This window comes from Marmota flaviventris, chromosome 9 (assembly GCF_047511675.1).
Source record: "Marmota flaviventris isolate mMarFla1 chromosome 9, mMarFla1.hap1, whole genome shotgun sequence".
Lineage (NCBI taxonomy): Eukaryota > Metazoa > Chordata > Mammalia > Rodentia > Sciuridae > Marmota > Marmota flaviventris.
Window position 1 is genome coordinate 88,551,052 of NC_092506.1, and position 72,089 is coordinate 88,623,140.

The window sequence follows — 72,089 nt, forward strand, 5'->3', positions numbered from 1 at the left end:
TAATACAACATATTTATTGGCTGTTGTAAAAAGTTTTCCTGTTGCAAAGTGCCCATCTGTTGCTGGGTATGAAAATCCATTTGAATGTTTGTTTACCAACCCACTTCAGACACCAGTGAGTAGGCAAAGTTAAACAAACAAAAACAAGAAACAAACATTATGTGGTATTTTGCCTGTGATATGTTTAAAGTAAAAGTGGGAAAAAATAGAGTAAAAAATGGGTAATTTATATATATCATAATAAACGAGGGCCAAATTATGGCTGCAAAAACCACTGTTTATAAAGAATGACTATAATTCATATGGTATGACGTTTCCTATTCAAAGAGTTATATATCAGAGAATGCACAAGTAGACTTCTTCCTAGAAATAAAAACCAAACTGATTATTTTTCTTCAGTACATTTGATAAAAAAAAAGACAAATAATGAGTGTCTAATTGAAGAGTGTATTGTGTTGATTCTGATTTTGTGTAAAGTTGGCCCAATTTCTCATTTGGAATAAATTCTGAATACACAACTACAAAAAAAAAATCAGAAGCATTATTTTCAATGAACTCTAAATTGCCCTTAGAATTGAAGGCCCTGGGAAGATTTTATCCTACATTCTGCTTTAGTCCTTAGGAATCAGTTACCAGCTGCTTGCAGTCATTTTCACTCCTTGGGAAAGACTAGATCTTTCTGTTTAGCAACCAATCCAGGAGCTGGATTTCACCACACTAACCACATCTTCCTTCTCTGTATCATACTTGTATGTTTTGGGTCCTGAAAAGAAGTAAATGTGGCCTAAAAGAGATAAAGTTGAAATTGTGGTTACTGACAATGACTTAAAGATATAAAAATGGGAGGATTTGTAATTACAACTTTCTTGAGGGGCCACCAATGGAGAATTGGGTGGGAATCTATCAGGTGGCTTGTCTTGTGCATGGCTCCCATGCCCTAGGACCTGACACTTCTAACTTCTTAGCCATCTCGTATCTTACTCTTGCTTCCTGGAACAGTAAAGTATCATCTTTGGGGTCCTCCAACAAACCATCCTCAGTTATGCTTTGTGCTTTTGTTCAGGCTATTCTCTTCAAAGAAGCCCTCTCTCCGTTCCTCTCCCTAGTCAAATCTCTACCCAATCTTCAAAACTACCATGAAATCTCCAATTACTGCTGCCGATTCTAATATTTTTTTCCTCAGATCACCTCTTTCAATTTTATGAGGTCTACTAGGTAAGTTAATACTGAATAATAGACTATCTTATTTTCCAGTAATTTCATCTGTTTTGGGTGAATAGATGTTTCCTGATGATGCTAATAATTCTGTGAGAGCAGAGGCCATGTCTGGAACTATTTTTGCATTTCTGAATAATGTCCAGTTCTGTTCTCACATTCAAGAGGAATGTGTCGACTAAATTTAATCAACTCAGTTCATTAAACTTTCCTAGCTATGTATTAAATTTCAGGAGTTGGCTAATGGAAGGGGGGAAGCCACTGGGAAGACTGAGACTATGTATTTTAAAGATGAAAAAGGTAATCTGGACCTGGGCAGACTTTATGATCTAGCTGACACATCAACTGAAGCTATCTGTACTTCTAAACTTTTCATTAGTAAAGACAGAACTGCAATGGTCTTTTCCAATTCCTCTTTCTAGTGGATAATCTGGTGATCTAAACATAGAGAAGTACCCAAGACCAAAAAATAACAAATGACTCCTATTTGGAAACCCGTTTTCTGTTCCATTCAAGCAAAGCCCAGATTTCTTGTTATGATTTCTACAAAGAAAAATTTTCAGTGAAAATATTTACCATTTAATTCCACAGCAGCATCTATTTGGCCACTAACTCCTGAAAATTCTTCTTCAGTATTTTTTGGGTAGTCTTTATCCATTTTCCTTTTTCGTTCATCATAGCTGAAAGGAGTATTTAAAAAATATTAGTAATTAGAGATTTTTCTTGGTTGTGGATGATGGCATGTTTAGCCAGGGCTGAGTTATGACTTGTTTTAGATGACACACATACCTGCTTGCTCTCTCTGTGAATTTCTTGGTTCACTAAACAATTGAAAGCCTTTTATTGGGGCTTTAATTCATGGAGTTAGCACTATATACTCCTGGAGAAAGGATTCAACAAATAATGTATATTGAATGAATAAATGATTGTGTGAACATTCATCAAATAAGAAGCAAGAAAATCTGTAATAACTGAGCCTCTGCCTTTTAAATCAATTTAATTGAATTCCATTGCTTTTGTTTGCTGGAAAAATTATGCACTTTACCAAACAGTAGATTAGGTTTCCTTCTCTGGATAAGTAACCACCATTGAATGATAATTGTGAAAACTGGTTACTATATCTCTTTGTGATCTAAATTATACTGTATAAAAAAAAAACACTGTGACCCATATGAGTCAGTGTGACTATATGAGTTCAGCATTAGGAAGAGATGACTCTCACCTCTTTAGTGAGACTTTATTTAACATGTGAGAAAGTCCCTTCCTATTTAGCCCAGAACTCCAAATGGGGACATTCCCAGGTGTACATCTCAATCTTTTTCCACCAAAAGGTCAAACAATTTTTCCTGGGCTACTGGGTAGTTTTTTTTTTTGTGGCAGCAGATTATGCCCACCATCTCCTGAAATGTGCCTTTCATGTGGCTCTGGATGCATAGGCCAACGGACAGATCTTTCATGATACTGAGCAGGAGTCAAACTTTAGGAAAGAAATATTTAGCTGAAATTGACTAGGGATTAAGCAGCTTTTTGGAATGTTGGGATGAGGTACAGAAGCTAATTCTTCCAACATATTGACTGTAGAATGTTAATATTTCATTTAAACCTTTCGTATAAACACTTCAAACTCAGGGGCCTATGTGACTAATACAAGGTTGCTATCTTTTCATTTACCAACTAAGAAAAATACTATCAAGTCATCAAAAAAAAAAAAAAAAAAAAAAGCCATTACTACCTGTCTTCATTATCGTCTTACAAAGAAAAGAAACTAAGTCACCAAAAAGGTAGAAGGGACAGTATGAGACAATTCTTGCTAATAATCTGTCTTTATGTTCACAGAGTACACCTCCATATATTTATTAATATTGTATATAATATTGTGCTTTTTTTTTCTGTGAACTAGTGTAAACTTTGTGATGCTCTAACCCTTTGTTTGTAGAGAATTCTGTTAGATGGCTTTGGGTTTGAGTTTGACTCTCATCTGCTGGTTCTGTGATTAGGATAATGTACCCTGTGCTCTGAGCCCTGGTTTCCTCAACTGGAAAACAGTTAGCCATGAGGATAAGAGACAATGTGAACATGTGTGTGCACACACACCACGTGCCTGGCTCATGTGGCATCCAGGACAGACCTCAGCCATAGACTTTGTGATTTATTTTGACTCCAACAACCATTAATTCTGACTTGTTAGTAAAAGACTGAGTGGACTTTGTGATTTGACCTGGAATCTTAAGTCATTAATACATGACTTAATACACTTTCTTTTGTTTTTCCTATTTTTTTCTTTCTTTCTCTTAATCTCTAAACACAGTTTATCAGATAGCATTATATACAGTTGTAGGCAAGGTTGAGAAAAGGTGGAAAAAAGGTGGGTAGAAAAGGTTAGAGGTGGTCCAGAAAACATAACCTTTCCCGAAAGCACATGCACTGTTATGTTGAGATTTTTTTCTCCAGGAGATAGAAGAAAAGTTATGGGGAATGAGGTTAATCAAATTATGTTATGAATATGGCCTAATGAATCCAACAATTATATATAATTATAATGCATAAATAATTTGTAATGCATAAAGAAAAAAATTAAATAATAGGTAAGAATCATGGACATTTTGGCATTAAGTGGGGAAGAGAACTAAAGAATGAATGTATGTGAAGTCTCTTTACATTATGGATTCAAAAGACATGAAATACAGCTTCAGATAGCCTTTTAAGCTGTGTGATCTTGAGCTAATTATGCAACTTCTCTTAGACACAAAGTTTTTTACTATAAACAGAGCTAACAGTCTGTACTTTTCAAGATTGTTGAAAGGCAGATGGGAGAGTGGGAGATTATAAGAGAATATGAGAAAACACCTACCATGATTCCTGACACACACAGGAAATCATCAATTCATATTAGCTGAATTGAAATATTGAAGAAATATTTTTTATTCAGAATCTTTTATGTGCTAGGGATCTGCTAAAATAATTGCATACATTTTTTCATTGAGCTCTTTATGTGAGACCTAAATATCAAACTAAAACTCACAATTTGCAACTATGTTTATTTCCTTTATAAACATTTGTTTAATTTTGATTAAAGGGTATCAATGTTAAACAAATCATTGCTGATTTAAACTAGTTAACCTTTTTCCAGTGATATAATAGTGCCACATGTATATGATGTAGTTTTTTTATCCTACTCTGCACATTTGTACAAGTCTAAAGACTTAGGGACAATTTTGGTCTAGTGCTTGCTGTTTTGTACGTGCAGAACTTAGATTTGTTAGGCATTTCTGATGGTTTGATTGTGAAGATTTCTATCATATGTCAATGACCTACCTGCTTCCGCCTGCCTCCTTTGAAGGACTACATGTAGAATTCAGTCAGGTATAGGATGCTTAAGGAGAATATCAGAACAAATGGTAAAAGGGGATTTAGGGACAAGGTATCTGAGATATTTTCAGGAAGTTTCATTAAGGTGAACTTTCCTGTGTGAGTCAATGATACAGAAATCTCAAATTTCCCTTTGAAGTTATTCATTAACTTCTAGCCAAGAAACACATGGCTTTCATGGAGGAAGGGGCCTTTGTGGTGTATACTAGGGAAGAGTCATGGTGAGAGTGATCATGACTGAAAAGAAGGCAGGAAAGTGAGAAGCTACCTGTGCCATCCCAGATGAAAGCCAGAAAACAGGACCCCATAAGGAAAATGACAGTGAGAAGTTTCTGGACTGAAGCATTTGTAACAATACAGAAAAATATCTATGCATAATATTAAGGTAAAAAAGTCAGGTTATAAAGCTATATACTTCAATATTTTAAAATGAGGAAAAGGGGCTGAGGCTATAGCTTCGTTGGTAGAATGCTTGCCTTGCATGCACAAGGTCCTGGGTTCAGTCTCCAGCACGTGCACACACACACATGCACACACACACACACACAAAATAAAAAATAAAAATAAAAATAAAAATGAGGAAAAACCCCTGGGGAAAAAAATGGAAGAAAACAATACAAATGGCTGTCAAAATATGTAGCAAATGTTGACAATTTGATAATTCCTTCTCTTTTATGTTTTCCATAGTACACATCACATGCTGTCCTTTTGACCCCTTCTTTCTGGGCAGCCTTATACTCTCATATGGTCTCAGTTAACCACCTGATTATACAGTGAATTCTAAAATGATCTCTATAGCCTGAGTCCCCTTGAACTGAAGACCTATAAGCCCAACTCTCGCCTGGATATTTCCATTCTGGGATCTCACCAGCATGTACGAAATGGAGCTCCTCTTTATTTTCCTGATTCTGCTGCACTTCTCAAATTTGCTACTTAGGTAAATGTCAAAATCAAAAACCATTTATCAAGGACATAATTCCCAACTAGTCGGTTACAAACACCTAAGTTTCTTGTTGCTTGAAAAGAAGTCAGGTCTATTCCTTATCCCCAAACTCATCCTCCTGGGATGGTTCTTGCAATAGTTCATGCTTTCTTTCTAACAATCCAATAGGTTTATTTTTGGGGGGGTGGTGGTGGTGGTGTACTGGGATTGAACCAGGGGCCTCTTCACTGAGCTACAATCCCAGCCCTTTCATATTTTTAAATTTTGAGACAGGGTCTTGCTAAACTTCCCAGGCTGGCTTCAATTTGTAATCCTCCTGATTGAGATTCCCAAGTCACTAGGATCGTGGGCATGTGCCACCGCGCATGGCAATAATTCAATAGTTTTTAAAAATATATTCACAGAACTGTGTTTCATCAACACAATCCACTTTAGAATATTGTCACTGCCCCCAAAAGAAAAATCATGCTTTCAGTCATCAATCCTTACTTTCCCCACCACTCTCCACGCCCACTCAGCCTACCCAGCCCTAGACAATCACTAATCTACTTTCTGTCTCTTTAGACTTGCCTATTCTGGACATTTTATATAACTGGAATCATATGTGGGTTTTTTGGTGACTAAACTTCTTTCATTTAGCATAATCTTTCAAGATTCATGACTATTATAGCATGTGCCAGTACTTCACTCATTTTTATGGCCACATAATATTCTATTGTATGAATTTATTATATTTTAGATATAAATTCAACCCTTGATGGATGTTTGGGTGATTTCCATCATTTGGCTATTATGAATAATGTTGCTATGAACATTTATGTTCAGTTCTTATGTGAATATTTTATTTTTAAAATAAAATAGCTTATTTTTTTGGGGGGGATATATATATATATATATGCCTATGAGTGAAATTCTGGATCAAACGGTAATTGTAATTTTTTCAGAAACAGAAAATAATTTTTCAAGTGGCTGCACTAATTTACAGTCCCATCAGCAGTTGTATGAGGGTTCTGATTTCTGGTTTGTCCATATTCTCAATCATATTTATTTGAAATTTTGATTATAGCATCTTAGTAGGTATGAAATAGTATCTCATGGTGGGTTTGACTTGCATTTACCTGATGACTATTGGTATTGAGCATCTATTCATGTGTTTATTGGTCATTTTTATATGTCCTTTGGAAAAATTTAGGTTCTTTGCCCATATTTTAACTGGATTATTTGTCATTTTTTTATTAATTGGGTTACAAGTTTTTTTATATAATCTAGACACAAGTTATTTGTCAGATATATGACTTACAAATATTTTCTCCTACATTCTAGACTGTCTTACTTTCTTGATAGTGTTCTTTGAAGCAGAAACATTTTTAACTTTGATGAAGCCCATTCATCTATTTTTCATATCTAAGCATCAAATTGCTCAACCCAAGTTCATTGAGATTTACCTCTATATTTTCCTTTAAGACTTTTATAATTTTAGCACTTACATTTAAGGTGTTTCATAAATTTTGAGTTAATTTTTGCATATGGTGTGAGGTAGGGGTTCAATTCCTGGTTTTGTATGTGGCTATCCACTTATCCAGGTACAACGTGTTGAAGAGACTATTCTTTCTACATTGAGTGGTCTTAGCACCTTGTTAAAAATTAATTTGCCATAGATGTTTGGGTTTATTTGGACTATAAATTTTTGATCCATTGATATATACACCTATCCTTATTCTGATAGCATACTTTTTTGATTACTATTTTTTTTTTGTACTAAGTTTTAAAATCAGGAAGTTTAATTTCTTCAAATGTGTTTTTCTTTTTCAAGATATTTTGGTGATTCTAGGTCCTATATTTTAACATGCATTTTAATTCTGATAGGGATTGTATTGAATCTTTAAACCAATTTAAGGAGAAAAGCTGTGTTAAAAACATTAAAGCTTCTCATGAATGAACATGAAATATCTTTTAATTTAGATTTTGTTTAATTTTTTTCAACAATATTTTGTAGTTTTCAGTCTATAAGTTTTCCATTTCTTTTGTTAAATTTAAGTATTTTAGTCGTTTTGATGCTATTTTAAATTAACTTGTTTTCTTAATTTATTTCCATATTGTTCATTGAGGTGTGTAGAAATATAATTTGATCTTTGCTTGTCGAGTTTATTTATCACTTCAAAAGATTTTTTAAAGAATATTTCTTATGATTTTTATACAAAAGATTATGTCAAATGAAAACAGAAATAATTTTACTTTCATTTTCCTCTGGATGACTTTTATTTCACTTATTGTTAACAGGATTTTTTGTTGCAGAATTTTGTTTGTCACAATCAGAACCTCCAGTAAACATTGAATGGAGTGCTAAGAATGGAAATTTTTGTTTTGCTCCTAATCTTAATGGGGAAGGCAACCAGCCATTTACCAGTCATGGGTTTTTCATAGATGCTCTTTATCAGGTTGAGAAAGTTTCATTCTATTCTAAGTTTAGTGGGTGTTTTTTTTTTATTACAAAATGGTGATATATTTTGTCAAATTCTTTTTTTTCACCTATTGAGATGATCATGTGGTTTTATTTTTTTACTCTATTGATATGATAGATTACATTATTTGATTTTTGAATATTAAAACAATATTACAATTTTGGCCCAAATCCCATTTGGTCTTTGTGCATAATTCTTTTTATAAGTTACAGGATTTTGCTTGCTAGTATTTTTGGAGCATTTTTGCACCCACATTCCCAATACAAATTGGTTTGAAGTTTTCTTTTTCTTTGATGTCAGTCTGATTTTGGTATTAAGGTAATGTAAACCTCATACGATGGGTTAGGTAAATTTTTTTTTCTATATTTTGGAGAAATTTGTGGAAAAAATGGCATTAATTCTTCTTGAAATATGTTGGTAGAAATCACCAATGAAGCAATCTAGACTTGAGCTTTTCTTTGTGGATAATATTTGATTACTAATTCAGTTTCTTTCTCATTACTGATCTAATCAGACCATTATTTATTCTTGAACTGGTTTGACTAGTTTGTGTCTTTTTAAAAATTTTTCTGCCTTATTTAATTTATTGGTATGTAGTTGTTCATTGTATTCCTTTATATTTTTTTTCTATAAGGTCATCAGTAATGTCTTCTCTTTCATTTCTGATTTTAGTAATTTGAGTCTTCTCTTTTTCATTCAATTTACTAAAACATTTGTCAATTTTGTCGATATTTTCTAAGCCACAACCTTTGATTTTGTTGATATTATCAAATTGTTGATTTGTTTTCTATTTTATTTGTTTAACTGTAATCTTTATTATTTCCCTCTTTCTGCTTGTCTTAGGTTAATTTGTTCTTGGTTTTGCAATGTCTTGAAGTAGAAATTTAAATTTTTGACTTGAGATCTCTCCTCTTTCTTAATATATGCATGTATAGCTGAGAACTGCCTTTGCTATATCCAATAAGTTCCAGTACAGTATGCTGAGTATTAATTTTCATGTATTTCTAAGTATTTTTTAATCTTTTGTGATTTCTTCTTTGACTTATTGGTTACTTACTAACTAGTGTGTTGTTTAAAACATACATATTTGCAAATTTTCCAGTTTTCCTTCTGTACTGATTTCTAGTTTTATTCCATCATGATTAGAGAAGATAACTTGCATGACCTCAATTGTTTTAAGTTTATTGAGACTTGTATTGTGGCCTAGACGTTCTCTATCCTGGAGAAAGTTTCATGTGTGCTTGAGATGAACCTGTATTCTGTTCTTGGTTGGAGCTTTCTATAGATGCTATAGGTCTGGTGGTTTGAAGTGCTATTCAGGTTCTTTTCCTTGTTGATTTATTTGTTTCATCCTTTACTGAAAGTGGGGTATTGGAATCTCCAAGTGTCACGGATCTATTGCTAATTCCTTTTTTGTTTCTGTCAGTTTTTGCTTCATACATTTTGGGGCTCTGTTGTTAGATTCACGTATGTTTAGAGTTGTTGTTTTCATGGTGGATTGACCCTTTTATCATTACAAAATGTCCCTCTCTATCCCTAGTAACATTTTTTTTAAAGTCTGTTTTGCTCCATATCAGTATAGCCACTTAAAGCTTCCTTATACCTGTGATTTAGATGATATATTTTTTTTCATTCTTTTACTTTTAATTTGCTTGTATCTTTGAACATAAAATGTGTCTTCTATAGATATAGTTGGATCTTCTTTGCTTCATCTTCTTTTTCATTTTTTTTTTTGGTGTTGGGGATCAAACCCAGGGTGTCATACATGCTAAGCAAGTGCTCTACCACTGAGCTATACCCCTAGCCCTTCTTCTTTTTTTAAAATTCAGTTTGATAATCTCTGCTGTTTGATTAAGATTGTTTAAATCCATTTGTATTTAATTTATATTATTGATAAGGTTGGATTTACACCTGTTATTTTACTTTTTGTTTTCTGCCTATCACATCTTTCGTTTTCTCTGTTTCTCCTTACTGCTTTCTTTTGTATTGATGAAGATTTTCTAATGTAACATTTTGGTTTTTTTTAAATAACTTTTTAAATTATATTTTCTTCAGCTATTTCCTTAGTGGTTGCTATAGGGCTTACCATATACAGATTAGCTTATAAAAATCTGCTTCAGATATGTACTAACTTGATTCCAATGAGATACACAAATATCAGCCTTAAATAGTTCTATTTCATTCCCTTCCCTTTGGAGTTTTGTTGTTTTATATATGACATCTCTATATTACAAGTCCCCAAATAATTTTATAATTATAATTTTATAAAATTTAGTGTCTTCTAAAGAAGTTAGGAGAAGAAAAAAGAACAAGTATATATTTGTGACTTTTTAAATATCATCCTTCTTGCTCACTATTTCTGGTTTTCTTCTTTTGTTCTGTGAATCTGAGTTACTATGTGGTGTCATTTCCTTCCCCTAATACAGCTTTGCTCCTACCCATTCTCTTTGTACTGTTGGCATACCTATTTCTACGTAATAGTGCCAATGACACCTTATACACACAATGTTTTATACAATACTTAAATTAGTTAAGAGAAGAAAGAGGAACTGTGCCTTTGTACTGTGTCGGGACTACGTAACTACAATTGCTGTTTTTTTTTTGTTTTTTTTTTTTTTGTGTGTGTGTGTTTGAATCATTGTCTGAAGTCACTTGCTTACTTTTAGCCTGAATTACCACCTTTAGTATTTCTTGTAAGGCAAGTCTGCAAGTAACAAATTCTCTTGAGTTTATGTTTACCAGAGAATGCTTTCATTTTAAAGGAGCTTTGCTAGTTATAGCATTCTAGGTTAAGAATTTTTTTCTTTAAGCACTTCAAATATGCTTTTTGCCACCATTTGGCTGCACTAATTTAGCTGGTTTCCCCTAACTAGTTAAATACCCCTCCAAACCAGTCACGTTCCTGCCTGAGTAATTTTTACGACACAAATCATTGCATTGGTCCCTTATTTAAGATATTTAAACATGTCCCTCTTTTCTACAGAATAAATACGGATCATCCTGAAAGTCACTGGCCCTGCAATCTATACCCTGCTTTCCTTGGGGTACTCTCTTGTTTAGTCCAAGTTCTAGTCATACTGAACTTGAGGTTTTCCCCACACTCTCAGGCCCTTTTGTGCCTCAGTGCTTTTGCTTCAACCGTTCTCTCTGCCTGGAAGCCTGCATCCCCACCCACTCTGGGAAACTCCTACACAGCTCTCAGTGGAGTTCAATCATCTGATTCCCCTAAGAATTCTTTCCCGGCACCTGTGCTAGAGTTGGCTGTTTCCTCTTTGTTTCGGTCCTTTGATGCTCATGCGGTCTTTGGTTAGGGCAATTTTGGCTCTTAGATTTGTTAATTATTAATCTATGTATTTACTCTCAACCATATGATCTGTTGAGGGCATTAATCGCACCAACATGAATTGAATGCTTAGTATGTGATAGGCACTTCACAGTGTTTCATTTAATCCTATAACTCCATGAAAGTAAGTGGGTAATATTTTAAATTTCACTTTGAGATGATGAAGCTAAAAGAGAGAGGTGATTCAGATTGTCAGATGATTGCAGGTAGGGTTAAGATTAACACCAGGGCTCTCTTATTCCCGTTCACCCACTAATCAGGCAAATGCTATGCCTTCTCTTGGGTGTCATGGGGACCCATACAGAGCCAGACACATAATCATGCCTGATCAGTATAGTTGAATGTGATAACTCGGTAATGATTTTTTAAAAAATCAAGACATTAAAAGGCAAGATTTCAAATTGCACTCCATATTCTTATTTTTTGTTACTTATTATTTATTTCTATGTGGTGACTAAATATAAAATCTTTAAATAAAATTATCTCTTTCCAGTATTCCTGGGGCATCCAGAAGGAGAGTATGTGGAAGATGTATCTTACTTTGCAGCAATGATGCCTCTAGTCTATCTGTATAAAAAGAGTGACTTGGGGTGGCCATGAGATTGAAAAGGGCTGGACCTGTAGATTTAAAAATCACTTTACATAAAATTTAGAAGTCATTACCTCTCTGTGAAAGAATGATGGAGGTAATGGCAGATTCCTACCCCCCTAGGAACCCCTTGATAGAGCTACTGCTTTGCTATTGGGAGGTGAGGGAGAACATCTATAGGAAGAAATTAGCTAGAAATGACAAAGTAATGTAGAGAAAGAAAAACTGACTGTCGTTGGTGCCCGCTAGAAGGAAGAGGGGGTTTAATAAAAACACATCAGGGGGCAGTAGCCTCACTGGCAAAGTTCAGCCAACATGTCGGTTGGTGATGTGGTAAGTGGAGGCATCAACAGGGTCGAGCTTCTTTTTAAGATTTCACTCTGTGGTTTTCTGTGTGCTTTTCCCCTGTGAACAACTTCTACATGACCCTTAGGTGTCACTTTAGAGCCTAAACCAACCTGGCTCCAAGCCAGCCCTAGATCCTCTAGAGGAAGAACTTCAATCATTTTCTCATGAGTTTCATTCACAGAAACTGGGTCGAAATCCTAGGAATTCATGGAGTAGCTCCCTCATAATAAGCATATTTTAGTTTTTGTTTTGTTTATGTCACAGACTGAACTTGCATGAGGACCAGCTCTAAGAAGTGATTAAGGAAAATTAAGACCTAACACACTGTCAGTGGATGTCGATGTAGGATTCTTGAAGCTGTGGGCTTCTGTATTTTTTAGTATGGCCATATGATGCTTTGCCCTTCCTTCCCAGCCTTCTCCTTCTTTCTACCCAGAACAGGGATGTGCTAATGGAAGCTCCACTGGACACCTCAATTCATGAGGCAATGTGGGAATGGAAGCCACGTGCTAAGAACTGGGGAGCAAAACATAAGAAGCAGCTTGGGTCCCCAGTGACCACAGACTCACCATACTGACTCTAAATCTGTTGAACTCCTGACTTTTTACATATATTAAAAATAAACTCTTGGGGGATAGTAGAGGATAGGAAAGGCAGCAGAATACAACAGACACTAGTATGGCAATATGTAAATCAATGGATGTGTAACTGATGTGATTCTGCAATCTGTATACGGGGAAAAAATGGGAGTTCATAACCCACTTGAATCAAAGTGTGAAATATGATATATCAAGAACTATGTAATGTTTTGAACAACCAACAATAAAAATTAAAAAAAATAAATAAACTCTTATGTGTCTTTGTTACTAGCAGCTGACCACAATGTCTAACATTGAGGTTCACGTGACAATAGATGTCATCAATGTAAGGACCTGCAAAGCACAATGTGCAGAATTTAGAGGGAGGACAAATTGGGCTGATGTAATAGCTTGTTCTAAACTTCTTAGCTGTAGGTCAGCTTGTCTGTCTTATTCCTGAGTGGATGTGCTTGTGTATGGGTTGTAGCATGTAAAGTAGAAGATTCCCATTGCTGAAGGGATTTTTTAAGCTTTGCCAAAGACAGTAATTTCAATCAACATCAAGGGTTTTCAGCATTTAAAAAGGAAATTCCCTTTGATCAGCTTTGTGACTGGATTGCCACTCAGAAATATTGAGGTTTAGGCAATTACTGGTTCATTATCACAGCTTTTAAAATAATTATTTGTTAATTAGCCATATTAGTTCCTACTGTTACTCAAGAGTTACTCATTTTGAGCACCTACTATGCACGAGATTCTGTGCTGGGCGTCTGCATATATCACTTAATGCCCTGGGAGGGTTAAAAGTGACAATTCTGGGTTCTTTTCCTAATCAGCAGGTCGAGCTCCTTGAATCAATGTCCTAAACCAGCTTTTTAATATTTTTTTATGTTTTATTTTTTTAGTTGTAGTTGGACACAATACCTTAATTTTATTTATTTATTTTTATGTGGTGCTGAGAATTAAACCCAGGGCCTTGCACAAGCTAGGTGAGCGCTCTACCGCTGAGGCACAACCTCAGCCCTAAACCAACTTTTTAAATGAATCCTCTTTATCTAGATTGTACTAAAGACTCTTTCTTCACATACTCACAGAGACCTAGTTGGAAATGTACAATGTTATTTTCTCTGGGAGCACCAGGCATCATAAAAATCAGTGACCTTCTCCCTCCCCAACTTCAATTTACAGAGAATTTTAAACTTTTGTCTTCAGGAAGACTCTTGCCCTAGCTGTTTAGCTTGCATCCAGCCTAACTGGAAGTCCATGCTTTACTGAGAGTCCTGGTGGGTGGTAGATTAGTCCAAAGACAAAATGATTAGAGGAGAAGAGAAATCATGAGAGAGAGGGCAATACTTCCAGTGAGAATAAGGCTGTGAACACTCTTTGGGAAATTAGCTGAATGACTCACATAAATGCCCTCCTCTCCCCTCCCTTTCACAGGCATCTGTTGATCTCAGTACCTTGAAGATCCACAACAGGAATGGGGTTTCTCAATATCTATCTCCCCACACATTCACACCATGATCATATCCTCCTTATCTTAAAGACGACCTTTGGAAGATCATATTCTGCCCAGTAGATATTAGTGTCTCAGTAGATGAGTTTCAATGCTACGTTTCAGGGAGGTCTGAGAGGAAAGTATCTGATTCAGTGGTTGAAATGCTGGGCTGGAAGTGACAACTCAGGACAGCCCCTGATACTTTGAGCAATGCCTCCAGGTTCTCAGTGACTAAGAAGAGTCATAAAGGTCCATATTTGTTTCAGATTCTTTTCTATGAAATAAATTTTTTTTTCTCTTCTCATGAAATATATCTGTGTTCTAGTTATAGCACTTTCTCAGCTCCCAATTGGGGAAGATGATATCAGTAAGGTGGGAGAAGATGACAAATATTTTTTATAAATATGATCTTGTGCCACACAGATGGTTATTAGAAATGATAAAAGTGAAAATATTAGACCAAAGAGATCCTCTAGATCCTCTTCACAGGTATATGGTGTTTAGCATAGTCACCTGCTTGGAATCTGTTTTCGTGTCTCTTTTGAAGTTCAAGGAAACAGAAAGTGCCAAAGAGATAACTGAGAGTAGAGGAATGTTTGCAGCAGAGGAGATGTGCCTTTGAGGAGTTTGGCAAAGAGGTGCAATCATTCCTCAACAGCAGTCAACTAAGGATAGAAACTTTGTGAGGCAAAGCATGACCCTGTGTGCAGTGGTTAGGTGGCAGATCACACCTTACTCAGATCTGCTTATAGTAATACCATGCAAGACAGGCATGAAAATAATATGGTATTCCCCTTTGGATAAGATGAATCTTCTTATTTTAGGCTAGATAAAAGGACTTAACCTAAATTATTTTCCTTTCAGCTGAGTTTTCCTTCAAAGAGCCCCACATTGATTTCTACATACATTTTTTTTTTTGGTCTCAAACTGCAGAGAATTCTGAAATGCATTTTATGCACATGTAACAGTAGAGTCAGTTCCCACTCAGGCATTCCCAGAGGGTAGTTAGGTACTTGGGGATACCAAATCCACAATTTTGGGCCAGTGGGTCCAGTTACTGAGTTCATTGAAAGATCAGGATGTTTGATGTCCTAGAGACCAAACAGTGGGATTATTGAATGAATACTTCATTTATCATTTGGGTGATTCTGTATAATGAAGAGCATCTACTGGCCATCTTAAAGACCAGTGGTCAAGGAAAGTCAGTAGGCCTGTTGAAAACTTGCCTTGCAGTCTTTTTTTTACAAGACTTTTCTCCCTTCCTATTGAATATACCTAGACAATAAAAAGAGAAAGACCATACCTGTAATATTCATCTCCCACAAAGAAAAGGGTCTTCTGTGGCTTCTTGAGATAGACAGCAGCATCTATTCTCTGCACATGCCTTGGAAACCCAAAGTCATAAATAGTCCGAGGAGGACCTTGCATTTGGAATCCTCGTGTTATCCAGTAGTGGGGGCCTGAAAACAGAAATTAAATTTTACACACAATTCTGTATCATTTAGTGATGCCTGTCACTCCTGAAGATGTATATGTAGGACTCTAAGTGGAACTTGTGCCTGAAGGTATTTGCCATGACTATAACTCAAGATGAGATATAAGCCTCTAATTATTCAATTCAGTAAAAGATTTGAAGTTTCCATGGAGACAAAAATCTCTAGTTATGCTTTAAGGAAACAATAATATCCATACAATTGTGTCTTATGTTTAACATCTTTAGTATTTCAAGATACCTTTCATTTTTAATCTAATTTCATCTTCAGACATATGAGAGAGGAGGGTCAAGTGATGTGCAAAAGCTATAATTCTCACTTACATTGGCACCAGTCTTCCACCCTTATCCGTCAGTATCAAGAAAATATAAGCAAAAACTGATAGTTATCACTTCTTGGATAATTTCATTGGCTAGCTATTGTCACAATACATCTTCAGGGTTGATGTGTTCAAGGACCTCAGTAGAATATGCCATGTTACTCTGAGCAGCATGGGGCAGGGACCAGGTTTTAGATCCCTGACCACAGTACCTCATGTGTTCCTCACAAAATCAACAGCTAAGTTCTGAAAACAGTTGATGGTCACTGATATTTATGTCATTGTTACAAAGTAGGGTGGCTTTTTCTTTTTTTGGTACCAGGGATTGAACCCAGGGGTGCTTAACTACTGAGCCATGTCCCTAATCCTTTTCATATTTTATTTTGAAACAGAGTCTCAATCAGTTGCTGAGGCTGGCTTTGAATTAAAAATCCTCTTGCCTCAGACTCCCAAGCAGCTGGGAATACAGATGTGTATCACCTAGGGTAAAATTTCATTCCCAACCTGAGAAGGAGCAACTGAAAACATGCTCCATGATCCTGAACTACTACTGTCAGAACTAGATATTCCAAATAGGTGGGTACTGTGCTCCTGTTGTTTCTTTCTCTGAGGGATCTGTAGGATACCTTTGAAGAAGTAAGCAGTGCCCCTCTCAGCCACTTCGTAAGCTGCATCCACGTTGGACATGAGCTGGGGGAAGGAGCTGGTGATAGTGCTGGGCCGAATCCCTGCTGGCACGTGAACCTGCCTTCGCCAGAAAATCCTATTGGGCATTCCAGAAGAAATCAGAACAAGTTTTAGATCTTCAACTGCTTGTGAACTAAGATGTTACTGCTAGCCACACTTCAGGGGTCATTGCTAAATCCCTTTTGTAACCTTATAAACAGTTTCTTCTCATCTTTGTTGTCTTAGCATCTTTATGGTCCTCTTTCATTTACTTAGGGATGTTCAAGACACCCAAGATATAGCAAGGAAAATCCACCAATGATTTATACATCAATGCTGTGCATTCTACTTCCAGATACTGCATGAGATGAATTTCTCTTTCCTGTTCTGATTTCTTAAAAATTAAAATTTCAAAAAGAGAAATAGAAGAAAGTGAACATAATAAATACTATGTAATAGTATGTATAATGAATCAGATTTTGTGTTTGGGAGATCCTAATTATTCCTTATGAAAACATTAAATAATCATAAGTTCTGGTATTGCTATGTAACTGTCTATTGGAAGTGTTTACATCTTTGAGCTGGTTGGATAATTAACAGAAAATCTAATATCTACATATTACTTTAAGATTTAGCAACTTAGTCATCTGCTTGTCCAATATCATTTTCATAAAATCTTGGCAGGGTACACATGAAGGTACTGAGCCAAACTCTCAATGTAAATGTGGTCCATTTTGCATTTTAGAGGTGGAAACTGTTTTTCCCCCCCTAAAACATGTTTACTTGGATTCTTAGAAGCCCATAATCAATGCATAAGATTATTTTGAACAGAGAGAAACTGTAATAAAGTTCTGACATTTAACTTTCCATGTAGTTTGCTTAGAAACTCCCCAAATCTTATGTTGAATTTTCCTACTCAACTAACAGATATTTTTGGAGCACCTATCAGATGCTGTGATAAATATCAAGGATGAAACACTGAACAAGACCAAAATGCTTATAGTCTGGTAGTAGAGACTAAAAAAAAATTAGGCAATTCTAATTCAGAGTGATCTATACTACACAGTTAAGTTCAGGATGCTCTGGGAAAATGAAAGAGGGATACCTGATTACATCCAGGGGTTTAGTGAAGGTGTTCCAGAAGAGGCAATTTAAACAGATGAGGAAATCTCAAAACAAACAAACAAACAAACAAACAAACAAACAAAACCCAAAATATTAAGGAAAAGGTATTCCTTATTTCCTAAGAGGTATTATGACATAGAAGAAAAACCATCATTACAGAAGATGTTCTAGCTCAAAATTTGGTTTCATAATATCTTAAATGGGAATAATCATTTACTGGCTAATTATCATGAAATATTTAAGAGGATTAAATGGGATAATGTATGTGAAAAAAACATTATAAACTGCAAAATGAGCACCAGACATGCTTCACCATGCCTGGTGATCTCTGTTTTTTTTTTTTTTTTTGTTTGTTTGTTTGTTTTTTCTTTGTTTATAACTCTACTTTTTTTCCAATGAGACCTGGCCTTTTCTGAAAGAAAGAGAAACTGTATTCCCTTCTCTATTCTTTGTATTACTCACTTAGCACTTAGGGTTTTCAGAAGTGTTCAGAAACTACTTCTTGCCCTAATTAGGAACCCGGTGTGGAATCTGAAAAGCAAGTGTTTTCCAGTTAATGTAGTTCAGTAAAACAGTTGTGATATGCTGACCCTGTTCAGGCCCCTGAGGTAGAGTGGGCATTTCAGGGATTTGCAATAGTCAGGCTGAGGACATGAGGTAGTATTAAGAGGAGGCATAGAAACAGACATGCCCTTCCACAACCAGGCTCTGTCTGAATTATGTCTCTGATGAGGTGTACCCAATTTCCAACTGCTTTCTCTCTGGGCATAGTAAAGCTGGGAAGAATTTTCTTTCATTTCTCATTTAAAAATCAAGAAGGATTCTAGGCAAAATTAACCCTACCTTTTTATTCATTTATTTTTGTTAATGTATTATAATTATACATAACAGTGAAATTGATTGTTAAATATTTGTACTAATCATAAATCTGACCTTTTATATGGAGTTATTAAACTTTGATGTCCTGAATAACTCAATATGAGTGACACAATGACTAAAGAAGAAGGCAAACCAAAATATACTTTTGAAAATGTTTACAGGTGAGAGAATCTTCAATTTCTTACTGTATCAACCTTGATTAAGGATACTGTGAGGACTAAATTTAAATAGCACTTTCTAAATCAAGAATGATTTTTGAGCTCCAGGGACAAAATGATCTTGTGCCTAGTGACAATTTTGGTTGTCAAATTAAGGCCACCCGGACATCAGAGCCAGAGATGCCACTCAATACCCTACATCACAGGATAGCCCAATGTAACAGACTTGCTTGAGTGAAAATATCAGTAGTAGCAAAATTAAGAAATCTAATAAAACAATGTTATGATGTATTATAATGTATGCATTGTTTGCATAAGAAAAATAAATGCTATCCATCACTTATATAAATTATCAAAAATTTCAAATGGAACATGTAATCAGTCATAAAAAATCCCCATAAACCAATGGGGAAAATTATATCTGCCAGATAATAACACAATAGAACACATATTAAGAGGATTTACAATTTTAGAGCTATTTATCTCAGTAAAAAATGTATTAAAATTGACCCCAAAAAGTATAGCAAGTAACATCCCGATTTATCTGTAAGTGGATTTAAAATATAAACCAAAAAATCTATAAGTCTGTCAGAAAAGAATAGCTGTGTAATATATTGGAACTATGTAATGAAAACAGATAAAAGAGATCATATCAGTAGTCCATATTTGATCTTTGATAAGGAGGGCGAAACAATGGAGCTTATTGATATTTTCAACCAGCTGATTAGATATTTAGCTGCACTATTTATCTTTGTGTACCAATAGCTGACGCTGTGCCTGGTACATGATCAGGGTCCAGTAAATATTTATTGGCTAAATAAATAAGTACCAGAGGATTGAGCGGAACATATTTGATCAGCAAATTTCATATTCTCTGAAATTTTCATTTCTTTTTACTGTAGAACAGTAACTAATTCATCAAATGGTCTGGTGCGTCTTTGATCCATATTGTAGAACCTTTGTTCTTCTTCTTCTTTTTTTTTTGGCACGGGGCATTCACTGAGCTACACCCTCAGCCTAAACCTTTGTTCCTTTTGTGTTATACCCAATCATCACCACTCTCCACCTACCGAAGCAGAACCCTGTCAGTCTTTCATTTTCAGGTGATGCCTTCACCTATTTGGAGAGTATTCAGGCAATTCAGCCTGAGCTGAATGAGCGCTCTCATTTTCTATTGATAAATCTTCAACCTCACTTTCTGCCTGACTCAGTTATTCTCTGTCATTCAGAGGAAGAGATGTCTTATTTCTTTCTGGCTTTCTGATGCTCTCAATTTAGTTACTGCTTGCTCTCCTGAGATCAGGCAATATGGTTGCAATGAAAAAGAATCAAGGGATGCTTGGAACCCTTTTTTTGTTTTTTATCCTGGTCCTGTGAGTTGTTTAATTTTTCTGAGACGGAATTTCTTTCTGTCAAAAAAGAGTGAGAATAATATGTTTACAAATTTATTAATCTATGATGTATAAAATTCAAGCAGTTTTTTTCAACATCGGTAAATTTCCTACTTAATTTGTCTCGTTGGAAACTTTGAAGTACACACCATTACATCATTGCCTGAGAAGCCATTCATTTTGTGGGTTCACTGATCAGGGCTGATGATCTCAGAATACTTCAGAGGCCAAGAAATCAACCACGCATCCTCTACTCCACTGAACCAAGAAAAATACAGCTTATAAAATGAAAGGCCCAGATGTAGACAGTGATGTGGGTTAAAAATAGTCAAAGCTGTGCATGGTGTCCTTAAATTAAGAATGTTTACAGCCATCTGAGGAACCCACAGGATCCATGTTTAGAAGCCATGCCCTGTGAAGGCGAAGCTCGCCATCCCTCACTCAGGAGAGAGTTCAGGAGAAAGAACACAGAGCCAGAGAACTTTGTTCACCTTCTGGCTTTTTTTTTTTTTCCTGAATTTTTAATTCATCACAGAGAACTGGTCTACGTAACTACAAGTCTACCCTATAGCCAGAAAAGACATAGCCCCAGGCAGAGCATGGAGGAGGAAGACTTGCTCCCCCATGTGGGGCTCTCTTCAAGCCCACGGAATCCTGGGAAATGTGATTTCAAACATACCAATCACAGTGGGCACTGATGGTATCGTCCTTCCTTCCTACAGCATTTCACTTTTCTTTTTCTGTATTGGCTCCTTTTCATGTCTTCCAACATGAACATTTCCCATTTTTGAAATTCTCTTTTGACCCTGCTGCCTTTGCCAGCTGTTTGTCATTAACAAAACTCCCAAATGAACATCCATCTCTGCCATTTGCACTGCGACTCCCTGGGGCCTCGGCCCTTCCTCACTCCTGTGCTGTGACTACGTTCCCTAAGTGTCACCTGCAGTTAGTCCCTTCTCTTCAGCCCTCCATCTGGTGACTTCAGCAGTGTTTTCCATTGTTGATCATTAAAAATCAAAACAACAACAACAAAAAGATGAACCTCCTTTCCTGGATTTATCTAGGATTCAACCACAGGGATTTTGTGGCTGCTATCAAGCAAACCAAAATTAAAATTCTAGCTGAGGACGGTAACTGCGTGAATTTAATGAGCAAATGTGTGTAAAATGCTCAGCATCTTACACAGCAGGTCATAAAATGACCATGAAATGTCAGCTATTATCCCTCTCGTGGTTGTCATTTCTCTTGGAATGCTGCTTCACTCTCGCCTTTATTAAGTGCTTTTCTCCACTGCAGTCATTTCCTTTCTTCCTCTTTATTCTCTCTTCCATTCTGTTACGCACTTCCTATTTTTAACTGCCTCCTCTGTGTGGGAGATTCAAAACCCACGAAATTGCCAGCTGTGACCCCTTCCCTGGGCACTTGCTTATTTCTATGAAACCCCTCTACAATTGCCAGTACTTTAAATCTGACACATCTAGGATAGACTTTGTTTTTCATGTGTCCCAAATCTCGTGATTCTCCTGTGTGGACAACACCATCACAGCACAGCCATGAGGCTGCTCCCTGCTGGGGCCCTCCTCTCTCACTGGTGAATCCATCAGCAGCCTCTTACACCCATCCTTCCCTTACAAATGATTATTATTACTAGTAGTAGTATTCTATGAGATATGCAAAATCTTTTAAAATGTGAGTGTGAGTTAGCGATCAACAGATTGTTAAAAATAAAGAATCCTATTTTTGAGGAGAGAGAGAGAGAAAAAAAAATCCTTTCCTTGCTGCCTGCTGGCTCCCAACCTGTAGGCAGATGGTCTGGGAACAGCCTGGAAAAGACCAATGTGCAACAGTTCAAAAAGCCCATGTTCATTCATGTTAAAGTCCAGTGCTTTCCTTGGTAGTTCCATTTCCTAACTTGCAGATTCCCCATATTAGGAACTGGACAGACTCTGGCCTGCAGTGGATGGTCTGTGGGCTGAGATGGGGGTCTAGTTTCTTCATCATTAAATAAATCTATTATTCATAAATCTATTATTCTTCTAAGATCTGTAGCTGATTGTGATGGTCTTGATTTTATCATTAAAATTATGATGGGAAAACCCCCAAATAGCCTGGAAGATATAATATAATTTTAATATGACTGCAAATCCAGTCATTTTTCTCTTTTCTTTTGTAACTAATGAAGGAAGAATGAAATAGCCTTAATGTTTTGTCATGTATTATAAAGAGCAAATGAAAGTGCATATCTATCTAAATATCTACTTATGCCTTTTAACTGATTGTAGGTGAGCTTTGTTCTTTTCACCAGATCATTGGAATGTACATGTACACACTAGGGAGAATATCTAACAATCTCATGGGGCCTTTACAAGGTCCTGCATTCCATCTTGCTTTGGAAACAAACTGCATGGTTATTATGCCACAGCTTGCAATGTCCCATTAACAGATTATTGTTGGTGACGGGGAATTCCGGGCTGGTGAGTGGGAGAGAGCAGATCAGAGCCCTTTCATAATCAGTGACTCTCTGATTGCCATTCTAACTGTGGCTTGAAAGAATTCTTTGTTCTTTGTCCAGACTGAACAAATACTTTGGGACTTGTGGTGGCAGCTGGTAGGGGATCAGAGCTAGGGAGTCCTGGAATCCCAGCTCTGGATGGCACCTTGGAGCAGTAGAGCAGTGTAGTTAGGAACACTGACTCAGGAGTGTGATAGCAGGTTTGCACCCCAGCTTCACCCTCTTGAGCTATATGCTTCTGAGCAAGTTGTTTGTCCTTCCTGTGTCTTGTAGAAAGAGAATAACACCTTTGTAAGGATTTGATAACAAGGTGCTTCACATAGTAAGTTCTGAACAATTGAATTCACTATTAATAATCAGACAACATCCTAATTTTACAGAGAAGACAGGCTCAAGGTCTCTGGCAAGTTAAAGGCAAAGCCACTTCTGACTTTTATCCTCCTTACAGCTTTTCCTCATTCTTTGGAATGACCTGTCCAGCCCCAATAGCTCAGTACATCCTTAGTAAGCCATTTCCCCTTCGCTAATGTCCCACCTTCGCTTACTCATTCCTACAGGTCTCTTGTATCTGCCTTCTGTCCATTCTGTTTTCACTCTCAGCGTTCATAGTCAAAACGCCAAAAGATGTGTCCTCTTCAAATGGTCATTAGTCATTGCTAAGTGTTCATAGTGTGATAGAGGGTTTTTGGTTTGGTTCTGCTTTTTAAAGAAAATAATTATAATTGAATGCAAAGGTATAGTATCCTGACTACACCATCTCCTTTGCCACTACCACAGCCACTGATATTTATCAGAAGAAGCAGCTACGCTCTACACAATGGCCTCACTTCTTTATCCCTGAATGAGGGCTGCGTGCTGTTCAGTGTCTGGACACTCTTTCACTGTGGACTCTAATAATGTTAAGCTTCAGGTGAATCCTCAGCCCTGTGTCCCAGCTCTGCCTGCCCTCCACCTTGTCTACTACTCCTGGGGCAATGCCTAGGGTTCCATTAGGTTTACTTTTTGGTAAAGCAAAAGCTGCCAATGCCAAGATGGAGTTGCTTATATTAGACACGAACCAAAGCAGAGCTGGAAATCATGAGAGGTTCTTATGCTTCTCTGTGTGAGATAACAACTACTACCAGAACACTCTCACAGTTCAGAAAAAAAAAAAAAAAATCCAGGTAGGTTGCTTCTGTGAAGCAATCAGTGTTATCAGTGAGTGATCTCCAGCACCTGCAGTGAGCCTCTGTGGCTGAAGAGCTTTGGTTCTGGACAGCTTGCAGAGAACATCTCCTTTTTTGCCTTCAAAAGCTTCCCCTTGCCCTAACCTCCTCAGATGCATCATAATTCAAGTAGCACGTGTACATGGACTGTGGTCCTCTGCTCTCTCTTAGATGAACTTGTGGTTTCCCTGGAGATCCTTTCTCTCTGTTGTTATTTTGATTGACAGTAATAGTAGGAAAATGATCAATAAATCTTAAAAAATAAAAAAATACATAAAAATGACAAAAATCATTTAGGTCTTCTAAATACCTTAGCCGTTTCTAAGCCTTTTTGCTTACATGAATTACATATTTTTTGATTCCCACTCCTATGCACAGCAACTTCCATTTACTGAGCCCTCATTTTGTGTCTGTGGCCTTATCAGTAAGAGGGAGGTTCCCAGCCTCTGCTCTGATTTGCCTTTGAAAAGTAAATACCTTTGCATTGTTAAAGATTTATTGCAAGCTGCACTTAATTTTAAAAAATTGGAAGCAATATAGATATTCTGAAATATGGGATTGGTTAATTAAGTAGTGGTATATCTATTCATTGGAATAATAGATAATATATGAAAGATTAAAATTAAAATTAATTGATATGAAAAAGTGAAATGATGTTGAGGGAAATACATTTCAAAATCAACACAAGTAGTAAAATCTTATTTTTGGTAAATCTTTGCCTTCTCATATTAACAATAGATAACTTTTGATCCAGAGAAAGAGTCTGAAAGGATTTACAAAACCATGGTTAACAATGTGATCACTCTGTTACAAATTGAGTGTTTGGGCCACTCCTTCCCCTAGCTCATAGGCTGAAGCCCTAACCTCCAACTTGATGATATTTGGAGGTGGGGCTTTGGGAGACAACAGGTTTGGGTAAAGTCATGAGGGCAACACCCTTATACTAGCATTTAGTGCCCTTATAAAAGGAGACATCGGAAAGTTCTCTCCCTCTCCCTACATGTGTATGAAGAGGCCACGAGAGCGTAGTGAGGGGGCGGCTGCCTATAAGGCAAGAGAAGAGGCCTCAGGATGAGACCTACTTTACAGGAACCTTAACTTTGGACTTTTCAGTCTCTAGAACTGTGAGAAATACATTTCCATTGTTTCAGCCACCCTGTCTATGATGTTCTGTTATGGCAGCTTGAGCGGAATAATGCATTCTGGGTGGTGGGATTCTTTTGTATATTTTGTTATTCTCTCTCTCTCTTTTCAGAATAGACAAAAAGTATTCTTGTAATAATAGGTTAAAGATCTATTTCCCAAAGAAACATCAGATTTCTCAGACATCATCTCCTCAGTGAAGTCTCTCTGGACCTCTCAGGTACTTATTCCGTGTATTGGTCTCATAGTTCTTCTATATTTTAGAGCTTGTGTCTTGCCATGATTTTTGAGTGTCCTTCTGTCTCAAGCAACTATGAGGTGAGCAAAAGCAGAGAGGATGTTGATCCATTTTTACATCCCTAGACATTACAGTAGTGCTTGGCACCCAATATGGGCCCAATGGAGAAAAACGATAATGCCATACACACATTTCTGAGCTCCTCTGACTATCCTGGTGTGATTGGATTCCATCTCCAGTGTAGATAAATGTGGCTATTTCTCTTTTCTTCCATGAAAAGAATAAATTACAGTAACCAGTGTTATGGAGGCAGCAGCCATGTTCCCCTAGAAGCCAGAGAGTGGAGAGGAAAGGGATCTGTCTTCTGTATGCTATCTGACAGCTAACGGAAAGGAGGAAAGTTGGAAGCCTTGAAGAAGAGATTACCACCCACCATCATCCAATCATCTTCCTATTTGCCTCTTTGTCCAAATAGTCAACCAAATATTTATTGAACACTTACAACATGCTCTCTCTAGGCACATAGTAGTAAAGAGAACAGATATCAGATAAATTTGGGCTAGTGTCTTACTTCAGCCACTTAACCGCTATCTTGGGAATTTTCTCTTTGAGTTACTTTCTTCCTCCCTAAATTGGGAGTTCTGATCTCTACTGTGATAATGTTTAGAAGAAACACTGCACATGTATGGAAAGCACTTCGCACGATACCAAGACTACGATAGTTTGGGCAGTTCTTTATCTCTGCAAAGACCCTTGCTGTTCACCCTACTGCTATTCAAGACTGCATTTACACATGAACTTCAGACAGGGCAGCAACAATGACCTCTGAAGGGATGTTTGTCTGGAGGTGATCCGAGGCCTGACAAGAGTTGGGGGTATGTCTGAGGCTTACCGGTCCCTGAAGAACAGAAGCTCCTTCCCCAGCATTGTCACGGCATCAAAGGATGCTCTGGAGTCACAGGGATCGGGGTTGGATGGCTTGTGAGGAGGGACATGGGGAATAGTGGGTTTTCCCAGGAATGGTTTCCGAGGTCCTAGGATTCAAAGTGTCTTGGTCAAAATGGTACCAGGAATTTGGAGTTTGTACACTTCTGCTCTAGAGACACAGGGGCTTGTGCACTTTCATTCTGTATGTGTTATGTCATAAAAAATGGCAGGTAGATCTGGGTTTGAATCCTGGCTGCCCTCGTTGCTGAGCTGTGTGATTTGAGGCAGATAATTTAACTCTTTAAAGCTTCAGTTTCCTTGATTATAAAACGAGAACTGTAATAATAGACTCTACCTCCAAAGACTTTTATGAGAATCAAATAATGCCTGAAATCACGTATGAATGCTTAGCCTATAGTCAGTGTTTAAAACATGGTTGCTATTATTTTGTTGTTATACATAATTTCTTTGATATATAAGTTATATTGTAAAAGTGTAACTTAAAATTTTCCTTAATTATTTCTTGGTAATTAATTTCTATCCCCCCCCCCTCATTTAGAGTGTCACTTCCTTGGGTGCTTTTAAATTTGTTTATTTATTCTTTGGCATTTTGTACTGTGCTTAAACCTTTACTAGGCACCCAGGAAAGACTGAATGAATTCATGTGGAGATAAAGCACCCTGAAGGTTTTTGCTATTGAAAGGTATCTTCTGGTAGATCTGTTTGTAAAATAGGAATCCACTCCTTGGAAGAGCAACTAGTGAGTCTTCATCTCCCACACTCCATCTCTGAGCACTACCTGCCATAACAAACTTATGTTATTATTATCTGTTCACTCCTGTATAAATACCCTGTGAAAATACGTGCTTTGGCTCCTGGCTGAGGGGGATGGTGCCTTGCAGCCCACAAGCACCTATAAAGGTGAGTCTTTGGCTTGGCCCTTCTTAGCAGCCCATAAGAATTGCATCACATTGCAGTTGCCCCTGGATGCTCTGGAGTAGAGTATGTGAAATAGAGGCATTCACAGTATTTCCCCTGTCCCAGCGTGGAGTGGAAGTGGCATCTAACCTTTGTGGAAATTAAAGCTGGCTGGCTGAAGGCTTCTTTGGATAAAAATTTGTCTTTTGTGTGCAAGGTGACATATGAGTGCTTGCAGATGCAGCACCCCTTTCTAGTTAGCAGGTGGACTGGCAAATGCTCAAGAAGTCACAGGGCTCTGGCTCTCCTGGCTCTCTAGGCTTAGAGGATGTGGAGAGGCTCTGGCAAGACTGAGTAACCAGGACTCCAAGGTCCAAGGGAAAATCAGTCCCCTAAAGTTTTCTATCTTTTTAGTCACTGAATAAAAATTATCATCTTATAAAAGAATTCAGTCTTTCCTGGGTGCCTAAGAGTGGGTCCCTGTTTTACACACAGATCCACCAGAAGATACCTTTCAATAGCAACAACCTTCACAAGAATTCATTCAGTCTTTCCTGGGTGCCTTTTTATGAATGGATTGATTTGTTTTCCCTTTAAGGAAACGTGGATATAGTTTCTAGTAATATTTTATTACCTTTTGAAAGAATGTTAACACTTGAGATAATTTTGAATATCTTAGACCCTCAGCTTTCTCAGTTATCAAATGAGGAAAATATCCTACACCCTACAGTCATGTCATGAGGATGACATGAGATGACATATGTGAGTATGTTTCATAAACTGCAGACTGCCTATGCGTCTGGGTGGTGGGTTATAATCATCATCATTTCTATTTTTAGGAATATAAGGCTACTTGTCTGCAAATGGGGAAGCACCGTATACATGAATTGTAAAATATATGCATCCTCTCTCAAAGTATAAATTTGACTTGCACTGAAACCTTTACTAGGCATCCAGGAAAGACTGAATGAATTCTTGTGAAGATGAAGCACCCTGAGGTTTTTGCTGCAAAACAAAACAAAACAAAAAATAAACAACAAAAAACAAACCAGATAATGGCCATTTTTCTACAGCCATCCAGGTTCAGAATGCTCTGGAGGAAAGATGCAAATTAAATTGCACGTCTTAGGAAAAAAAACAATGTTCATAACTGGTAAATAGGCTCTTGACAGAAGATATCACTGGGTCTGGGTCTCCAGCTTAATTATTACCTATATAGGTAACTCCTGGCAAAATGCCCTTTCTCTAAGTTGGAGACCAAATGCCTGTCACTTTCAGGATTAGTGGGCAAAGAAATGTAGCGATCATACCGTACAATGCCTGGATCCCTTTTACATCATCCTTGGGCAGGCGGAATCCATAGGGATTCTGGTACTTATACGTGGGGTACATCAGTGCTGTTGGGTCGCTGGAATGGGCCAGGCCCAGGGCATGGCCAAATTCATGAGCAGCAACAGTAAATAAATTGAAACCTAAACAATGTGAGAGAGAAAGGCATCATCAACACAGGTTTTTGTTTTCTCTCTCTTCTCTCTTTCCAGGAGAATTTATGCCCAAATCACAGTTAACTCATGTCCTTTTCATAGCTGGATTGTTCAGAGGTTGGTAGGCCATTGTGGCAATTAACTGACTTTAGTCTAGTTCTTTCCCCTTGTTGGAGAGTGGGGGATGATAGAAATGTAAAACAGTCCAATTTCTTTTTTTCTTTTTTTGTCAGTGATGCTTGATAGATTGATAAAGAAGGGCCTTTGAGCTAGTAGTGGCAAAATAATACAGATTTAGACCACAAATGCTTGAACAGTTTTCAGTTCTCACAGCCTACTTCTATTTATCCACATTTCACACTGATCTCCAGATGACCTGCATGATATTCTGGAATCTTTTTACCCATCCCCATCACACTTCTTAGGAGAGTACAGATTCCCTTGGGTCACTTCTGAATGTAGCTTATTTCCAAGTACAAGTGAGAAACAATAAAATGTCGAATTACTGAAGAAAAGGAGAGCTGTGTGAGGAGGGCATTGCTGTTTCCTGAGATTTTTATGCTATTAAACAGATCAGACAAGTCTACAGCACAATCTTGGGTGGGTCTTTTCCCTTATGGAGTTCCCTTTTGGATTTTTGGCTTACTTGTTTTTCCTAGCCAGCCTCCCTAGTTAAAGGGTGGCTTGGGACGTTGAACCTCAAGGTTTCATGATGGAGGCCCAGGAGAAGGTACAATATTTTCCAGGTTATGGTGAATTGTGCATATATACCATTCATCCCCATAGTCCACTTCTCAGCATTGTCGAAATGTGTGTCTCCTCCCAGGCCTTCTCCAGGTGCAAATGCATGGGCTAGAGTCCCTCGAGGCCCATCAAATGGATAGGAATCCCCATGATCTAAATAACAGGAAATAGGATTAAGTCCTAGCAGTTCTGAGGGGCAGAGAGAATGAACAACACTTTGAATAGCATTGACACTTAAATTTACTTTCCCAATATTCATTGTTATAAGAAGTTCACATATCAACAGTAACTGCCCATTGAAAAATAAAAAGTACAACTTCATACTTCAGAGGTAGCATTAAAAATGAAAAACCTTTTTTTGTGTGTGTGGTTGTTTTTATGGTGACAAGCATACTGTGAGCTATGCATGTACCTTAGATTACAAAAGAAGAAAGAACAAGGGGACATTAGATAGTAACCTGGTCACTGATTGGAACGCGCACATTTGGCAGAAAGGACTTTTGAAATACGAGTCAGCTGAGAGGGTGTAGTAAATTTAACAAGCTTTTTGATTATCCCACAATATAAGTCAATTTAAGGAAGTGTTGAAAAGGAAAAAAGGAAATTTATGTATAATTTTTAAATACCTTCATGTGTGAAATTCATGAAATTTAGGGAAAATTCTAACCTTTGAAGTTCTAGGTTTTTGTTTTATCATCTATATTTAAATTAACCTTTCATTGGGAACTTAACAGAAAAGAAGGAAGAACAAAATGAGGGATGTAGTAGAAGCTACATTTTACATTTTTTTTCAGAATCTTTGTGAGTATGCCCTATTTTTTTTTTTTTTAAACCAACAAAACCAAAGTCCAGTTGCAGCATTTCTCCGGTGTCAGTGCAATGAAGTTTAACTTGGGTGCCTGTCCTGAGGACATAATGATGACTGCAGGGCCCCTAGTCAACCTTTGTATTAGGGGACAGGGTACCAGCTTGAAAGATGAGAGCCATATATTAACTACATGGCCCCCAAAGCTGCCTTGAGTCACTGTGCCCTGACACTTCCCCAAGAGGCATTGGTCCTCTGGGAGCAACAGTAACCGCCAAGGGCCAGGGCCATTTCTTAAGGATTTGTGCTCAGGACTTGTTTGATCTCTCTCTCTCTCTCAGCCCTCAACTATGTTCTGCCCCAGAGGCATCAGACTAAAATTAAGATCAAGACTTGAAATGTCAAGGGTACGTAGAAACATTGTCAGCAGATGGCAAGAAGGAGCAGCTCTCCTGTATCTCCACCATTAGGAAGCTGAGAAGGGAAGGGGACTTCATAGGCTATTTGACTTCCTTTTACTTCCGACACGTTTCTCTGTAAAGGGTTCAGAACTCTCCATGGATCACTGTGCAGCTCATGCTCTACTCCTTAGTATTCCCTGTGAATGCACCTCCCAAAAGGTAGTCTACAAGGAACCATTGCTGTGGGTGAAAATCTGCCTCAGGGACATTGAGGAATTCAGTGAAAGCTCGTCACCGTGAGTCTGTTCTACAGCTGAGTCTCTTGATGGCCAGATAATGCTCAGAACTCGTGGGTTCCGTTTTCTGACCAGATGAAGAACATGACTTTACCATGGTCTAGGCCTCTGCCCTCCACCACACCACGTGATGGAGAATCGTGCTGATCTCTTGGATTAAGTATGTAGAAGGAACACTGTTGGAACAGTTGTCCTTTGCTCTAGTAGATGAAATTCAAGAAGCACCACAGTACCTCCAGTTTCAAAAGAGATCATAATATCGGCTTCTCCCGAGTTTATTCTAACAAAGCTCAGAGGGACGGCGCTGCTCCAGGCCTGCAGGGCCATCTCTACTGCTTTTTCCACTTCAATAGGACTCATGGAAGGTGTGTATTTGGCTATTCTGTGAAAAGAGAAGGAACGTGTTCTTCAGTCAGTAATTGTTCCCAAGCGACGAAGGCAAGCACTATGTTGTAGCTTGTAAAAAACCAAAACGGTTGAATGTACATCTGTAATTTAAGGTTTTTTCCCTCTGAAACAATAATTCTTATTTTGCTTTTTATAATATGTTAAGTTGCTTCATGTTAACCAACAAGACAAATGAAGGGGAGAAACGGAAGTCACGGTGATCTGGTACTGAAACGGTTTTGTTTTCATTGTCATGGCACTATTACTCAGTTTAAAGATTAATACTTGTATAACATTACAGTTAGTAAGAAGTGTATTTTCATGAAATTGGTTTTAATTGAGAGATGGCCTCTTTTTCCTCAAAAGGGCAACTGAATTTTTCAATTATAAAAAAATAAAGATGTGCATTTTGGGGGCTTTTCAAATTCTCATTCAAAGGGCAGTGGGATTTCCCCAGGACTGTTGGGGAATGTTTTTTTTCTTAACATAATGCCTTCTCAAAGAGGAAATCCTAGCTTTAAAAAAGGATGCTCATTGGGACTGGAAAAGGAGGGCAGGGAGCATTTCAGCAAGTCCTGGTGTGACAATGACACCTAAAGGCAGAAAAATATAGTCCTTTTTGGACAAATAATGGGTAGAAACAGAGACAGTGGTTCTTTGCTCTGAAGCCTGGGGCCTGGGGTTTCTGGCAGCAGTACGGAAAAGGAAGGGCAGGAGAGAGGAACATCCACATGGGACCTTGGGCTGGGCTGGAATACCATTGTGTGCCAAGCCACCTTGGAGCAGGATCTGAGCCTCCTTTCCCTCTTCCTCTAGTTACTGCTCCAGTGTTTTGCACATAGAAGATTCTTGGGAAATGATTGATAAATTAAAGAATAAAAGTTAGCCATTTAGGGACTACTCAGTGTGTAATCAAACTTTAAGACCCTCGATTACTACCTAGGAAGCTTGTTAAATATACAGGTGTGGTCCAGAAATCTGCATTGCAGCAAGCAACCTTGGTTATTCTGATAAATGGTACAACTGCAACCAGAAACCAATAACTGGGGTTCTAAAAGAAAGGACCATGTTGGACAGAGAGGATGGTAAATAGCTCATTTCAGAACTTAGAGGGGAAGGAACAAGGAGATCTTAAAATCCAGGAGTTGGGACCAAAAGGAGGTAGTTATAAAGGGGAAAACCAGAAAGACCATTAAAATAACTATTTAATGTTGTCAAAATATGCCAAGCCTACGTTGCAGTATCAATCTGTAATTTATCACCTTGTATAGTTAGTACCTTGGAATTTTCTCACATTATAGACAAGTCAGGTGTATCTTTGTATTGATTATGTGTATAAAGAGAAAATCCTGACCCAGAATCTATTGAAAAAGCAACAGTAATCATAGTTAATATTCTTTGAACAGATACTGTAAGCACTATTTTGTATTTTTTTTTTTTTGTGTGTGTGTGTGTGTTTGTGGTGATAGAGATCAAACCTGAGCCTCACACACCCTAGGTGTGAGCTACACCCTAAGCTCAGCTCTATTTAACTGTTCTCTATTATCTTCTTCTCAAAACAACCGATGAGACAGATAATTATCATCATCATCATCATCATCATCATCATCATCTACATTTTCTGATTAGTCAGGATTTGAGCCCAGTTATGTCTGACTTCAAAGTTTATGTATATAAGCATTATATTGTATTTTTCTTTTTAAATCATCTAGTATTTGTTATAAGAAGTTATTCTGACATCTAGTAGCTACTGTATTCTGTACAGACAGGTTGCTAAGATCACTTCTTTTGTCTTTGAAGGGTGAGGAAATAAGGAACTTGAAGGGAGCAAGAATGGATGGGTAGTATCTGTTGAGGGATTATGGAGTTGCCCGATTTATCATGGAACATTATGTTTCTCCAAGTGCTATGTTATCTTGATCCATGCCCTTTGTTTTTGTGGTGCATAGTCATGGACTAAAATTCTGGGACAGTTTGAAAAACAAAACAAAAAACAAAACAAAACTATGAAAAGATTCCATGGATTTATATGCCAGTTCTGCCCTAGTGGCTTTGATTTTTTTGTTCACAGCGCCACCTTATGGATTTTTGGGCTCCTAGCAGGTAATGGCCGAATCCTCTGCTCCCTGAGTGTGTGATCATGGTTACTCACCAGTGCTCCAGAACAGTTTAACAACTGGTTCTGCAAAGGAAAATAAAAGTCTCCTGATTTGTATGGTTTGCTGATTTCTGTGTTGTAAATATTATCACTGTGGCTAATTTCAGACTAGCGACTTGCCAGCCCTGATTGGGGAAAAAATGAGCAGGAGGGCACCATTGTGTAGTGTTTCTACCATACTGATAAAATAGATGCACCCAGCTTTGTAAATATAGGTGATAATAAAATGTAGGAAAACAGCAATATGTTTTGATTACTTTTGTTTTCTAAAATAATCTAATTGTTAATTTAAATAGTTTAATAATGGGTTTATCTTAGCAATGAATTCATAAAATTCTTGAGAAATTAACTGGCCCCCAAATTCCTGTCATTTTAAAGACTGCCCCCTGAATTGTTAGGAGCCAGCTCCAGCACACCAAAGCCTGAACTTCTGCAGCAGGCCTGCTTTCCTTACCTCTACATACCTTCTGGATGTGCTCATCCTTAAAATGCAATAGAATCAGGCCTGGCTCTCCACTACTGGGAAATAAAGTCCAAACATCACATTCTAGTTGCTGTTCAGGCTACTTCTCCAGCCTCGCTTCCCACAGTCCCCTTCCTCTGCCCTCTACGTAAATGGTCAGGCCAATTCAGGACTTGTACACTGGTGCAGGAATGCTGCCTAACACCACAGGCTATTGTCCTCTCTGCTATTTGCTTCCCTTGCTTTTCTATGAAAAAAAACCCCTATCATTTGCAAGAACTGGAGCCAGACTACAAATGGAGACCATTCTTTTCCAAAGCTACAATCATCTGGCATGTGTGTGGCTCACACTTGCAGGCACTATGCACTCTCCTGAAGCCTATTCTCAGGCCGTGGGGTATGCACTGTGGATGACCCACCCTTAGTTGAACTAATCTGTGAAGGAATTAGCCCAGAAGTAGGTCCAGGCTGCTGGAGAGGAGATTCTGGTCTCAATACCCAGAGCACAAGGAACAAGGACAATGGTTCCTGTTAGCCGTGTCCTGTTGGTATGCACAGGAAGAGTCCAGAGGATGGGGTGAGGCAAGCTCCAAAGAACTGCTTTGCCTTCAGATCAGGCCTAGAGGTTACTGCCCGTCCCTGGCAACGTGGTTGCTCCCTCCACATTCTCCCACGGTTCTCTGCTTAGACCTATAATTTCATTCTTTTCATGCAGAGTTGTAGCTGTCTTATGTCTGTCTCCCTGAAAGTTTTGTGAGATTCCTAAAGACTGTCATGGGGATCTAATCACCTTTACATCCCTTCAACTGAATGCCTATAGTAGATAGATAATAAATCATCACTAAATGATTTTTGGAATCAATAAAAAAATTGTTAATGAATAAGTTTTATCTTTCTTTTTGAGCAGATTGTTTTAAGAAAACTGGTGGTATTCTTAGGTTATTAATCCTATACTAAATTACTTTTCCTTAAAGATTGATATGTTGTTTCTAACTGCTGAAATTATCTATAATGCCTAAGATGGCCAGTCATTGTGATAATCATGAGATTTTATTTTCAAGCAAATTGACCATTGTCATTGTTTGATGGACCTACAAAGTTCTTATTTTTTCTCATGGTTGTGAGGAGTCATGCTTTTTATACAGATCAGAAGGAAGATTTTAAAAAAGAGAGAGAGAAAGGGAGAGAGATATTCTTTATGAATTTGAAAAGACTGCATCTCATTACCTGTATGTTAAAGTATTTTTTTTCCATTTGGGTTCACCTGGGAAGAGGCGATAGTTGGCCACGTCAGGAACTCCACAGCGAGGCCTCTTGATAACATCCATTGTATTCTGGTCCAATTTCCCAGTGACTTGGAGGCCAAAGAATGCTTGTAGCTCCTTGATCTTCTTGACCATGGCGTTGCCTCCTCTTGCAGCCATCTCACCAACTTGGTGACCACCTTTCTTTGTGTAATACTTGTCAAGATACTCCTGAAATGGACAGGCAGGCAGACACGTCTGTGGCATAGACTCTTGCTCAAGGTAAGATGGGACAATATTCTTTGTATAAAAGTAGTATGTAAAGTACATTCCCATTTTGAAAAAATTAGACATATTTGAATAGATACAGTATACATATGTCCTAAATTATTAATGATTATCTTTGAGTAATGAGGCTTTAGACTATTTTTTTCTTTTGTTCACCTGCATTTTATAATTTTCCACAGCTAATCTAATGGATATGTATTATTGCTTTAATTTAAAAACTATGGAAGGAAAATGATGTGAACATTTCCCTTAGGAACTGAATATTTGTCATTGAAGTTCTTTATCCAATTTGCAAGACAAAGGCTGTTTTCTTTCATTATGCATAACGTGAGATCTGTGAGTCCTTAACTCTCAGAGGTATCCTATTCCCTCCTCTCCTCTGATCTAAATGCAGGGGTCAGTCTATTCAGTGGAGGCGTTAAATCAGTTCAGGTGGGTTGTGGGGTGGAGAGGTTTTAATTTTTTTTTTTTAGTTGTAGGTGGACATAATACCTTTATTTTATTTATTTATTTTTATGTGGTGCTGAGGATCAAACCCAGTGCTTCATACATACTAGGCAAGCGCTCTACCACTGAGCCACAACCACCACCCGGTGGGGTGGAGTTTGTTTTCTTGGGGCAGGTTTCCTAAGACAGGCTCTTTATCCCAATAAAAAAAAAAAAATGAGCCATAAATTATAAGGCTTCTTTTGCACATGCGAACATAAAACCCCTTAGTATACACTGTCCGAAAACCCTTTGCTATGACGCAGGGCTGGGATTAGGATAAAGTGAATGAGGCAGCATCATGTAAATGCAGGATTGAGGCCTGCCTTTGGCTCAGGAATTTCATCTATCCAACTTATTCAGGAAAAGACCCAAAGGGCAGCTAAAGATTTATATACCTTTTACCATATATATAATTTCCTATTTATATAGTATAGCATTTCTTATTTACTAGATATATATTATATAGATCATTTCTACATTATCCAGATACTTATATATTACATGTACATTATAAATATTATTTACTTATACATTATATACACACATATAAATAATAAAATGTTAGAAGAAACAAGAAGTGAGAAAAGCAGAGGAGAAATCTTTATATAGATTATAACTAAAATTTCATAAGTAAACCGAACATACACACCCAATAAATAATGAAAGATAGTGTGTCTGACATTGGTTATCTCTGGGTGGTGAAATTATGAGTGTGTTAATCTTGTCACTCAAAGATTTTTTTTCCCCATTTTCTGGGTTTTATTTTATTTTTTCCACTTCTGGGGATCAAACTCAGGGCCTTGCACATGCTAGGAAAGTGCTCTACCACTGAGTTACATTCCCAGTCCTGTTTCAAAGTTTTCTACAATGAACATGGGCCATTGTTAAGGACAAACAGAAACCAGTAAGTCTTGCTGGTGTGGAGACGGAGCTCTGCTTCCTCACTCTGCCCTCTGTGTGAGAGGAGCTCATTTTCTCTGTAGTTGAAAATTTTAGGCGAGATGAAAACCCAAGAGGAGGAATTGTGATAGGCCACACAGAGCACCAGTCCTGAGGCCTGCACGAGCTGCTCTGAACCAGGGAGGACCACCTGACTCCGTTTTCATTGTTGCCATCTCAAGTCATATTTTCATGTATTTTTTTTTTTTCAAAATAAAGTTTGATTCAGTGAGTCATTCTGTTTGTGCAAGCTGATGTCATGATAATGCGATGCTTGTGGTGATGACTGAATGTGCTTCTGAGAGTTGAGCTCTGACAATGCTCTGTATATATAAGACAGTTTGAATTGCAAATACTTTGTTCTCTTGCTGGGTTATGTAATATGCTCTACGTTCAAACTTTTCACAACATGTTTTCATAAAACGTCATGTAAAGGAAGATGTTTGTGGCATATTAAGTTAAAATGCATTTACCAGCACTATTACAGTAATGTGATATGTAGGCCTGAACTGGCACTAGAGGGAAGCAAGTGGGGGAGTCACCAAAAACTCAGTAATAGGAATAAATAAATTTTGAAAATCAATGCAAAAAAGTTCATGGTAAACCAAATCTTGAAATTTTGAGTGAAAAGAAGTTGCAACTCTGTCTCACACAAACCTGGCTCTGAATCATACAAAACTATTTTGAAAGGTATAGACTAAGTAACAGTGGTTATATCTTACTGATAGAATTGAGATCATTTATTTTTTAATTATAGAATTTTTGTAACTTTTTCGCTATGAATCTATATAATTTTTATAACAAATATTTTTTTTTCTTTGAAATACACACATGAGGTTAGAACTATAGATCAGAAGGTTGAAGACTGGTCATAGTAGATAGGATTAATATAAGCAATTAATGAAGTAAAAATAAAATTAGAAACTATTCCTGTTTAAAAAGAATATGAGTGAATTGCTCCCTACTTGGTGCTCCCAAGGACATGGCTCTTAGTAAATGCTTGTCACATTGCACCATAAACCTCTAGTTTCCACTGACTTCTTGTCCATCTTACCTGTTGTTTGCATGCTCCTTCCTTCTAGGGACACTGTGCCTGACTCAAACCCTGGGCCTGACACAGTTCTGGGCCCATAGTAGATGCCTGGTTAATGTTTGAACTCCTTTTCTTTAGGCAAACTATGCTTTGAAGAATTATCAGAGTTACTGAGAGCCCAGTATTCTAGGAACTTCCTTGCCAGTTGCTGACAAGGCTTTAGCATACTTTCTGGAGTCAAGATGTTCCATCAGGCACTTAGATCTGTTTATATTCCAACACTTGCATGCTATTGGTTCAACAGTCAATGTTGCACTGGGTCAAAGATTTCAGGACCCACCAGAGTTGTCCCATCTGCCTCTCTCCCCTCCCTTGTTGTTAAAAATCACAATGTTTTGGGGTTGATTATCAAGTGGTCTTCTTTCTACTTCTTTTGCAACCTTTGACAGATAAAATAATGAGGGCCAGAGGATCTGTCCCTGAAGGCTGGTGTCCTTCAAACTCCTTTCTTAGTATGCACTGATAATATACCTCCTGAGAATTAGGACTTTACAACTCAGACTGAAGTATGTTTTGAGACAAGGTGAAGTTCAAGACATTTTCTTCAATATTTTGTCCTTTATGTCCAAGTCACTGAAATGGACTTGTGAAAACTTTTAATGTATCTGAAAAATCTCAAGTTCTAGCCAATGCTGTATCACTAACAAGCTTGGGCAATTCTCTCTCTCTCTCTCTCTCTCTCTCTCTCTCTCTCTCTATATATATATATATATATATATATATATATTTGATTTCAGCTTTTTTATATATTGGGTGGGGTTGGTTTTACCCCACTGATCACACCAATTTATGAGTGTCCAATTTGATCCTCAATGTGAAAATATTCTTAAATATATCAAGAGACTTCAAATGCCTTTTCATTCATCAATGATACATCTGGAAACCTATGCCGAAAAAATAATCCTTTAGATTAGGCTGTTGTGTACAACCGGTACCTATAGAAATATTATTCATATGGAAATAATCTTTCTAATAAAGGAAATAGAGAAACAAATGATAACTCACTCACATTCTGGAAAACTTTAAAGAGATATTTTATGAAAGTAGCATAAACATAAAAATTTTCTTAAAAAACAATGAAAAAAGTAGGAACCATTTTTTTTTTTTATTGAGCCCAAGGTTGCTTAACCACTGAGCCACATCCCCAGCCCTTTTTATTTTTTATTTTGAGACAGGGTCTGCTTAGGTTGCTTGTAGCCTAGCTAAGTTACTGAGACTGGCTGAACCTGCGATCTTCCTGCCTCAGCCTCCCGAACCAGAAGCATTGGGATTACTAGTGTGCACTACCATGCCTGCCTTGGAACAAAATTTTAAAGACAATATTTAAATCTTTATCATAGAAAATATAGTGGTAATAAAGACACATGAATTTAACAGTTTGCATTTGGAAGGTTTTATTTTTATTTTTAATTTAATTATGCATTCATAATAATGTGGTAAAGGTAAACTTTTATTATTTTTAGAGATAATTAGAAAAAAATCTTTTAAATGTTCTATTGATACTACCAGATGATCTCTGACTATGATAATTGGACTTCACGATTTTTTTTTTTTTTTTTTGGCTTTATGATGGTGTGAAGTGCATTCAGTAGAAATCATACTTGGAATTTTGATCTCTTCCTAAGGCAGCAATGTGTGGTACCATGTCCTCTCTTGATGCTGGGCAGGAACAGCAAGCCGCAGCCCTAGTCAGCCATGTGATTGAGAGGGTGATCACCTCCCCACAGAGAGGTACTCCATAGTGTACTATGTTGTTCAACAATGACATTTGGTAGGTTAGGTGTATCAAATGCAGTTTTGGGACTTGTAATATTTTCAAGCTACAATGAAGTTATCAAGATCCAACTCCACTGTAAATCAAGGAGCTAATATAGTAATTTTTTAAAACAACCAAAAAACCTAGAATCAATCCTGGATTATAAGAATAGGTAAGCATTTTATAATTCCATCAGTTTCAAGGCCTTTATATAAATCAGCAAGTCAGAGTTTAAAGGATACAAGTGGACGTTAATAAACCAGCTAAGAACCTACTTATATTTTCAAGTATAGATGTCTGTGTCAAGGGTTTTTGGAGGGGGAGGTCTGTGGTGTTTGGAAATGTGGCCCCTTCTGGTGTTTCCAGGCACAAGGAGCCATTTGCTCTCTTCTATCCTGTGACCTAGAAAGAACAGAGCAGTGGGGACAGTGTTTATCCTGACCCAGGCTGCCAGGCCTCTTCTGTCCTGTCCTGTCTCTGGGGCTCATCCAGTGCCTTCTTCTGGTCTCTCAGCTCCAGTGACATGGGACCTCTGATTGTTGCCACTCGATGCTCCTTTATGCGAGGGCTGGTGCATTTTCCTATTCCTTCTGCCTGATTGCCCTGTCTTCAGGTTTTCACATGACAGCCTTTTTCTTATAGTTCAGCTTCATCTCCAATGTTGCTTCCTCTAAGAGGCCTTCCTGGACTGCACCCATGGTCCCTTTAACTCTATCATCCTGGTTAACTTTTTTCCAAAATCACTGATCACTTTCTGAAATAATCTTCTGCACTTATTAATTGGCTTATCTCCTCCCAATTCCTTCCCACCTCCTCTGTCACCCCCATATAAACCCTGTAAGAGCAGAGACTTGACTTTTGCTCACTCCTGTTTCTGTATCACATGTCACATGGTAGGCATTCAATACATAAAATTCAGTTGTCCATTTTAATTTATGATTTTATAAAGCGATGAGGTTGTTATGTATTTTTATAAACTATAAAGTGAGATCATTAATTCTTCCTAGTCTCTAAGATCCATATTGAACAGATCATTCTCACCTCCTAAAGAGTGATGACTGTGCCCCAGAACTAATGACTGGGGCCTGCAGCAGAAGGTGCTAAGTGCTGGGTGACAAGCTGTGGATGAGTCTTCATGCTTCTTGGTTTAACGTCTTGCTAAGAGTGTGTCATAACAGAGACTGGGGAGGCCTCAGTTTATTTGGAAAGGCAGAAGTAAGGAATCAGTAAAAGTCCCCAATATTTGAAGTCCACCTCATTCTTTCCTGATACCCCAGTAGACCCCTAGCTGACCCTTTACTGGCGAGGCTAGCAAGGATGTCTTCACCAGAACTTTCTGACCTTATTTCTACATAAATGGGACCAGCTAATTATTATTATTAGTTTTTAAAAGGGGCTGATGGCCAATATTTTTGATTTTGCAGGCTGAACTCTGCCACTGTGGTAAGGAAGCAGTCGTAATAGACAAGATGTAAACTAATGGCCTGGCCAGGTTTGACTCATGGACTGTAGTTTGCCTGAACCCTGGACTAGAATCAGGGCCTCACACCACCTTATGTCTGTTCTGGCCTCAGGATGGCCCTCCTTCTGGAGGTCACAAACCTCTAGTTTCTGAATCAGTGGCATGAATCTGGGTGGGGAAAATTACATATGAGAAGAAGGGACTCAAAGCTAGGTGCCAACAATAAAATACAATTTCCAATAGATCCCACTACTCTGAGTTACTTTGAATTTAGTTCATTTATAAGTGGGCTTTAGTTAAAGAAAGTTGAATTCAACAGGCCTGTAATAGGCATCTCTTATTGAGTTGAGTTTCCTTGTTCATATGCAAGCCTAATACTGAAAAATTTTAATGACTGGTGTGGAATGAAAACCGATTAGGATGGATGAATTGTAAAAACAACTGTTGGGGACAAGCCAGTGTGCAAGGTGAAAATCAGCTTTATAGTGTGCAGGCCTGTGGTCCACTGTTATATCTGAGGAAGCAATGAAGCAACCTGAGGGAAGAGTTGTAATTGCACACATGCTATATAGTTTGGGCAAGCTCTGGAGAGAGAGGCCCATGGAGAACATATCTGCACACTTTCCACCAATGCTGGGATTCCATTATTAGAAATTCATCTCTATTGGTCAAGGATCACCATTTCATTTTTAGTGCACAATTATTCAAAATAATTTTGAGTCATGTTGCCTTTAAAAAAGTTCCCATATGAATTATTTGTATTAGATTCTTTTTTCAAACAGTCAGATGGGAGAGATCTTAAAAGAGGGAGACATGGAAAGAGTGAGTAAATGAGGGTTGTGGGGGAATACACTTTAGAGAGGAAAGGTCCTCAAAAAAGAAGAGGGTTTGCATATAGGAAAAACTTGGTTCATTTCAATTTGATCAAGGACCTTGAATTAAGAGCCATTTTTTCAAAATATGAAATCTTTTTGTTGTGACTGTTAGAATCCTAGTAGTAAATTCACAGTCTGTCTTAGTGTGAGAGTGTTATATTTCAGCTTTTATATTTCTGCCCTTATTTTTCATCCATTATTCCTCAAATACTATTTAATCTTTGTGTTTTGTATTTTTTTTTGCAAACCACCTACAATTCTGTTTAAAGCAAGATACCTAGATATTTTATTCAGTTATTTATTCAGTCATGCAACACATGCAGTTAATATGCACTGACATCAATCTTAAATGATACCATTGATTAGACTTCAGTGGATTTATAAAATGATTTAAAAGGAATCATAGATTTTTACTTATTTTCTTATTTCATGCTTTTAGGTTTTTCTGGGCCACAAGGAGAAAGAGGAAATTGGGCAAAGATTCACAAACCTGTGCAAGGTGGTAGTTGTTCCTCCAGGTCCTGGGGGTGGCTGCAAATAGGGAGGGGGCTGCAGTGGAAAACTTCAAAGCTGTGATGAGGAGGACAGCTAGGCCAGATGCAGGGAGCACCTTCATCTCCTCTTGGAAGCTGGGTAATTATATCAGCCCAGGGGATGGCAGCCAGTGCACATTTGCACTTCGACCCTGAGCTCCTTTTATAGAGTCCAACAGGTCTGGGCCCTGCAAGCAAGGATGATTCATGTCTCAAATGGTAATTATACAGCTTGCCTCTCTCCCTGATGACGGGGTAACACAACCGTTCATAGGAATCAGGGGAAGCTTCGTTTTTTGCCAGCTACTGTCCCCAAAGGAAAGAAACAGTCACTTTTATTGAAGTTTGTTAGCTACTTACACAAATTGGGATAAACTTGATTGATTGACTCCAATTCAACCAAAAATTTGATATGCCTCAGTTTGGGGACATTTTACCATTCTGATTACAGAAAAGGTAAATGATTAAATATAATTGAATTAGAATATAATTGAATAATCCCAAACTCCCCCCCACATTCAACTCATCACCTGTATCTTCTGCATCCACTTTGACATTTCTCAGGAATGAATGCTGATGATAATGATGGTTCTGAGACTCATAAGATTCTGAATCATCAAGGCAACATTACATTATACTGTGCTGACTTAGGGTGGAAAGTGAACTGGTAACAGAAAGCTTTTGAATGAGTTAACACAATAGTTAGCAACTTAGTTAGCCAGAACAGTAGGCAGAACTCCCCATTCTCTGTGTGCTCTAGTTAATTGGGATCATATTCTTTTTCCTGGCTTTGAGTAAGATGAATTTTGATCTAAGGATAGCATGGGAAGGGGAGGTACTAGGGAAATAAAACTGACCAGATTATGTTATGTGCATGTACAATATGTAACTATGAATCCCACTAATATGTAAAATCATAATGTACCAATTTAAAAAAATGATAACAGAGAAATGGTGTTGTAAGGTGGGAAAAGCACTTCAAAGTCAGAAAAATTGAGATTAAATTTTTAAGATATCTCCTAGCCATGTGAAGTTGGGCAAGCTATTTGATCTCTGTGAACATCAGTTCACAATTTTTTTTTTAATCTGAAAATAATACTACCATGTGTAAACTCCTTAGTGTTACAAGGGTAGCACAGCATATCACATGGTATCTGCTAGTACCGCTTGGCATCCATCCTTCCTGGGTTCTGAGAAAACAGCTGATGACAATGAGGAAATCACTCTCGTCCAATCCAGATGAAATTCAGAGCTGAGAAAGTATAAACTCATGTTTTTCTTGTCTAAAATAAGAGCTGACTTTGAGGGCTGTGGATATAGCTCAGTGGTAGAGGGATTGCCTAGCATGCTTGAGGCCCTGGTTTTGAGTCCTAGAACTGCCCACCCCCACCACCCTGGCCCCAAAGAATGATCTCAGGGATTTTTAATAAAAAGCTCAGAAAGGACCAGAAAGTCCTTTACTCTCTATGCTTTGTGTACCTTGCACATATGCACAGATTTCTATAACATAATTTAAGACTGCAACAATTCAGATAAGACTTTGTTCCAGGAGGGCCTCCACCAATGAGATGATGTCAAATCCTGCTTTGGGTCTCCAAGATCACTGCACTTTGTATCCAAGCAGCTTCATGAATTTCTCCCTTTTGCTAATAAAAGCTTCCTTTACCCTCTCCTCTTTGACTGCAGGGTGCACGTTGCCCCAGCATGTATCCTGGATTACAATCCTTTGCTCATTCCTGAATAAATTCTTATACTTGGATACATTTTTTCCCTCTGGGATTTCTTTTTAGCTTTGACCATTTAAATTCTATTTCTGACAGAACTGTGCATTTGACTTTTAGTTGGTTGATTAATTTCTTTCAGCTGTGTTATTTTTGCCTTTAAAATAGGGGAAAATGCCTATTTTGTAGGATTGTCCTGAAGGAGTAAACAAAGCTCTTAGCAAAGTGCTTAGTAGACATTAGTTCTTGTCTATTTTTTATGTTGGCTTCAGGCAACTGGTTGACTTTGAATGAATTTCTTTGGATGGATCATTACTGGCCTAGATCAATGATTCTCAAAGCACAGTTCCTGGGCCAGCAGCATCACTGCCACCTGGGAACTTGTAGGAAACGCAAATTCTCAGGCTTTCCCAGGTTTATTGAATCACAAACTCTGGGTACAAGGTTCATGGGTCTGAGTCTTGCCCAGGTAATTCTGATGCATGCTGAACTACTGAATTAGTTGAGTGAATAGAATTAAGGAATTCTAGGTTAAAAAAAAAAAAGCCTAAAAAATTCCAAGAACACCTGGTCATAGAAAGTACTCAATACTGCCCTTGCCACCTGGGGCTGTGCTTTTCAATGGTGACACACCTAGTATTTGAAAGTCATTTTGTTGTGGTTGTTGTTGCAAATAACTTATTAAGTTAAGACCTGTTAAACCATAGAGTATGTAAATTATTTGCCTTCCACTTAGATGAGATTCAGGGTTACTCCTTTTATGAGCTTTCTCTTCTGTTGCCATCTGCTATACTTTCCTGCATAGAAGAGAGTGATGAAGTTATAGCTTGGTCTGAGAGGAACTAGTGAATAACCCTAGGTACTCAGCAAGTCTACTGTCATGTGTATCTAAAAATAACAAAATAAAAGAGTCTGTGACTCATGCAAACCTCATATCTGTCATGTACTGTGAGATGTACAAAACATGTGTCTCAGAAGGAAAAAAAAGAAAATCACAGATTAGATTCATTCAGCTAACTAAATGATAAGCTCCTTGAAGATTATATGATAGAAAAAGGTCAGTTAATCAAGTTTGCTTAATGAATGAATGTACAAACATATACTTACTATTATTTTTTGATTCTCAGGATAGGAAAGGAATATTATATTAATGATCTTCCAAAATTTGTGTGCTTTCTTATCCTCTACCGCCCTATTACTAAACCTTTATAGCAGCTGCCAAAATTGAGCAAGGACTGAGTCCTTAACACTTCCCTTCAATTATTCATCTCATTTCCTTGTTTTCTCCCCCAAAATATTGTTCCAATTTATCCTGTTGGCCCTGTTGGAAAAGCATACAGGCCAGTGTTAGAGTGGGAGGGATCATGGTATGAAATTCTGAGGCCAACAAAGAGAAACTATTTTCACCTCTAGGACTCTAATGAGTACAATAAATTCCACTTTTGGAAGTAGATTGAAGGAAAAAAGGGTGTGATCTGGAAGCTTCCAATATTCTCATGTACAACATTTCAATTGCTAAGCATGAATAACCTGAACAGAAATAAACATTTACGTTCTTAAAAGTTATTCACATTTAGCACATTGAATTTCACTCAGAGTTGCTGGTGGGCAATACCTTGACAGAGAGAGAATGACAGCCTTAATATTGATAATTTATTACCAGGCTTTCTCTCTTCCTAATTTTTCTGTCTTCACAGGGGAACAAAAGTCTGATTTTTATCATCCTTGTATCAAATCTAAATTTAAATCCAGATTATTCAAATCTAAAAAGATATATCAAAGCAAGTCAATGACTAAAAGGGGTAAAATGTGAGACTCTACTAAAGAAATGTGGAAAGTGAAGTATGTATAGTATAATTAGACAATAAAAATATTATATATGAGGCAGGAGGTTGGAAGCCTTTAGTCAAGAACAACATTTGGGGATCCAGAAGACTCTTAGAAAAAGGGCTTTAAACTACAGAATCAGGCTTACTACAGAGAATTGTTCCTTGCTAGATCCCAGCTTAATTCAGTTCCATTGATTTTTTTAATTTTTTTTGGTAGGTGGACACAATACCTTTATTTTATTTGTTTATTTTTATGCGGTGCTGAGGATCGAACCCAGGACCTCAAGTGTGCTAGGCAAGCAAGCACTCTACTGCTGGCCACAACCCCAGCCTCTCCATTGATGTTTTAATAGATCAAAAACATTTAGATTTCTGAGATTGTCCCTGCCTTTCATGGAATGGGTGGATAAATAATTGTTGGGTAAATGACTAGTTGCCTTTTTGTCTTTTTCAAGTAAAGAGCACAGGTTTCATATTTAGGCAACCTAGACAAAAACACTGATTTGGTCACTTTATAGATGTGTTACCATTCAGTGTTCTTAAATTTCAAGCTACAGAAACCATCTTTGATTAATTTCTTCCCCCCTCCCTCTCCTTTTCCCTCCCCCTCTCCCTCTCCCTCTCCTTTTCCCTCCCCCTCTCCCTCTCCCTCTCCCTCTCAGGTTGGCAGACAGTTTAGAGAATTTCCAGGAAGCCTGGAGATCTAGGCTGGGAGAACCAGCAGGAATGAGAAGAGACCAAAGCCAAGGTGTGGTCTGCTGGTGAGACTCTTGACTCTTACCACTGGACAATATTATAGCTGGACAGTCAGGATGCTGCTGCTGGGCTCTTGTTTCTGGTTGTCTTTGTCTCATCCACTCAGCATCCATGGTGCTAGGTGTGAGAGTCTGTTGGGTAGGCCTGGGTTGTCTGCACTTGCCCTGATGTCCAGACACAAGAAGTAGAAGGACCTCCCTTCAGTTTGGTCTTCCTACTGGGAGGCAGGATACCTTCCATGGAAACCACCATTAACATAGAATGAGGAGTGTCATGTAGAGAAGGACAGATCAAAACCAATTAAGACCATGTCCAGAAAAGGATCTGTGACCTTCCTAAATGTCTATTTCCTGCTCTGCAAAATGGAGGATAATCATATCTATATATGAGAGAATTAAAATGGCTAATGGATTTTTAGTGTGAAACTCAGTTCATATATGGGAGATTTCAAAATTTTTGTTGCCATAATTTGCAAAAATTTCAGAAATAACATGGTGGATTAATAAAAATTAATATATTGCATTTTCCTATTTTTTTAAGTACTGAGAATCGAACCCAGGGTTTATCCCATGCTAAGGAAGTACTTTACTACTCAAGTACATCTCCAGCCCAACATTTTCTTTCTTCTAAGTCAACATTGATAATCAAATTGGCCATGGATTAAATAAGGTTTGGGAAAAATAAAGCATTAGGTTATTAAATGTATATGTTAACACAATATATATTCTTTTTGTATTTGTTATTTTTCATAATGTGGAGAATGTTAGCTCCACATGGATAAGGACTCTTTACATGCCACTCACGGCAGCACCCTTAGGGTATAGAATGGCACAAATATATAGTGGCTGGCACAAATAGGAATTCAATAAACTGTTGTTGAATAAATGAATGTATGAATGAGTAACTAATTGAGTGATTAAGGCTAGGAATAAGAAAAATAAGGTTGATCTTAGACGGATAAATTTTAAAGCAATCCATACAATAGATCAAATGAAGATATACAGCATTAACCTAAGGATTTGGAGTGTTTATTAAACCTTTATTATATGTCAGACATTGAGTTATCAAACGCCTTAAATATGTTTTAAACTCATACAAATTTATGACGCCCCATTTTCAAGTGAAGAAATTCCATATGCCCGTACCAGGCCCAATGTTAAAGGTAGAAAAGGTAAATAAAACCTATTCCTCCCAGGGTCTTATACGGCCTAGGGAGAAATTAGTGGAATCACAGTGGTATTGAAGGTCTTAATGAGAACACAAGAAGGAAAGCCCGCTTTTGCATGGGTATCTAAGGACAAGAGTGGGGTGGAGAAAGGAAGGGTCAGGGTGGGCTTTCCAGGGCAGTGGGGCTTTGGTTGAGGGCTGACTCTCAAGAGAGTTGAGGTTCCCCAGAAAGACAAGGAGATGAGATGGAAGGATGGTGACAGGAAGTGAGGAGGGAATTCCAAGCTGAGGGGATTATGGGGTTAGGAGATGATAAAGGCCGTCTGTTCTTAAGGTCTTTCTATGCTTGAGGTTGTTTGGGGGCAGCAACAGGAAATGGGGTGGAAAAGGAAGGCAGAGACCTGTCTGTTGGAGGGCACCTCTCACCCACAGTTCCGGTGGCTGAAGCAGGAAGGCAGAGGCCAGGAGTCATTTCCTGCGTGAGCCCTCCTGGCCACAGGTGAAAGCCAAGAGAGCAATTTCCAGCCCAAGCTGCAGATCCAATGAAGCTTCAGGCACAGAGCTAGAATATAGTCAGCAACTCAAGGAAGGCAGCAGACGGGCAGAATGGCAGGGAGCAAGTCTGGAGCAGTCACTGAGCAGCAAAGGCTTTGGAGAGCTTGCTGGGTTTATTTAAAGGACTTGGAGAGGGGTGGACTGGACAACGTCATGGAGCTTTGTGTGTCAGAGCAAGGAATCCAGACATTAATGGTTTGTGATGGGAAACCACCAGAGAGTCTCTTCCTGAGGAATGACATGATGGAGTCTGTATTTACAGAATTGAAAGGACACACAGCATAGATTGGAGGAGAGTGGGATGGAGGCATAGGGCCGCCAAGGGGTGGGCTGGTAGGAGGCCTAGACAGAGGGCTAACGATGATGTTTATCTTAGATCATGAATAGTAAGAGACGAGCATGTCAGTATAAATACTTAGCATTTTGTTTATTCGTGTAAAATCCTGGGCCTATAATGCAATGCTCACCAATGTGAGCTTTTGAGGTTGGGAGGTAAATGTGTACATAGCCGTTTGTGTCAAGGGTGGGATGTCGAAAGCCCTATTAGAGCACATTCCACTTGCCCAATCCTTTTAGTGAGTCAATTCACTAAATTATAGATCTATTTCAACATACAAATCAGCAATTTCTGGAGGTTGAGAGTTTGCACTTTAGTCTCTTTTTTTTTAAGTTTCCTTCTTTTCCTCTAGAGTTTTGTCTACATGTAAAATCAATTTAACTGTTTCAAAGGATCTAACGTACCTTCAGTGCTATGGGCTGAATGTGTGTGTCCAACTCAAATTCATACATTGGAACCCTAACCCCAAGGGGCTGCAATTAGGAAGTAGGGCCTTCGGGAGGGGGAAGGGATTCGGTTAAGATTTTCAGAGGAGAACCCTGCCTGCATACATAAATATCCATGCAAGATGAGAAATAGAAGAAATTCATTGCCCTATATTTTTTTAGGAAATATTTTCAGTGCCCTTCAGAGAAGAAACCCAAAGGGCTGCCATTTCTCTTCCTCCAGGCACAGATACATCAAAAAAATGCTGTTCCTGGATCGTGAAATAGGTTCTTGATCTTGGACCTGTCAGGCTCCAGAACTGTGAGAAGTGAATTTCTTGTTTAGAAGCCACCTAGTTTATGGTATGTTGTTGCAGAACCCTGAGCAGACTAAGAGCAACCTGGAAGATCTTGTGGTGCCAGGTAGTAAGGAAGTGCTCAGAGAAGGACGGAAGTCTGTCTGAAGGACATGCACCAGCTTGTCAGCACCCCCTTGGCCTAATCTAGGGCACTCTGAGCATCAGCAGACGTAATGGTGGTACAGAGTTGCAGTGCACTGAATAGAACAGGAATTTATGGATCTTTACTGTTATAAACAAAGAAGCAAACAAACACAGTTGGAGGGGAGAAACTCTCTTTCTTCTAGTAGAGTGCCAACTAATAAATGCAGAAGGAATGATGGCTTTAGAAACCAGTGTTAGGGAACCATCTTCCCAATAGTTGGCTCAGGCAGGAAACATCAAGGAATACTGAAGCCAGCAGATGAAAGAAGATGAAGAAGGGGACGTTCACATAGTTACAAAATCACATCTCACAAAACAGATGTTAATAACTAACGAGACAAGGCACCATCGCCTGTGGTGGGATAATCAGACATGGGTACTACCCGATACATTGGAAAGAAAAGAGCACACATTTTATGTCGCTGGAAAAAAAAAAATCACCTGAGCCTCATCATGAGACTGCATCAGGTAAATCCAGATTGAGACACAGGCTACAAAGTAACTGTCCTATGATTAAAAAAAAAAAAAAAATTAAAGTCAGGAAGGTCAAGGAAAGACCAAGGAGCTGTTCCAAACTGCTCCAGAGAGATGTGACTTCTGGCTGCCTCTCGGGCCACCTTGCTGTAAAGGACATACTGGCACAACTGGCTGACCTTGAATGGGGTCTTTGTGAGAGTTCTCTGTACTGTTCTTGCAACTTTTCTGTATGTTTGAAATGGCTTCAAAATTAAATAATTAAAAAACACTAAAAATGATAATCTGAATAATTCAGGCTCAACTTACTATGCTGGAAATCAGATACCTACTTCACAGTCAGGCTAGTGAAAGTTTGTGAAAGTTATTTGTAAATTTAAATTGTGGTGTCAACCAAAGGGAAACTAAATACTCTTAAAAATAGTAAGAAGTATTTAGGGAATATTTTTTTAGGAAATATTTTCAAGAAAATATTATAAGCAGTCTATAAACCACATCCATGCAAACTAATTCTAGCTTTATCTAATTATGAAAGGGAAAGACTGGAATGAAAGATAAGTCCAAGTAAATTAAACATTTTTGATTCATTAGTTACCTGTAATAATTTTTTTATATATAAAAGTTATAATCTTTATTAATAGAAGAAATTTTTTTCTCTGATCTTCTTTCAAAAAGGGTTGAAAATATTCAAAGAATATAGATTTGAAAGGGTGAAAAATTTCTGATTAAGTATTAGTTTAGCTTTGGTCTTTCCCTGATCATGAAGGAGAGTTATACGATCTCTCAAACACCCAGAAAAGATTACAATGGTCTAAAAATTTGATATCATTTCAAATGTATGAGGAACAAGTAATCCTAAATTGGAAAAGTTAAAGAGCAAATTTATTCCAGGAGCAGTGGCACATACCTCTAATCTCAGCTTCTTGGGAGGCTGAGGTAAGAGGAGTCTGAGGCCAGCCTCAGCAACTTAGCAAGCAACCTTTCTCAAAGTAAAATATTAAAAGGGTTGCAGGTGTAGCTCAGTAGTAGAGCAGCCCTGACTTCAATCCCCAGTACCACAAAATTAAAAGAAATTAATTCTGAAAACAATATTTAACAATTCATTTTAAGATAATGCATTACATTATTGTGAAAATAGCAATATTTTCAAAAAGTTAGATAACATTGGCTTTTTTATTTTTTAAAATCTCTTCAATATCTGATTTCATAGAAGGAAAGTTTTTTTTTCATATCTGTGTATTCAACCCATGCAATATCATGTTGTGCAGCCACTGGAAAACTCCACTGCATGTCATGAAAGAAGAAGATAAAGAAGGAAAATAAAGGTCAGCACTATTATAAGCAGAATTTTGACCTCATAGATCTCCTGAAAGTTTCTTGAGGATCCCCAGAAGATCCAGGACCACAATTGGAAAACTGCCAGATTAGATAAGAGTCTTTACCTAGATAAGTTCAAAACCAAACTCATCCTGTTTTTTAGTTTACTTTTTTACCCCCTGTCCAGCATATTACCCTTCTTACACCCTCCAGCTCAGCAATGGTTCCAGCCTTCAGGGGTGCTTTGTAGCCAGTATGCACAGGTAGAATGGTCCTATTTGTTCACCACCCTTTGATTTGTCAGTATCAATGTCATAGTTGGTAAACATTTTGAATATCATTGCTGCCAACCATCCAGAAACCACGAATTTATGATTGATTATTTCTTCCCTACCTCTATTTGTTCTTCCCTGGCTTTTTAAAAATTAATGATCAACAATTTGTTATTATTTTAGTTTATTTTATTGACAATGAGCACACCAACTCGATCAAAGTTAAAAAAATATTAGATAGTATCATTACCTTGGCCCAGATAATACAAGACATTTTGCATTTTGTCCACACTTAAGAGAATTTATAGTATTCCATTCAAGAGCATCATTTAGCCCATCTTGAAATTAATTTTAATTTAGTATTTTATTTTTATTTATTTTCATAAAATATTGATGTTTAGAATACTTGGAGATATAGTTCATTCATTTCAACATCATCACACATACCAATTTTATTAAATATATTAAAGAGGGAATTATTTTAAGAACTATGGATTATGTTTAGAATCCCAGAATTTGGTGAGAAGCCTATTATGTTGGCTATAAGTTAGAGAACTTTGATCTATAGGGTCCAATGTGCCTATAACATGTCATTGATTATTCATAATAAGTCATATAAGTCTTACATCATCTCTTTTATAGAACATGATAAAACATAAAAATATAGTTATTAATTTATATAGATTTATATAAAAGCCCAAACTTTCACATTTTTTTTCTATCATCTGTAGTATTTTATTTTATTTTTATATATGACAGCAGAATGCATTACAATTTTTCATATCTCTGGTTGCATACAAAGTATATTCACACCAATTTGTGTCTTCATACATATACTTCATTGGTGGTTCAGTGGTAGAATTCCTTGGCTTTTTAACAGTGAAAATTCTTCACATAATTTTTACCAGTTTTTGTTTTTATTTTGTTGGTGCTGGAGGCCAACCCCAGGGTCTTGGGTATGCTAAGCACATGTTCTACCACTATGCTACACCCTTAGCCCAATTTTTACTATCTTTTAAACTTCTTTAAATTTGAAAAGATTCCAGACTTACAAAATAGTTGCAAAAATAGTACAAAGAATTTACCTATACCCTTCTTCCAGATTCTCCAAATGTTAACATCTTATATTAATCTCAGGCAACTGTCAAAGTCCAGAATCTAACTTTGGCATAATAGTATTATTTTGTGTGTGTGTGTGACTCAAAGTACACCATGAAAACATCTTAGATAATGAGAGTAATGACTACATATATAATCTTATTTATCATTCACGATACTTCTACCCACTGATTTCAGCATCTGCTGTTGATTCTTGTTTGAAACAATTTTTGTTATAATAGTTTTTCCTTTCCACCATTCCTTTAGCATTTGTAAGAGTTCAACTGTAAGTAAGAACTTTTCCTTCCCCCTACCTGTTAGGTATTCACTCCTTTATATCAGTTACAGACTCATGGATTCTTATTCTCTAGATTGAAGTCTGTTAGTCTAATTATTTATTTTTCCTAATAAATAGTCTAGATATGGCTATTGGGGGCTCCTGCTCTATTAGAATCATCTCCATCATTTGGGGACTATCTGTGGCTTTTGGCACCACATACAGTTTACACTTGAATTTTCCTTGGAGTCAGTCATTTCTCCAAAGAGCTCTGGTTCCTTTTATTGGAGGATGGTATTTACAAATCAGATCTGGGATATCAATTGATATTGGATTATTTACTGATTTTTTTATTATTACAAAAATTTTACAAAGTCCCTTTTTTTAATCTATAAAAATGGATTTTAATAAATTAAAAGCCACTCATAATCCTACCACCTAAGGATAATCAGTATTATTTAAAATATTTAGTAAGTCTTGCCAAGCCTGTCTTTGAGGTGAATTTGGAGTCTATTTTCTTTTTCTCTCTGTTAAACCATGATGCAAAGAAAAGACCACCAACTCCAATTTTAAAACAAATTAAAGCAAGTTTGTAATTCCAGCTGGGACTGTCTCTCCGGAAATCCGTGGGTTAGAGGACAGTCCCCCAGCTCTCTAGGAGCATGGTTTTATAATGTAAAAAGTTGCAAAAGGAGGGGTGTCTTGAGAACTTACAGATAACAGGATTTTGACAAGCATAATACAAAGGCAGATAGTAGGTTAATGATCTAAATGGTTCAACATTTCAAGTTAGGGAGTGAATTTAGATCCTAACATCAGAATTGATGAGGTTGTCACTAAGGTTTCAGAGAGGGTTGTTATCTGGTCAGGGAAAGCCAGGCATGGGTGAGTTCAAGGCACAGGCACATATTCCAAGCAAGTTTAGAAATTGCAGTAATTTATAGTAAAACAGAAATTAACTTTTCATGATTTTGTGACAAGATGGCTCCCAATCTTAAGATGGAATTAGGCTGGGTTCATCACTCTCCTTTGCTGCCTCTTCAGGCCTCATTACTTCCTGCTTAGATTACTAGAACAGGCTGCCTATGGTTTCCTACACCAGTCTTATACCTTCTAATCCAAACTCTATTCTGTTACTAAAGAACATTTGTAAAACAAAATAATCATATCACTGTGTACATAAAATCTTTTAATGGCTCCACTTAGCCTTGAGAAAATGACTGTCATTCGTTGTATAACATTTCCTTTCTGCTTGTCTTGAAACTCTTTTCCCACTTTCTCCAAATGCACCTTTGCCACAGCTATAATGAATTTCTTGTTGACCTGAAATGTGCCATGAGCTGTAACCCCACCCTGTCTTTCCTATTTTATGCCTCTATCAGGGACCCCTTTCTCCACATGCCTCTTAGCCTGCCTGTCCCTTTAGACTATCTATTCATCTGTAACTGAGTACTTCTCACCCCATGGGATAAATTGTTTCTTCTGCTCTTATACTTGGAGCTCCTCAAGAAAAGAAATTTGGCATCTAGTAATGTTTGATGAATGGATTAAAAAATGTTTAGTAAGTTAACAAAATATATTTGTTGAATGAATTAACATATTTGCTGAACAAATTAACAAAATTACATGGTAAAAAATGGAAACAGAATGAAGATTCAGTATGTAAGGATAACACTACACGGTGGCTTCCTGGGAGTCTAGAAAAGGGTTACACTTAAATTTTTGAATTGGAATATTTGATTTTTGTGGTACATTTAATGAAGTGAGAATTTGGAATCTCCTCGAGTTGGACTCTGAGAGGGACAGGAGCATGCTCTTGGGTCTGCCACTTATGGGAGGAAATAGAAGGAAGTAACTTATGCAGAGGGAGAATCTGGGATGTAGTATTGTCTCAGGAAGATCTCAGCACCCATGGGAGGTTCTGGACCTGACATGGATGTTCGGCATTGTCCTGAGTTGGTGGCTCAGAGCCCTTGTCATCCTACATGGACCAGTTGGCCTTTGGAAGGGGATGTGGCCTGGGGAGGGGCAAAGTCTCTCCAAGTGGAGGTAGTTTTAAAGAGGAAGACAACTGAGGGCTTCAGTGTTTCCAGGAGTTGGGGTAAGGGAGAGTCAAATCTTTTAGTCTGGGGTGAGATTATCTAGACGTGGTACCATAGTGTCCGCTACATCTACAAAATCTACAAAATATGATGACCTACTTGATTTGGACTCTAACAGCACTGAGTTGGGGGGAATATGCATTTCTCAAGAACTTCCTAGGCTCCAATAGACATCAAAGGAAATATGCAGGAGGCTAGCCACATAGACAAATCCTTCAACTTGAGTCAGGTGGGCATAGCCTTTCTTTCTTTGAGATAGCCATAAAGACAGAGTACTGGGAGATTTCAGTGAACTAAAATATTTCTCATCTGGAAGAAAGTAGTGTAAGGGGGACAGAAGAAAGTTGGGTCAAATAATCATTACTATTAGCCATTGATATTATTAGCTAACAATCAGTCATTATCCACAATTTCTATGAAAGGACAGAGTAGAACTCTAGAAAACACTGTGAACTGAGATGAAAATAAATTTAACATTAATGCTTAAAATAATTTGATCCTAGCCTTTTGGTTTTGTTGCTCATAGAGTTTATGATTACATTGATTGTTTCTGCTCAAAGAAGAAAAAAAGATTTTCAATGAAGGGAAGATCAGTTGAGAAAAGGGACCAGAGATTGGGATAAGGGAAGGGAGGATGGAAGTGCTGGGAAATGATATTGGTCAAATTGTATTATTGTATTGTGTGCATGTAAAAATATCTAACAACAAATCCCATCATTATGTACAACTATAATGCACCAATAAAAATGTGGAAAGAAATAATGAATAAACAGGTGAACTACAAAAAAAATTAATATTAAATTCTCCAAAAGCAATCATTTCAAAATCTTCAAAAACCGAATTTTAATAGAATTAAGAAGTTGTCAAACAAAAATTTGCATTTTTGATGATGATGAATAAAACACAATATGGGTAGCAGTGATTTAAAAGATGCATATTTAAATGAAGACTAGTTTTATTTTTTTAAGCCTAGTTGTCCTAAACTACATAGTGATTCATGAGCACACAATGAAACAACTACAGTGCTTCCTGCTCAGTGTTCCTTGCAAATAAATGTATATTGCATTCATCAATCTTCTTTTTTTTTATTGGTTGTTCAAAACATTACAAAGCTCATGACATATCATCTTTCATACATTTGATTCAAGTGGGTTATGAACTCCCATTTTTACCCCAAATACAAATTGCAGAATCACATCGGTTACACATTCACATTTTTACATAATGCCATATTAGTGACTGTTGTATTCTGCTACCTTTCCTATCCCCTACTATCCCCCCTCCCCTACCCTCCCATCTTCCCTCTCTACCTCATCTGCTGTTGTTCAATTCTCTCCCTTGTTTTTTTCCCCCCTTTCCCATCACAACCTCTTATATGTAATTTTGTGTAACATTGAGGGTCTCCTTCCATTTCCATACAATTTCCCTTCTCTTTCCCTTTCCCTCCCCCCACTCATCTCTGTTTAATGTTAATCTTTTCCTCATGCTCTTCCTCCCTGCTCTGTTCTTAGTTGCTCTCCTTATATCAAAGAAGACATTTGGCATTTGTTTTTTAAGGATTGGCTAGCTTCACTTAGCATAATCTGCCCTAATGCCATCCATTTCCCTGCAAATTCCATGATTTTGTCATTTTTTAGTGCTGTGTAATACTCCATTGTGTATAAATGCCACATTTTTTTATCCATTCATCTATTGAAGGGCATCTAGGTTGGTTCCACAGTCTAGCTATTGTGAATTGTGCTGCTATGATCATTGATGTGGCAGTATCCCTATAGTACGCTCTTTTAAGATCTTCAGGGAATAGTCCGAGAAGGGCGATAGCTGGGTCAAATGGTGGTTCCATTCCCAGCTTTCCCAGGAATCTCCATACTGCTTTCCAAATTGGCCGCACCAATTTGCAGTCCCACCAGCAATGTACAAGTGTACCCTTTTCCCCACATCCTCGCCAGCACTTATTGTTGTTTGACTTCATAATGGCTGCCAATCTTACTGGAGTGAGATGGTATCTTAGAGTGGTTTTGATTTGCATTTCTCTGACTGCTAGAGATGGTGAGCATTTTTTCATGTACTTGTTGATTGATTGTATGTCCTCCTCTGAGAAGTGTCTGTTCAGATCCTTGGCCCATTTGTTGATTGGGTTATTTGTTATCTTATTGTTTAATTTTTTGGGTTCTTTGTATATTCTGGATATTAGGGCTCTATCTGAAGTGTGAGGGGTAAAAATTTGTTCCCAGGATGTAGGCTCCCTATTTACCTCTCTTATTGTTTCTCTTGCTGAGAAAAAACTTTTTAGTTTAAGTAAGTCCCATTTGTTTATTTTTGTTATTAACTCTTGGGCTATGGGCGTCCTATTAAGGAATTTGGAGCCCGACCCCACAATATGTAGATCGGAGCCAACTTTTTCTTCTGTCAGGCGCAGTCTCTGATTTGATATCAAGCTCTTTGATCCATTTTGAGTTAACTTTTGTGCATGGCGAGAGAAATGGGTTCAGCTTCATTTTGTTGCATATGGATTTCCAGTTTTCCCAGCACCATTTGTTGAAGATGCTATCCTTCCTTCATTGCATGCTTTTAGCCCCTTTATCAAATATAAGAAAGTTGTAATTTTGTGGATTGGTCTCTGTGTCCTCTATTCTGTACTATTGGTCCACCTGCCTGTTTTGATACCAGTACCATGCTGTTTTTGTTACTATTGCTCTGTAGTACAGTTTGAAATCTGGTATCGCTATATCTCCAGATTCACACTTCCTGCTTAGAATTGCTTTTGCTATTCTGGGTCTTTTGTTTTTCCATATGAATTTCATGATTGCTTTATCTATTTCTACAAGAAATGCCGTTGGGATTTTGATTGGCATTGCTTTAAACCTGTAGAGAACTTTTGGTAATATCGCCATTTTGATGATGTTAGTTCTGCCTATCCATGAACAGGGTATATTTTTCCATCTTCTAAGATCTTCTTCTATCTCTCTCTTTAGGGTTCTGTAGTTTTCATTGTATAAATCTTTCACCTCTTTTGTTAGGTTGATTCCCAAGTATTTTATTTTTTTTTTGAGGATATTGTGAATGGAGTGGTTTTCCTCATTTCCATTTCAGAAGTTTTGTTGCTGATATACAGGAATGCCTTTGATTTATGCATGTTGATTTTATATCCTGCCACTTTGCTGAATTCATTTATTAACTCTAGCAGTTTCTTTGTACACCCTTTTGGGTCTGATGGATATATTATCATATCATCCGCAAATAGTGATAATTTAAGTTCTTCTTTTCCTATTTTTATGCCTTTAATTTCTTTTGTCTGTCTAATTGCTCTGGCTAGTATTTCAAGAACTAAATTGAATAGAAGTGGTGAGAGAGGGCATCCCTGTCTTGTTCCAGATTTTAGAGGGAATGCCTTCAGTTTTTCTCCATTTAGAATGATGCTAGCCTGAGGCTTAGCATATATAGCTTTTACAATGTTGAGGTAAGTTCCTGTTATCCCTAGTTTTTCTAGTGTTTTGAACATAAAGGGATGCTGTACTTTGTCGAATGCTTTTTCTGCATCTATCGAGATGATCATATGGTTCTTATCTTTAAGTCTATTGATGTGGTGAATAACATTTATTGATTTCCGTATATTGAACCAGCCTTGCATCCCAGGGATGAATCCTACTTGATCATGGTGCACAATTTTTTTGATATGCTTTTGTATTCGATTCGCCAGGATTTTATTGAGAATTTTTGCATCTAAGTTCATTAGAGATATTGGTCTGTAGTTTTCTTTCTTTGAAGTGTCTTTGTCTGGTTTCGGGATCAGGGTGATGTTGGCCTCATAGAATGAATTAGGAAGAGCTCCTTCTTTTTCTATTTCTTGAAATAGCTTGAAAAGTATTGGTATTAATTCTTCTTTGAAGGTTTTGTAAAACTCCGCTGTATACCCATCCGGTCCTGGGCTTTTCTTGGTTGGTAGTCTTTTAATGGCTTCTTCTATTTCTTCCTTTGTTATTGGTCTGTTTAAATTGAGTGTGTCTTCCTGACTCAATCTGGGCAGATCATATGACTTAAGAAATTTATCGATATCTTCACTATCTTCTGTTTTATTGGAATATAGGGTTTCAAAATACTTTCTAATTATCTTCTGTATTTCTGTGGTGTCTGTTGTGATATTGCCTTTTTCATCCCATATGTTAGTAATTTGAATTCTCTCTCTTCTTCTCTTCATTAGCGTGGCTAAGGGTCTGTCGATCTTATTTATTTTTTCGAAGAAACAACTTTTAGTTTTATCAATTTTTTCAATGGTTTTTTTTGTTTCAATTTCGTTGATTTCCACTCTCATTTTAATTATTTCTTGCCTTCTGCTACATTTGCTGTTGTTTTGCTCTTCCTTTTCTAGGGCTTTGAGATGAAGTGTGAGTTCATTTTTTTGTTGTTTTTTTCTTTTTTTGAGGAATGAACTCCAGGAAATGAATTTCCCTCTTAATACTGCTTTCATTGTGTCACATAGATTCCGGTATGTTGTGTCTGTATTGTCGTTTATCTCTAAGAATTTTTTGATTTCCTCCTTTATGTCTTCTGTAACCCATTGATCATTCAGTAACATATTGTTCATTTTCCAGGTGATGCAGGATTTTTCCTTCCTTTTTTATCATTGATTTCCAGTTTCATTCCATTATGATCAGATAAGGTGCATGGTATTATCTCCACACCTTTATATTTACTAAGAGTTGCCCTATGGCATAGTATATGGTCTATCTTTGAGTAAGATCCATGTGCTGCTGAGAAGAATGTGTATCCACTTGATGATGGTTGATAAACTTTGTCTTCATTATCTGATGTTCTGACTTCTACTTGATCTAGTCTATTTGTAATATTCTTGTTTGAGTTTTTAATTTGGTTTATGGTTTCCTGCATTTCTAGGATTACTGTTTGATTTTTTTTTAAATCTCTATCTCTTGGTAGAGCTCGTTTTTTACCATTTGAATTTGTTTGTTTAATTCGTTTTCAAAATATACTTTCATTGCTTGGACTTGCTGTCTCATGTCTTCTCTAATATTCCGTTCCATCTGAGTTAGGTATGCCTTGAGTTCTTTCTCTGTCCATTTTTCTGATGCCTCTAGGTCCTCCTGTAGATTTAAGTTGTCCTGCATTGTTTGTAATCCTTTTTTCCCTTGTTTTTTCATGTTGATCACGTTACTTTCCAGCTCTGTTTGACTGCTGTGTATCTGCTTTCTCCTATAAATTTGTTTTGGTTTTGTATATCTCTGTTGTCTCTCCTTTGTGATGAGAGACTATGCCTAGAAATGTTGGTCTTTATTGTACTTTAAAGCTGATTCATTCAATTCATAAAAGGCTTCCAGATTCTGTATGCATATAGTGATTTGTTGTCTGTTCTTAGGACTTTATGTTTAGGTTAGGTGCTATGATGGTATGAGGGTTAGTATGTCTTGGCAACTTTAGAAGATTGCTCTACTGAATGGGGATACTAATAGGTGATTGGATCAGGGTGTTGGTAGTAGCTAGGTATTTAGGACCCCTATAGACAGCCTTGAAACATTCACCTATTTGCATTTAGACAATTACACTTAATGGAAGACGTAATGCTTGGGATGAAAGTTGGGGGGTAGGGGAAGGAAGGTGCTCTTAAAAAGAAAGAAGGAGAGATAGATAGATTAGAGGAGAATGGAAAGAACAATAAAACTTGAAACAGGAAAGAAAGAAAGAAGGAAAAGGGGAGAAAAGAACAAAGAGAGAAAAAAAAATCGAAGTCTTAGAGATCCATTTTCTTCTCTTCCAGTAGGCGGAGCTGTGCCCTCCGAGCCGAGCTTCTGCCCTCTATGTGCTGATAGCAATCCCTGTAAGGCAGCTCCTGGGAGTCTCTCAATCCTGTTAGTCCAGAGCCGTTTCACTTCTCCGGCCCTTCCCCCCCTTCCTCCTGCCAGCCAGCCAGCCAGGTCCTGTTCACCGGAGGTGGTTCCCCAAAGATCTGGTTACAGTTGCAGCCCCACTGCGTGTCCTATTTCCTGAACGACTGAGCACTCTCTCCGTCATTCATCTAAGCCCCAGTGCTGTGGTGCGGTGATCTGGGGACCAACAGTTTAATTTTTCCGGACCCCTTTGGTGGGCACGCCCCCAGAAACTGGCGGCTAAGACCTTGGGTGTCGCCGCTGGTGGTAAGGGGAGTTGGGGATGGGGAATCCCCTCTGCTTCCCTACAGACACGCCCCCAGGGAGATTCCCGAGGTTTCCTGGCTGCTTGTATCTGGAGGGGGTGGGAGTCACACACCTACTAAAGTGGATTCCGCTGGGAAGGAATTCTGTCGCCAAACTCCGGTGAGGGTCACCTCTCTGCTATGGCGGGCCCCAGGCTCCTTGCTGGAGTGTCCGAAGGGAGGGGTGGGACTGGTCTGTCTCTGGTTGGTTTCAGCTCCCGGTTTGCTACTTCATGAAGGCCTGGCTAGAGACCTCTTCCTAGAGTCCCTGCGCTGCTCCTGCTGAGCCGCGCCTCGGGGGCTAGCCGCCCAGTTGCGGGGGCTGCGGGCGGGCGGGTGGTCGCGGAGTCGCGCGGGCAGCGGCTGGCAGGTCCGGACCTCTGCGCCGCGTGGACTCGTCTGGGGCAAACTGTCACCTCCAAAAATCCTACCAATTGCAGGCCGGTCTCTCTTCATTGGAATTTCGCCAGGAGCCTCTCAGCAGGTAGAATCCAAGCGTATCGATGCGTCTCTCTGACCCCGTTACTGAGGAGGTACTGAAAGCGCTGCCTCTCCACCCGCCGCCATGTTGGATCTCCATCAATCTTCTTAAATAATTTTATTTTAATCTTTATGATGGCAGAGCCATAAATCCCTCTAGTCTTGAATCCCAAAGTACTTGCATCAATAAATTATTTTGAGACCCAAATATTGGTTAAATAAAACCTCAGTTTTGTTTTATAGGCCATTTCCTAATAATTTGAGGCCAATTGAAACAACTCACTAGTCATATTTCATTTGTAACCAACCAGAATCTAAACCAAGGTAACATTACATTTTGGGTAGAAATTATTGGTACGTGTGAGAGGTAGGTGATATTTTAGTAACAAGACAATAGCTCTGGAAAGGTCTTTCCAGAACACCTACTGTTTGAACCAGTCTGAGCACCATGATAAGACATTTCGGTTAATTAAATTACTGATCTCTTTGATTACTTATATATGCAAGAAAAATAGGCATTATAGTTGAGTGATCTTGGGAAAGTTACTTAGCTTTTCTTTCATTTATGAAGTACAGCTATTAAAACCTATTCTATCCAGTTGTATGAATTCAATGATGCTTAGCACAATGCCTGGTATGTACAAAGTAATTGAAAACTTCTTGTTCTTATATAGTATTATATGTTATGGACATATTCAACATGAAATTATAATTTAATACCATATGTACTAATTATTAAATCACAAGAAACACTTTGTCCACAAAGCTTCTCAATAACATTCCCTTTGAACTTGAATCTCTTCAAATGTGCATGGAACCGCTGAGCAAACGTGTACCGCCTAATGAGCGGTTATAAGAGTACTCTTTGTTTTTCTTCTCTTTCATTCATTTCTCCTTACCAATCTTTTAAACATACTCTAAATTTATCTCTCCAACCCCCACCCAATAAATCCACAATTAAAAGGCATTGTCTTTTAGGACACAGGCCTCCCTGGGATTTGACCCTCCTCTCTCCTTCCAGTCTTCCTTCCTTCCTCCTCCCCGCACCCCCCTTTTTTCTTCTGATCATTCCCACAGTGCCTGGGACATTGCTTAGGACATTTTGTTTTGTTTTGTTCTCCTAGCAAATGTTGAATGAGTAGCTGAATGAAAGTTTACAAAAACTACGGTCACTTTTCATTTTATAAACATCCCCATGCTTGACACCAGTGTTATTGTCACAGACATGACCTGTCTAGCTGATCTAGCTGACATAGGACCAAAGAGCAATTACAAAACAGGTTGAGGGACAGGTTATCATATGGGATTATTGGGACATGAAGGAAACTTCCTGAGAGTGATAGGTAGGGCAGCCCTGAACCAGGCAAGGGGGAAAAGGTGACATTTTAGGAAATGAGATAGTCTGAAGTGGCATGGTTTGTGCAAGAACCTGATAGATCTGTGTTCCTGAGACCCAAGGGCAAGGTGGAGAGGCAGGAGTTAGATAGAGGAAGCTGGCAGGGGTCAGGCCACAGTCTCCTCAGACATACTGTGAGCGTGAACGTTGTTGCGTGGAGGTGAAAGAGTAACAGAAAGGGATTTGGATCCTGCCTCACTTTCACTCTTAACTTCCTGGCCTTCCCAGTATGTGTTTACCTCCTGTTCTGCACCAGGCACGGTCCCTTAGATCTGGCTGCAAGTGCCTATTCCTGGGAGGCTGGAGTCCACAGGGAACAGAGGAAGCTGCCCACATCCTCCTTGCCTCCTGGCTCCTGGTGTGTTTCCAGTGCAGACTGGGCTGTCCTTGAGCAGGGGCTGGTTTATTCTGGGTTATCAGATCTTAATTTTACTTTTTAAATGCTCTCTCATTTTTTTTTTTTGGCCTCTACTCAAAGGGGAAGTTTCCAGATGCCATTGTCGTGTTTTGCTTCCCTTTTGGTTGTTTAAAAGTAAAATTTCTGAACTTTAGGTATGATGAGTCCATTAGTGAAATGGTGAGAAGAATGAAGAACAATCACTTGAAACACATTTATTTATTGTAATAATTATAATATTTATTATAAAATTGCAGTATTATGATATTTGTCTTTAAGGTGGCTTAGCAGTCACTGTAAAAACAGTGATGACGTGGACTTTAGCTAAAGTTAGCCTTACTCACTCAAGGAATTCTTTGTTTCTTCTTGGATATGGAATTCAAACAAAATTTAATCTTAGTTAATGCTTTTATTTATTTAGTTTTTTGTCATGGTAGTTGGCTTTCTTTCCTCTCAGAATTGTTTGTTCAAATGTCACCTATTTATATATTATAACGTCTATAATTGCTCTTCACAGTGCTGTTTATGTCTTAAAATAGAAGTTCTGGTTTCCTTGGAGTATTTAATTAAACAAATGTCTTAGTATGGGTCATTTAAAATTCAGTACCCCCTCCTCAACTCTCAATTTTTATTAAAGTGAAATGAGAAAGAAAGAGCTTCAGGTGTGATTTCTCTTTAATGTGTTTTCACGTTATATACCATGCACAGTTTTAGTTAGGAGAGTAAGCTCAGCTATATTTTCAGACTGTTAATATCAATTTTTTTAACCTAAGAAAGTCCTTCAGATGTTAATAAATGATTTTAAATAAAGGGATGTCGCTTCTTTATTTGCGCAAAGCCAGTTGGCTTCAGTCTTTGGTAGGAAGAGCAGAGGTTAGGGTTAGCCAAGGGCAGTGGCAAAGAAGAGTGGTTTCCTGGTAGGGCCCCCAGTCTCAAAGTCTAGCTGACTGGGCTGGGCTTGACACCATGACTTAGCGGGTAGGGCTAAAAAGACATTAAGTGTTTCCATTTGTTGTTCCCCCAGGACAATGATCACCAAACAAAGCTGTTCTCCACTTCATATACCGGCCTGCAAAAGTGGCAAACTGCCTTTTAACTTTTTGCGGTTTTTCTCTCTCTTCTTGATGTTCATCTTAACAGGATTTCGTCAGAATGAAGCAGCAGTAGGGGTGATCAAGGGCTGTACCTCCTGAGGGACAATTCCTTCTGGGGTGTTTTGTATCTTCTGACCTGATTTGATTTCTTGACTGTTAAGGCCACACTTTGGTTTACACTGTAAAATAATCTGAGAAGCAGGCTGGCAGCCCTCAGGAAGTCATGCTTCAACTCTTGGAGACTTGCTCTTTCTTTCATTGGGTGTTATCACTTACTGCGGCAGATTTGTGGTTTGTCTCCACAAAGCTAAGTTGAAGCAGTGCCATGTGTAATGATATGAAAAACAAGTACTGCAAAGGATGATGCTTCAGATAGGCGGTGGATATATTTTCTATGTCTTAAATAGGAATTTCTTGCTAGGTAGCTTTTTAAAATCACTCAGTTTCAGCTCTCATCCTTTTTGGGGGGTTATTTATTATAGTTCTATTCCCCTAACTAGATTATGATTATTGAAAAGCAGAACATATTTCACTCATCTGTTCCCCATATCCATAAAATCTAATGCAAGCTGCAGAAAGCAGTTTAGCAAATATTTTTTTGACCTGGAAGCAGAATCATGTTCTGAATTCACAACAGTTTACTTCTTCTTTTTTTTTTCCCTCTTGAGAACCTAGGCTCTTTTAAAAAATGCTAATTTGCAGTTTGAAGTTATTTAGGTGAAAAATACAAGCAGCAGCAGCAAAAGAGACGAAGCAGGCACTTTTGGATATTATAATTACATATAAGGTTTGTTTTTATTATAGTTCTTCAGGTTTAATCATGCTCTTGATTCCATGAAATGTCATAGAATCACAGGACTGAGAAGGTCTCCAAAGGTCTTTTAGTCTTTGTCTCTAAAGAGACATGAGTTTAAACTTTTGCAAACATTTACTTACCCTGTAGTTTTCTTTTAAAATATCAAAGAAAGGAAGGATGCACAGAAGTACAATCCTTTTTTAAATAAATGATATTTATTTTAGCCTTTTTTGGACTATGCTTTAGCCATCTCTAATAATCTATTCTCATCTTCTTGCTACTTTGGGGAGTTTTCTTTCTCTGATCTCTCTTCTCTTTCCAGAAGGAACTTTAAACTTCTTACCTTTCTATATACAGAACATTTTAGCAACTCCTTTTTGTTCCTTGAACATGCATCTGCAGGATGTGGGTGAATCTCAACCTTGACCAGTAGTGGTTAATCATGACATTATTCCAGGACAAGTGCAAATGTTTTCCTGACAGATTTTGGTGAATGAGATTTCTCTTTGCCTCATTACATTTTCATGTAATGTAAATGACTCCAATCTTTCCTTCTTTCACCATAGTGCTTACTTCCCAAAAATATACTATAAACTTTGTTTTCTCTCTTTTTAGTCCTCTGGTCAGGTCAACACCTATCATCGAGGTTTAGAGCAGAGATGATTACAGGGTTCTAAAAAAAGTCAGACCACTCCAGATTGTAGCATTCATGGTTGTTGGCAGCACAAGTGACTCAGTTCCTGGAGTTTGCCCAATACCACCATTTGCAATGCAAGCTATGTTTTGTCATTGTTATTATAATTGTCACTATTATTATTTTTAAATCTTCATTTCCTTCAATTGGATTTCTAGGTTTTCAGTCTAACTTATTCTGTTCTGCTTGTAGCTATTCTCCCCCACACCCCCATAACGATAACAGATTCTACTGGTTAAAATAGTGTATATGGTGGTTGTATCACTGATTCTTTTTTGGTTAATTCAAGGAATAGCAATTTTGCAAGTCTGATCATTTAGTGTGGACTTCCTGGCCTGATGTTTTGAGTAAGAGTTTTGATAACTGTGATGATAGACGAACCATGCACGATGCTGAGGTAACAACATGGGAGGAAAACTTTAGATGACAGAGACAAGGAAGCTTTCCCAGGGGAGGGGAATTATGGTGTCCTAAAGCCAGAGTAGGAGGCAGCCAGGTGAGAAGACCAGGATGGTAGAAGAAGAAGGTTCCAGGAGGATAGAAGAGCATGCGTAAAGACCTGAAGGTAGAGAAGACCATGGTCATGTTCAGGCAACCATGAAAGTTTGTCATGACTTAAGCATAGAAAGCTGGGTGAGTAAAAGAGAAAGAGGAAGCAGGTATTGATTTTCATCATGTTGAGCCTTGTACGTCATATTAAGAAAGCTAATAATGATGGAGACCTACTCAAAGGTTTTATAAAAGGGAATTGCATTATTATTGATATTTTAGGAGACTTACTCTGTCTAGCTTGGTGTGAAAAACTAGCAGCAGTGGGACTCCAATAGCTGGATATAAAATAATCCAAGAGACATGATGGTGTCCTAAAGAAGGAGAAATGGGTGAATTTGAATATTATTAAAGGCAAAATGGGTGAACAAGATGGAACACTCTGCTGCTCCCATCATATTTACAATTAAAATTATGCAACAAGACTGGAACTGGGGTGGAGCAATCTCCCGGGGGGAACACACCAAAGAGGGGGAGTTCCTTGTTTTGTTTTGTTTTTTTTTCCTGATTGACAGTTTGCTTGAATAAACACTGTTCAGAAGTGGAAAGACTGGACTTAGAGTCCTACTTTGTATGTATTCTGGGATTGGAGAAACTTCCTGCAGGTGATGAGATGTTGGTCCAAGTGGTTTCCCAATTATAGAACTGGCTAGTTTTTATTAGAAGTGCCTTCCTTTTCCAATCAGTGTATTCAAATCTCTTAATTTCCCCTTGTCTTCTTTTCAAAGAAGGCTAAGAAATAGGGTAGGGTCAAAATATCTTCCTTGTTAAGTGGACATTGGGCAATCTGACTTATATCTGCTAGCTTCCTTATACTCAACACAAGGATTTAGGCAGTTTGCCCAACCAATATGGCCTTCAGTAGAGGAAGAAGGGAAATATGTGTTTCCAGCAGGGAGATTGCTCCAAAAAGAAAAGGAGGAGCACAGGGAACTGTTACTGTAGCTACTTCTCCTTCCAACTCCTGTCAGGGGAGTAGGTGAGCAGATATCCACTGCATATGGCTGTGAATCTTTTGTCCTATGAAGGAAGCATTCATTCATTCCCCACTAACAGTCCTTGGCTTGGTGAGTCAACCTAAAATATCAAGCCTGGGGTGAACCAAATGGAAGGAACTCAGCACTTATTCACAAGTTTCTACCTCAGTAACCACCTCTAGTCTTCTGGTTTGATCCTGAGACTATTGAGAAGCATGTGGAATAATTTTATCTCTAAAAGGTTCTGAAATAAACTAGAAATGTATAGTATTAAGCATCCTCTGCATCCAAAGCTTAAAAAAAATCCATTTCTATTTTATTTCCCATCCCCAATTATCCAGCCATGTTCCAAACTGTGGCTTATCAGAAAAATGGTTTCCAAGAGGAAAAACCCTTTGGTGGATGGTCCATCCTTGGTTCAGGCAATGCCTGATTTCTTATCACCATGCACCGATATTTCTAAACAATGACAATAAGTTAAAACATATTCCCCATGGGGAGGTCATCTCTTCTACTAATTAGTGACTGTTATTAGAAGTTCTACTCTGAGATCAACTAATATCATAAAATGCTCTAAAATGAAGGCATAAAGATCCTGCAATAATAAAATGTCTGTGACAAAGAGATGCCTCATATTTGAATAAACTTCCTCCTATCATCAAATGACCAGAGAGAAATTAAAGCCCAAAGATTTAATACCCTCACAAGTTAAAGCAAAAGACATTAAAATCCTAGGGAATTGATCCTCCCAGTAATTTAAATTTTCTATTTATGTGAGTTAAAAGCTCAATTTCTTTTTCTGCTTAGTCTTAGCAAGAAGGTAGGGTTGACTTCTTTGGCAGCTGCAGTCTGGGCTCCCTCTCACCGGTTAGAGTGTGGGTCCCCCAGGGATCAGCCTCTTTGGTGCTACATCTTAATATAGTGCACACATTTAACAGAATGACCACAACCTCCAAATTAAAAAAAATTCATTTCCAAGGCCCTTGAGCAGTCATTAAAGGGACTGCTATTTCCTTAAAACACCATATTTTATGTTGCCAAAGACTCCAAGGTTTCTGAATGGAAAGTAGGAAGAGAAATCCATCTTTGTTTTAGTTTCTCTAAGACACCAGAGGTCAATGTCTGAGCCTCCAGAATTCTCTTAACAAGGCATGCTGTGAGCCAAAGTGGGGCAGGGAGAGACTTTGTTGGTTAAAACAACTGCAAGTTTTTCTCTTACAGTTTTGGAAATCAGAAGTCTGCCATCAGCTTTACTGCATCAAAATTAAAGTGTCAGCAGGACTGCATGCCCTGCAGAAGCTCTAGCAAGGAATCCACTCCTTGCCTCTTCCAACTACTTGGCTTGGTGTTTCTTGCCTTGTGAACAGACACACCATCATGATCTCTGCCTCTCTGGGCGTATTTTCTTTTCCTCTTGTCTGTGTCAAATATTTCCCTACTTCTTTCCAATAAGGACACTTAGGATTGGGTTTAGTGTTCACATGGACAATCCAGAAATATTTCTTCATCTCCAGATCCTTAATTTAATTGCATCTTCAGAGACTCTTTTTCCAAATAAGATAACATAGCATAGGTTCCAGGGATTAGGATATAAATATGCTTTTGAAGAGCCATTTTTCAATCCACCATAAGCTTTATGGCCATTTGAAGGTATAGAGACAGTAGCATCTACTAACTTTTTCTTGTGTTATGTACCCTAGACAGTTGAACTAATTGTCTTCTTTTCTTTTCTTTCTTTCCCCAATCCTGCTACTTTATGCTTATTTATTGTGGCTAAATTTAACAAATTAATCCATAGATTACATAATATCAAATTAAACATGGGTTCAGGACATAACCAGAGGAAAATGGACATCACTCAGAGATCTTGGTCTTGGAATGGAAACAGCAAATAAGAATGAGACTTTTTTTTTTTTGTACTGGGGATTGAACTCAGGGGCGCTTGACCACTGAACCACATCCCCAGCCCTATTTTGTAATTTTATTTAGAGACAGGGTCTCACTGAATTCCTTAGCACCTCACCATTGCTGAGGATGTCTTTGAACTGCAATCCTCCTGTCTCAGCCTCCCGAGCCACTGGGATTACAGGTGTACACCACCGTGCCTGGCAAGAATGAGACTATTTTTTAAAATATTAGGATAAAAGATAAACACATTTTCAGTTGTACAGGGGTTTTGCTTTGCCAGTTGCATTATGTTATGTGGGAACATTTTTTTTTAAAGAAGCATAAGTGTAGAAGAAAATTGGTGTAGGACACACCAAGAGATGGACTTCACTGAATGTTTTTATTCTTTGTGATTGCCCCATTTCTGAACCCTTGTCATTAGTTTAGGGAATTCCAATCCATATAAGGCAGAGCCAGCCTCAATATTGAAACTGAAAATACCAAGCATTTATTTGCTTGCTACTGAGGCATGGTCAACCTCTTCACACTTTGCAGTAGCGACAGGAAGACTGAGGTATCTCAGAGACCCGCTCCAGTGAGTCAGGAGGTGCAGTTGCAGTTGCCTGCGGCTTCCATTGGTAAATGGGTGGAAACTCTGATGACAGCATAGAATACCCAGTGTGTTGATGGCACTGTCAGGAAAAGTTGTACTGACTGTGCTCGGTGATAATGACAGTAGCATTTTAAAATCAAGTTCTGTCAAGTATTTAGGGTATTTTAGTTTCTTGGCTATGATAGTCTCCGAGTATGTTCTCTTGTCTCATGAACATCCTATAAGCTACCCCGATTGTTTTATATATTCTTCTTCTGCTTTTTTAGATGGAGCATCTCATATTGTAATTAAGTGTGCTAATGCAAATTGGCTAATTTTATTAAATATATAAATAATAAAGTGAAGAATATTGCCTAGAAAACAGAATTAAAAGATGAAGATGTAACAAATTGGAGAAAAAAGATAAGAAAATTGGAAATCAGACCTTCCAACCCAGGGTAGTTTCAGAAAGAGATAACAAAGAAAACAGGAAGATATTACCAAAGAAGTAATATAAAATGATTTCCCTCCTTTGAAGGCTGAGGTTTCCACACTCAGGGTCTATTAATTTTCCAGATCAACATATGGGGGAAAAAGGCCAACATCAAATAATATTTCTTTGAAATTTCAGAAAAGCAGAGATGAAGAGAAAAATACAGGTCATAAAGAATGGAAATTCAAATGTAGAATAAAGGATACTAGAGGACAGTAGAGAAATACCTTGAAAACTCTAAGGCAAATGACTTAAACTTAGAAATGACTTTTAACTAGAAACTTTAACTTGGGTTTCGACTCTCAATCAATCTATCAATTAAGATTCATGAGAAGTCTATGTATTCATTCTCAGGAAGTTACTACAGAATATGATTCACCAAATTGATCAGGCAAAACAAAACAAAACAAAAAAACAACAAAAAAGAGAAATACATGGTACCCAAGAATCTAGGGTTTCAGTACAAGAAAGAAGTGAAGTTTCAGAATTAACAGCTAAGCACCAGGACTTACCAGTTGTTACAGCTGCATCCAGTTCTGATTAGATTAGAGCTGGATGGACAGCTTCATCCTCAAAGAGAAAAAAACAAAACAATTAAATGGCTCCCTAGCATTTGAATTGGATGATTATGGGCGGGCAAATCAGTTGAAGTGTTTGTAAAAACATAGAATGGGCACATAGAAATCTAAGCAATGATAAATAAAGCAATCATGACCTTTAAGGATGACAACATTTTAGGAACCAGAAAGTCATAAGTGGAAATTTAAGCAGAGTAAGCTATTTGAATTAAAAAAAAAAAACAATGTTTACATAATTTAAAAGGTAAACATTGATTTAGTAAAAATAAAGTCGTGATATAAAGGGAAGTGCAGGAAGGAAAAGTTGTAGAAGATTGGGGGTGTAAAAGATCTAAATCTTATTTTAAAGGAAGTTACTAGATAATGTATAAAATAGATAAGTCAAGAAATAAATGCATGGAAA

At 37.8% G+C, this 72,089-nt stretch overlaps 1 protein-coding gene across 1 annotated transcript; it reads right to left on the reverse strand.

Annotated features, from left to right (window-relative positions):
* Window positions 1–683: 683 nt before the first annotated feature.
* On the reverse strand, window positions 684–42,819 carry Mmp20 (matrix metallopeptidase 20). The gene is made up of 10 exons (XM_027930732.2): window positions 42,694–42,819; window positions 35,285–35,532; window positions 31,283–31,431; window positions 29,575–29,700; window positions 28,630–28,791; window positions 26,367–26,508; window positions 16,784–16,920; window positions 15,649–15,805; window positions 1,792–1,895; window positions 684–784 (listed from the first exon to the last, which is right to left on the reverse strand). The coding sequence occupies exons 1-10, from the start codon at window positions 42,817–42,819 to the stop codon at window positions 684–686; spliced, it is 1,452 nt and encodes a 483-aa protein (XP_027786533.1).
* Between the last annotated feature and the right edge of the window lie 29,270 nt (window positions 42,820–72,089).

Coding starts and splice junctions, on each gene's coding strand:
- Mmp20 (XM_027930732.2), bottom strand. CDS start 42,819: ATGAAGGTGCTCCCTGCATCTGGCCTAGCTGTCCTCCTCATCACAGCT. Junction 35,533..42,693: donor ACAACTACCACCTTGCACAG/GTTTGTGAATCT, acceptor TGTCCATTTCAG/GAGTATCTTGACAAGTATTA. Junction 31,432..35,284: donor AAAAATACTTTAACATACAG/GTAATGAGATGC, acceptor CTCTTTTCACAG/AATAGCCAAATACACACCTT.